Below are 72,089 nucleotides of genomic sequence, written 5' to 3'. Positions count from 1 at the left end.
ACAGACATAATTCCAACTGTTTTAGAAGCTTTAGAGTGTTTTCTATCCAATAATAATTATCATATGCATATATTAGCAATTTTGGACTGATTTTTTTTCAGTTTACTATGGGCACGCAATTCCTCCAAAGTATTCTGCCTAGCCCTAACAGTTAACAGTTGTAGAAACTTTTGTAGAAATATGACTTTCCTTGCAAATCATTCCTGACTATTTGCACAGTCAGACTTTTTGTTGATTAATATCATCACACCTTTTGAGTTTCTTTGTCCCTGACAGAAAATTACTTCCCCACCCCATTCCTTTTTCCACGCAACTTCATCTAAGGATATATAGTGAGTTTTCTGTAAACAGTACATGTTATATTCCTTTTCTTTTAGCCACCTAAAGACTGGTCTTCTTTTTTTATAATCTGCTAAACCGTTACAATTATAACTGGCTATACTTATTTCACCTCTTACCATAACTAGATACTATTCTCAGTCTAAATTGTCCATACATTTTGCTTGTAAAGTTACTGCCATAAGAGGTATTATGACGGTCAGAATTAGAGATTTCAAATGTGATTCCTTTGCTTTCCTTTTGAATTGAAATTTTGCTGAAGCTAAGTACGTCTGGAGTGGTTTCACACTGCGATAGAGACAACAGAGACAGCACAAAGAGTCTTTGATTATCATCGATTGAGTGTCTGTATTGCAAAGTCACCCGTCGTTAAGCTCTCCATTCAATGCTTAGGAATTCAGAGGACTCTATCCTCCAATCTACACACAATGAACTCACAAAAATACAAGGAATCATGTTTGCAATCTCTCCCTCATCTTATTTTGTTTCGCTTAAGATGTTTACCTAGTCCGTCCTAGCGGCGGATCTGACAGTCCGTCCTCGTACTTGCCTTATTGACCCTCACCAGAAACCGACCAAAACTTGGCCCGTCCAGCAAGCCAGGGAATTTTTGTTGTTTTGTTTTTCCCACTCATCCAAGGCCTCATTTGCATATGGCAAAAAGAAGAAGAAGAGAAAGACAGAGGAAAGGAGATGAAAGTAACAAAGATGGAGAGGCTAGCTGGGGCAGCGTTAAGCCGAGCAACTTGATAAATGAAGAATGAATTGGGGGCCAAGCGAGTGGGTGCATCAGTGTCTCTTCCCTTCCCCTCGCCATGCAGCGCTCTCCTCTCCGCCAGAAAACTCATTTGGAATTAATATATTTACACCACGGGGGACGTTGTCAATTTACATTTCCTCTATTTGGATAATAAGCAGGCAGCCATTTCTGTGGCTCGCTCGCCCACTGCCGCGGACCAGCATCCCTCTCTCTCTTTCCACCACTGAGTTGTGTCTAGACCTAGAGAACAGTTTTGGGAAGCTTGCAATTGGCCCCTTTCACACACATACGCACACTCATACAAACATGCACAGACACGCAGAAATACACAAACACAGACACACAGAAATACACACGGACAGCACGTGCACAAAGTTATGTAAAATAAAGCGCACTCAATCAATAAATCAAATGTATTTATAAAGCCCTTTTATATCAGCAGATGTCACAAAGTGCTATACAGAAACCCAAACAGCAAGCAATGCAGATGTAGAAGCACGGAGGCTGGGAACAACTCCCTAGAACCTAGGAAGAAACCTACAGGCTATGAGGGGTGGCCAGTCCTCTCTGGAGATTATAACAGTACATGGCCAAGATGTTCAGAAGTTCATAGATAACCAGCAGGGTCAAATGATAATAATTATGGTGGTTGTAGAGGGTGCAACAGGTCAGCATCTCAAGAGTAAATGTCAGTTGGATTTTCATAGCCGAGCATTCAGAGTTCGAGACAGCGGGTGCGGTAGAGAGAGAGAGCAGGTCTGGGACAAGGTAGCACGTCCAGTGAAAAGGTCTGGGTTCCATAGCCACATGCAGAACTGTTGAAACTGGAAGAGCAGCACGACCAGGTGGACTGGGGACAGCAAGGAGTCATCAGGCCAGGTAGTCCTGAGGCATGGTCCTAGGGCTCAGGTTCTCCAGGAGGGTTGGGAGAGCGGGAGAGAGAGAAATAGAGGGAGCATACTTAAATTCACAGGATACCGGATAAGACAGGAGAGTTACACCAGATATAACAGACTGACCCTAGCCCCCGACACAAACTAGAGCAACAAAGATGCTGGAGGCTGACACAGGAGGGGTCGGGAGACACTGTGGCCCCATCCGACGATACCCCCAGACAGGGCCAACCAGGCAGGATATAACCCCACCCACTTTGATAAAGCTCAGCCACCACAACAGTAGAGGGATATCCGCAGACCACGAGCCTACTACCCGGAGACAAGGATGAGTATAGTCCACGAAGATCTACTCCATCGCATGAGCCCGAGATCACGTCAGTGACTCAACCCACTTAAGTGATGCACCCCTCCTAGGGAGGGCATGGAAGAGCACTAGTAAGCCAGTGACTCAGCCCCCTTAATAGGGTCAGCGGCAGAGAATCCCAGTGGAGTACACTCATTTAAGTACACTCATACACACCTAAAACCAAATCAGATAGACGGGTGAGTTGTTCAGAAACAAAACCAATGAGTGAGCAACCCTTGGGGCTAAACAGTCCGGGTTGGCTTAGAATCAAAGGAATGTTGACAACATGTAACTATGTTTCCTGTCCAAATGTACAGTGAGTATACAAAACATTAACAACACCTGCTCTTTCCATGACATAGACTGACCAGGTGAATCCAGGTGAAATCTATGATCCCTTATTGATGTCACCTGTTAAATCCACTTCAATTAGTGTAGATGAAGGGGAGGTGACTTGTTGAAGAATGATTTTTAGTCTTGAGACAACTGAGACATGGATTGTGTTTACATGTCATTCAAAGGGTGAATGGGCAAGACAAACAATGTAAGTGCCTTTGAACGGGATATCGTAGTAGGTACCAGGCACACCGGTTTGTGACAAGAACTGCAACGCTGCTAGGTTTCTCACTTAAATCAAGAATGTGTCACCACCCAAAGACATCCAGCCAACTTGACACAACTGTGGGAGTCAACACGGGCCGGCATCTCTGTGGAATGCTTTCGACACCTTGTAGAGTCCAAATTGAGAATCTGAGGGAAAAGGGGGAGGGGTGAGGGGATGCAACTCAATATTAGGAAGGTGTTCTTTATGTTTGGTAAACTCAGTGTATATTGAAAACATAAGTAAATTTGTACAATAAGCACTTGATACCTCTTAAATAAATCCTTACAGTTGTTGGTTAGCTAGCTAGCAAATTTGAGACCTATTAGCATAAACATCACATGAGTCAAAACACCTCAAAACAAGACATGGTATCAATAACAATATAATATGAGCTGCAACGAGCCACCTACGATTTCCCACATGGCAGCTTCTTGTCGTTGTTGCTAACTATCTCCTGAGTGGCGCAGCGGTCTAAGGCAATGCATCTCAGTGCTTGTGGCGTCACTACAGTCCCTGGTGTAATTCCAGGCTGTATCACAACAGGACGTGATTGGGAGTCCCATAGGGCGCCGCACAATTGGCCCAGCGTCATCCGGCTTAGGGTTTGGCCGGGGTAGGCCGTCATTGTAAATAACTGACTTGCCTAGTTTAAATAAAAAATAAAATATCTGACTGACCAGAATCATGACAACACCCGGCATTCTGCCTCTGCGACACTCACACATTGTTTTTGCGACGTTGTCAGGCAGCCTGTCTATATACACACCAGATGACCGCACATTCATGTCCAACATTACAAACAAACTCTGCATGAACACGCCTCCACACTCCACACTCCTGACATGGACACAAGAATTCCTCCCACTACTGTACGTCCAAATTACAATGACAAAAGCAGCTTGAAGCATGCCATTGTCTATATATGGATATACACAGGATGATTTGGCAAGATCCTAAACCCAAATTAGACTAGTAATTAGGGTTTCAGGACTTCTAACCAGAGGTGTGAAGTACTTAAGTAAAAATACTTCAAAGTACTACTTTTCGGTATCAGTACTTTACTTTACGATTTATATTTTTGACAACTTTTACTTTTAATACTTTAACTTTTTTTTTCTACATTCCAAAAGACATGTATATACTTTTTAGTCCATACTTTTTCACTGACACCCAAAAGTACTCGTTGCATTTTGAATGCTTAGCAGGACTCGAAAATTATCCAATTCACACACTTATCAAGAGAACATCCCTGGTCATCCCTACTGCCTCTGATCTGATGAACTCATTAACACATGCCGTGTTTGTAAATTATATCTGAGTGTTGGAGTGTGCACCTGGCTATCCCTAAATTGAAAAAACAAGAAAAGGATGTGGTCTGGATTGCTTACTATAAGGAATTTTAAATGATTTACAATTTTACTTTTGATACTTAAGAATATTTCAGAAATTGAATTTAATTTTGATACTGAAGTATATTTCAAATACTTTTAGAGTTTTACTCCAGTAGTATGTTACTTGGTGCCTTTCTCTTTTTCTTTTCATTTTCTATTAAGGTATCTTTACTTTAACTCAAATATGAGAATGAGGTGCTGTTTTCACCACTGCTTCTAACACAGTAGGGTGAATTTGCTCACACTGTAAGACTTTTCTGTACTGTTTCAACAGTAAAACATTGAAGGATGCACAGTATAATACCATACATTTGTTTTACAGCATTCATGCTGTAGATTGCACTGCATTATGGGTAAAATGCTGAAAAATACTGTTAGTAACTGTAATTCGGAAGCCTCCTGTAAAAATTACTCTAACATACTGTATTTCTTTACAGTAATAGCTTATGCCTACTGTAGATTAAAATGAGCAGTTTCAGGCTCAACCTCATGCTGTCGGTTGAGACACATGAAGCTAAATATCTAGCTGTGTGACCTAGAAAAACATCACCCAAAGAATATTGTGATTATAGGCTGTGTCGCAGCCTCTGAGTGCCATAGAGAATAAACTGAGCGCAGATTCGTGACCGTTATGTTTCCACCATTACCACAGAGAAACTGTCTTGTTTCTAGCAGTTCAAAAGATGACCCATATCATTGGGGATTGACAGGCTGCATTTTACACATTAACTAAGTTGTTGGCCATACTCGCGAGCCGCTAAAGCTGATGCGAATGACCAGTGCATCATGTTGTATCGAGGTGCCTGCCGACTGAGGTGCAGTGCAACTGGTCAGCTGTAGTCTTACATTGTGTCGGCGGCGGAAACTAGCAACGTGGCAAATTGTTTTCCCTTCCAGGATGATACAGAATTTCAAGTAGAACAGCAGCCTACACCATAAATAACTAATATTACTAGCCATCTAGACGTCACCTTGATATATTCTACTCAATGGTTAAAACACCGGGACAGTGTGTCCTTAGCTGTCACAACCCTGTGGGACTCAGTTCACTTTGCTCTCATCTGTGCTACTTAAATAATATTATTATATTTTAGGGCTCCAGAGTAGCGCAGCGGTTTAAGGCACTGCATCTCAGTGCAAGACGAGTCATTACAGTCCCTGGTTTGAATCCAGGCTGTATCACATCCGGCTATTGATTATGAGTCCCACAGGGCGGCGCACACTTAGCCCAGCGTCGTCTGGGTTTGGCCGGGGTAGGCCGTCATTGTAAATAAGAATTTGTTCTTATTTAAATATTTTTGTAGGCCAGGATTGTCCATATAGCCTCTCGCGCTAAACATTTGTTTATTTAAAAAAACATTGTCTGTGATATTGTGTAGGCTAAATTGTGTAGGCTAAATCAATGTATTAGTTTGCTAGGGTTTGAAGTAGGTGTATCTAGCTGTCTTATTTGAAATGGTTCAATGCCTCAATTGATTCCCAGTAATCAATTCCCAGTAAAGCATTAAAAACAATCAAGTCCCACGAGAAATTTGCTAAACAATAGCCCATATTAACATATGTAGCCTGAGAAACAAGGTCCATGAAGTCAATAACTTGCTTGTAACAGATTACATTCATATTCTGACTATCTCTGAAGCTCACTTAGATAATACCTTTGATGATACAGTGGTAGCAATACAAGGTTATAACATCTACTGAAAAGACAGAAATGCCAACAGAGGCGGTGTTGCGGTCTATTTTCAGAATCACATTCCTGTAAAGCTGTCACGCCCTGACCTTAGATATCTCTGTTTTCTATATATTTTGGTTAGGTCAGGGTGTGACTAGGGTGGGTACTCTAGGTTTTTGTATGTCTAGTGATTTTGTAGGTCTATGTTGGCCTGATATGGTACCCAATCAGAGACAGCTGTTTATCGTTGTCTCTGATTGAGGATCATATTTAGGCAGCCCTTTTTCCCACTTTCTGGTGTGGGATCTTATCTACAGTTAGGTGTCTGTGTGCACACCAGTAGCTTCACGGTTCATTTGGTTGTTTGTTGTTTTGTTCAGTGAATTTCAGCTCATTGAAAATATGTGGAACTCTATTCACGCTGTGCCTTGGTCTCATCATTATGACGATCGAGACAGAAGATCCCACCAACAAAGGACCAAGCAGCGTGCCCAGGAGGAGGAAGTATTCTGGACTTGGGAAGAGATCCTGGATGGGAAGGGATCCCGGACTTGGGAGGAAATCCTGGCCGGACAGGATCGCCTTCCTTGGCGGGAGTCCCCTAGCAGCATGTGAGGACAGCAACGACGTCGGTGAGGAAGGCCACAGAAACCCCAATAATTTTTTTTTGGGGGGGGGAGAACATGGGGAGCAGTCGGCGGAGCCGAGGAGTGAACCAGAGCCAGTCTGGGAGAAGAAGGAGAATTCGGAGGAGAGAGAAATGGGGGAGTTGTTGAGTTGGTGGAGGACGCACTGATTTGGAATAAAGGAACATGTTGTCAGTTCGGTGCCACCTGAGTCAGCTCCCCGAACTCGTACTGAAATGTGTGTTACAGTTCCGGAACAATTGATATCGGTTATACACACCAGGTCTCCAGTGTACCGTCACAACCCAGGGCGTCCTGTGCCAACTCCTGCGCCCTCAAGTGCGCTTTTCCAGTCAGGTGTGTCCTATTCCTGCTCCTCGCACTCTCCCTCAAGTGTGTGTCCCCAGTCAGGTCCGTGCTGTTCCTCTTCCCCGCACTCGCCCTGAGGTGCGTGTCATCAGCCCGGTACCACCAGTACCGGCACCACGCATCAGGCCTCCAGTGCGCCTCCAGTGGCCTGATATGGTCCCCAATCAGAGACAGCGTTTTATCATTGTCTCTGATTGGGGATCATATTTAGGCAGCCCTTTTTCCCACTTTCAGCTTCACGTTTTGTTTGGTTGTTTGTTGTTTTGTTCAGTGAGTTTCAGTTCATAAACAGTATGTGGAACTCTATTCACGCTGTGCCTTGGTCTCATCATTACGACGATCGAGACAAAAGCTTAGAGATGATCTAATGTTAAATACTGTTGATGTATTATGGCTGCAGGTTCATCTGCCTCACCCAAAGTCCATTCTTGTGGGAAGCTGCTATAGACCACCAAGTGCTAACAGTCCGTGTCTAGATAATATGTGTGAAATGCTTGATCATCTATGTGATATCAACAGATATTTTCTGGGTGATTTAAATATTGACTGGCTATCATCAAGCTGCCCACTCAGGAAAAACCTCAAACTGTAACCAGTGCCTGCAACCTGGATCAGGTTGGCAGTCAACCTACCAGGGTAGTTACAAACAGCACAGGAATGAAATCATCAACATGTATTGATCACATCTTTACTAATGCTGCAGATATTTGCTTCAAAGCAGTATCAAAATCCATAGGATGTAGTGATCACAATATAATAGCCATATCTAGTAAAACCAAAGTTCCAGAGGATGGACCTAATATAGTGTATAAGAGGTCATACAAGACGTTTTGTAGTGATTCATATGTTGATGATGTAAAGAATATTTGCTGGTCTGTGGTGTGTAATGAGGAGCAACCAGACGCTGAACTTGATGCATTTATGAAACTACTTATTCCAGTTACTAATAAGCACGCACCCAAGAAAATGACTGTAAAAACGGTTAAATCCCCTTGGATTAATGAGGAATTGAAAAATTGTATGGTTGAGAGGGATGAGGCAATAGGTATGACAATTAGGTCTGGCAGCCCAACCGATTGGCAAAAGTACTACAAATTAAGAAATCATGTGGCTAAACTAAATAAAATGAAAGGAAACTACACTATGAAACAAAGATAAATTATACAAAGAATGTAATAGTAAAAAGCTTTGGGACACCTTAGAATAAATTTAGGGGAAAAAAGCCAACTTGGCTCCTTCAGTCATTGAATCAGATGGCTCATCCATCACAAAGTCCATTGATATTGCAAACTACTTTAATGACTTTTTCATTGACAAGATAAGCAAACTTAAGGATGACGTGCCAGCAACAAATGCTGACACTACACATCCAAGTATATCGGACCAAATAATGAAAGACAAGAATTGTACTTTTGAATTCCGTAAAGTCAATGTGGAAGAGGTGAACAAATTATTGTTGTCTATCAACAATGACAAGCTACCGGGGTCTGACAATCTGGATGGAAAATTACTGAGGATAATAGCAGATGATATTGCCACTCCTATTTGCCACATCTTCAATTTAAGCCTACAAGAGAGCGTGTGCCCTCTGGCCTTGAGGGAAGCTAAAGTCATTCCACTACACAAGAATAGTAGAGCCCCCTTTACCGGCTCAAATAGCCAACCAATCAGCCTGTTACCAACCCTTAGTAAACTTCTGGAAAAAATTGTGTTTTACCAGATGCTTTCCTATTTCACAATGAACAAATTGACAACATAATTTCAACATACTTATAGGGAAGGACACTCAACAAGCACAGCACTAACACAAATGACTGATGATTAGCTGAGATAAATTGATGATAAAATGATTGTGGGGCTGTCTTGTTAGACTTCAGTGCAGCTTTTGACATTATCCATCATAGTCTGCTGCTGGAAAAAATGCACCGAGCTGTCTGTCTAAACTACTGGCACACAGCTCGGACATCCATGCATACCTAACAAGACATGCAACAAGAAGTCTCTTCACAGTCCCCAAGTCCAGAACAGACTATGGGAGGCACACAGTACTACATAGAGACATGACTACAAGAAACTCTAATCCACATCAAGTAACTGACACAGGCAGTAAAATTAGATTTAAAAAAACAGATAAAAAAAAACACCTTATGGAACAGCGGGGACTGTGAAGCATTACAAACATTGGCACAGACACATGCATACACACACACACACACACGCACACACGCACACACGCACACACGCGCACACACGCACACATGCACACACACGCACACACGCACACACGCACACACGCGCACACACGCACACACGCACACACGCACACACGCACACACACGCACACACGCTCACACGCGCACACGCGCACACACGCACACACGCACACACACACACAATAACATACTCACTGCACATACACATAGATTTAGTACTGTAGATATGTGGTAGTGGTGGAGTAGGGGCCTGAGGGAACACAGTGTGTTGTGAAATCTGTAAATGTATTGTAATGTTTTTAAAATTATATAAACTGCCTTACTTTTGTTGGACCCCAGGAAGAGTAGCTGTTGCTTTGGCAGCAGCTAATGTGGATCCATAATAAATACAATACTAATACATTAGGCAATGCTTCTTGTGAACTCAAATTTTGTGAGTGTTTTTTATGAGGCATGGCTCTAACCAAAATCTCCAATATTGTCTCATTGATTCGACTCCAGGTTAGTTGACTCCTGACTCCATTATCCGAGGGGTTCACATACTTTTTCCACCCTACACTGTGAATGTTTAAATGATGTATTCAATATAGACAATAAAAATACAATAATTAGTGTGTTATTAGTTTAAGCACACTAAGTTTGTCTATTGTTGTAACTTAGATGAAGATCAGATCAAATTTGATGTCAAATTTATGCAGAAATCCAGGTAATTCCAAAGGGTTCACCTACTTTTTCTTGCTACTGTATATGGACGGCTGGCTAGTGCCTTGTGTGGATCGTTTAGCATATGGTAGCTAGCTAGAGTCTAGACAACCTGTGCTGCTGCTACCCTGATACACATGTGCAACTCCTGAATGAAGTATGGATGGAGTTGGGTTGGAGGGTCCTAGATGCAGCTGCTCCTCTCTATGTCGTTCTGCCTCACTCTGCTGCGCGTAACAGCCAACCAGAACCAATATTGATGATTAAGCAAAGCAAGTGTTATCAAGTGTCAATCAAATGTTATGCTGCTGTGGCAGTACTGCAGATATTTGAAACAAGGTAGCTTGCTACAAACACTCGAATGGTGAATTCATCTCAAGGCATGCATGTTTGGATACCTCCATATCTCCATAGATGTGCAGACTGGGAGAAAGGCACAACTGGGAGCACACAAGTTCCGTACAGGGCAGACCAGCGGACGGGGTAGGGGTAGGAGTAGGGGTAGGGGTAGGAGTAGGAGTAGGGGTAGGGGTAGGGCTAGGGGTAGGGGTAGGGGTAGGAGTAGTAGTAGGGGTAGGGGTAGGAGTAGGGGTAGGGGTAGGAGTAGGGGTAGGAGTAGGAGTAGGAGTAGGGGTAGGGGTAGGAGTAGGGGTAGGGGTAGGAGTAGGAGTAGGGGTAGGGGTAGGGGTAGGAGTAGAGGTAGGGGTAGGAGTAGGGGTAGGAGTAGGAGTAGGGGTAGGGGTAGGAGTAGAGGTAGGGGTAGGAGTAGGGGTAGGAGTAGGAGTAGGGGTAGGGGTAGGGGTAGGAGTAGGGGTAGGGGTAGGGGTAGGAGTAGGGGTAGGGGTGGGGGGGTGGCCAATTTGACGGCGTTACAACAACTTGGCGGCAATGGGTTCAGAACAATGACAAAAACTGTATGAAAAAAATATGTTATTATTCCACCACTCGTAAGGACACATGGGGAGTGGGAAGGCAAAGGGAACATGGGGAGTGGGAAGGTAAAGGACACATGGGGAGTGGGAAGGTAAAGGACACATGGGGAGTGGGAAGGTAAAGGGCACATGGGAGTGGGAAGATAAAGGACACATGGGGAGTGGGAAGGTAAAGGACACATGGGGAGTGGGAAGGTAAAGGACACATGGGGAGTGGGAAGGTGAAGGACACATGGGGAGTGGGAAGGTAAAGGGCACATGGGGAGTGGGAAGGTAAAGGACACATGGGGAGTGGGAAGGTAAAGGACACATGGGGAGTGGGAAGGTGAAGGACACATGGGGAGTGGGAAGGTAAAGGACACATGGGGAGTGGGAAGGTAAAGGACACATGGGGAGTGGGAAGGTAAAGGACACATGGGGAGTGGGAAGGTGAAGGACACATGGGGAGTGGGAAGGTAAAGGGCACATGGGGAGTGGGAAGGTAAAGGACACATGGGGAGTGGGAAGGTAAAGGGCACATGGGGAGTGGGAAGGTTAAGGACACATGGGGAGTGGGAAGGTAAAGGACACATGGGGAGTGGGAAGGTAAAGGACACATGGGGAGTGGGAAGGTAAAGGGCACATGGGGATTGGGAAGGTAAAGGAAACATGGGGAGTGGGAAGGTAAAGGGCACATGGGGAGTGGGAAGGTAATGGGAGCATGGGGAGTGGGAAGGTAAAGGGCACATGGGGAGTGGGAAGGTAAAGGGAACATGGAGAGTGGGAAGGTAAAGGACACATGGGGAGTGGGAAGGTAAATGACACATGGGGAGTGGGAAGGTAATGGGCACATGGGGAATGTGAAGGTAAAGGACACATGGGGAGTGGGAAGGTAAATGACACATGGGGAGTGTGACGGTAAAGGGCACATGGGGAGTGGGAAGGTAAAGGACACATGGGGAGTGGGAAGGTAAAGGACACATGGGGAGTGGGAAGGTAAAGGGCACATGGGGAGTGGGAAGGTAAAGGACACATGGGGAGTGGGAAGGTAAAGGGCACATGGGGAGTGGGAAGGTAAAGGACACATGGGGAGTGTGAAGGTAAAAGACACATGGGGAGTGGGGAGGTAAAGGACACATGGGGAGTGGGGAGGTAAAGGACACATGGGGAGTGGGAAGGTAAAGGACACATGGGGAGTGGGGAGTGGGAAGGTAAAGGACACATGGGGAGTGGGAAGGTAAAGGGCACATGGGGAGTGGGAAGGTAAAGGGAACATGGGGAGTGGGAAGGTAAAGGGAACATGGGGAGTGGGAAGGTAAAGGACACATTGGGAGTGGGAAGATAAAGGACACATGGGGAGTGGGAAGGTAAAGGACACATGGGGAGTGGGAAGGTAAAGGGCACATGGGGAGTGGGAAGGTAAAGGACACATGGGGAGTGGGAAGGTAAAGGGGACATGGGGAGTGGGAAGGTAAAGGGCACATGGGGAGTGGGAAGGTAAAGGACACATGGGGAGTGGGAAGGTAAAGGACACATGGGGAGTGGGAAGGTAAAGGACACATGGGGAGTGGGAAGGTAAAGGACACATGGGGAGTGTGAAGGTAAAGGACACATGGGGAGTGGGGAGGTAAAGGACACATTGGGAGTGGGAAGATAAAGGACACATGGGGAGTGGGAAGGTAAAGGACACATGGGGAGTGGGAAGGTAAAGGGAACATGGGGAGTGGGAAGGTAAAGGGCACATGGGGAGTGGGAAGGTAAAGGGCACATGGGGAGTGGGAAGGTAAAGGGCACATGGGGAGTGGGAAGGTAAAGGACACATGGGGAGTGGGAAGGTGAAGGACACATGGGGAGTGGGAAGGTAAAGGGAACATGGGGAGTGGGCAGGTAAAGGACACATTGGGAGTGGGAAGATAAAGGACACATGGGGAGTGGGAAGGTAAAGGACACATGGGGAGTGGGAAGGTAAAGGACACATGGGGAGTGGGGAGGTAAAGGACACATGGGGAGTGGGAAGTTAAAGGGCACATGGGGAGTGGGAAGGAAAAGGGCACATGGGGAGTTTGAAGGTAAAGGACACATGGGGAGTGGGAAGGTAAAGGGCACATGGGGAGTGGGAAAATAAAGGGAACATGGGGAGTGGGAAGGTAAAGGACACATGGGGAGTGGGAAGGTAAAGGACACATGGGAGGTGGGAAGGTAAATTATACATGGGAGGTGGGAAGGTAAATTACACATGGGGAGTGGGAAGGTAAAGGACACATGGGGAGTGGGAAGGTAAAGGACACATGGGAGATGGGAAGGTAAATTACACATGGGGAGTGGGAAGGTAAAGGACACATTGGGAGTGGGAAGATAAAGGACACATGGGGAGTGGGAAGGTAAAGGACACATGGGGAGTGGGAAGGTAAAAGACACATGGGGAGTGGGAAGGTAAAGGACACATGGGGAGTGGGAAGGTAAAGGACACATTGGGAGTGGAAGATAAAGGACACATGGGGAGTGGGAAGGTAAAAGACACATGGGGAGTGGGAAGGTAAAGGACACATGGGGAGTGGGAAGGTAAAAGACACATGGGGAGTGGGAAGGTAAAGGACACATGGGGAGTGGGAAGGTAAAGGGCACATGGGGAGTGGGAAGGTAAAGGACACATGGGGAGTGGGAAGGTAAAGGGCACATGGGGAGTGGGAAGGTAAAGGGCACATGGGGAGTGGGAAGGTTAAGGACACATGGGGAGTGGTAAGGTAAAGGACACATGGGGAGTGGGAAGGTTAAGGACACATGGGGAGTGGGAAGGTAAAGGACACATGGGGAGTGGGAAGGTAAAGGACACATGGGGAGTGGGAAGTTAAAGGGCACATGGGGAGTGGGAAGGTAAAGGACACATGGGGAGTGGGAAGGTAAATGACACATGGGGAGTGGGAAGGTAAAGGACACATTGGGAGTGGGAAGGTAAAGGACACATGGGGAGTGGGAAGGTAAAGGACACATGGGGAGTGGGAAGGTAAAGGACACATGGGGAGTGGGAAGGTAAAGGGAACATGGGGAGTGGGAAGGTAAAGGACACATGGGGAGTGGGAAGGTAAAGGACACATGGGGAGTGGGAAGGTAAAGGACACATGGGGAGTGGGAAGGTAAAGGACACATGGGGAGTGGGAAGGTAAAGGACACATGGGGAGTGGGAAGGTAAAGGACACATGGGGAGTGGGAAGGTAAAGGACACATGGGGAGTGGGAAGGTGAAGGACACATGGGGAGTGGGAAGGTAAAGGGAACATGGGGAGTGGGCAGGAAAAGGACACATGGGGAGTGGGAAGGTAAAGGACACATGGGGAGTGGGAAGGTAAAGGACACATGGGGAGTGGGAAGGTAAATGACACATGGGGAGTGGGAAGGTAAAGGACACATTGGGAGTGGGAAGATAAAGGACACATGGGGAGTGGGAAGGTAAAGGACACATGGGGAGTGGGAAGGTAAAGGACACATGGGGAGTGGGAAGGTAAAGGGAACATGGGGAGTGGGAAGGTAAAGGGCACATGGGGAGTGGGAAGGTAAAGGACACATGGGGAGTGGGAAGGTAAAGGGCACATGGGGAGTGGGAAGGGAAAGGACACATGGGGAGTGGGAAGGTAAAGGGCACATGGGGAGTGGGAAGGTAAAGGACACATGGGGAGTGTGAAGGTAAAAGACACATGGGGAGTGGGAAGGTAAAGGGCACATGGGGAGTGGGAAGGTAAAGGACACATGGGGAGTGGGAAGGTAAAGGGCACATGGGGAGTGGGAAGGTAAAGGACACATGGGGAGTGGGAAGGTAAAGGGCACATGGGGAGTTGGAAGATAAAGGACACATGGGGAGTGGGAAGGTAAAGGACACATGGGGAGTGGGAAGGTAAAGGACACATGGGGAGTGGGAAGGTGAAGGACACATGGGGAGTGGGAAGGTAAAGGGCACATGGGGAGTGGGAAGGTAAAGGACACATGGGGAGTGGGAAGGTAAAGGACACATGGGGAGTGGGAAGGTGAAGGACACATGGGGAGTGGGAAGGTAAAGGACACATGGGGAGTGGGAAGGTAAAGGACACATGGGGAGTGGGAAGGTAAAGGACACATGGGGAGTGGGAAGGTGAAGGACACATGGGGAGTGGGAAGGTAAAGGGCACATGGGGAGTGGGAAGGTAAAGGACACATGGGGAGTGGGAAGGTAAAGGGCACATGGGGAGTGGGAAGGTTAAGGACACATGGGGGGTGAGAAGGTAAAGGACACATGGGGAGTGGGAAGATAAAGGACACATGGGGAGTGGGAAGGTAAAGGGCACATGGGGATTGGGAAGGTAAAGGGCACATGGGGAGTGGGAAGGTAAAGGGCACATGGGGAGTGGGAAGGTAATGGGAGCATGGGGAGTGGGAAGGTAAAGGGCACATGGGGAGTGGGAAGGTAAAGGGAACATGGAGAGTGGGAAGGTAAAGGACACATAGGGAGTGGGAAGGTAAATGACACATGGGGAGTGGGAAGGTAATGGGCACATGGGGAATGTGAAGGTAAAGGACACATGGGGAGTGGGAAGGTAAATGACACATGGGGAGTGTGACGGTAAAGGGCACATGGGGAGTGGGAAGGTAAAGGACACATGGGGAGTGGGAAGGTAAAGGACACATGGGGAGTGGGAAGGTAAAGGGAACATGGGGAGTGGGAAGGTAAAGGACACATGGGGAGTGGGAAGGTAAAGGGCACATGGGGAGTGGGAAGGTAAAGGACACATGGGGAGTGTGAAGGTAAAAGACACATGGGGAGTGGGGAGGTAAAGGACACATGGGGAGTGGGGAGGTAAAGGACACATGGGGAGTGGGAAGGTAAAGGACACATGGGGAGTGGGGAGTGGGAAGGTAAAGGACACATGGGGAGTGGGAAGGTAAAGGGCACATGGGGAGTGGGAAGATAAAGGTCACATGGGGAGTGGGAAGGTAAAGGACACATGGGGAGTGGGAAGGTAAAGGGAACATGGGGAGTGGGAAGGTAAAGGGAACATGGGGAGTGGGAAGGTAAAGGACACATTGGGAGTGGGAAGATAAAGGACACATGGGGCGTGGGAAGGTAAAGGACACATGGGGAGTGGGAAGGTAAAGGGCACATGGGGAGTGGGAAGGTAAAGGACACATGGGGAGTGGGAAGGTAAAGGGGACATGGGGAGTGGGAAGGTAAAGGGCACATGGGGAGTGGGAAGGTAAAGGACACATGGGGAGTGGGAAGGTAAAGGACACATGGGGAGTGGGAAGGTAAAGGACACATGGGGAGTGGGAAGGTAAAGGACACATGGGGAGTGTGAAGGTAAAGGACACATGGGGAGTGGGGAGGTAAAGGACACATTGGGAGTGGGAAGATAAAGGACACATGGGGAGTGGGAAGGTAAAGGACACATGGGGAGTGGGAAGGTAAAGGGAACATGGGGAGTGGGAAGGTAAAGGGCACATGGGGAGTGGGAAGGTAAAGGGCACATGGGGAGTGGGAAGGTAAAGGGCACATGGGGAGTGGGAAGGTAAAGGACACATGGGGAGTGGGAAGGTGAAGGACACATGGGGAGTGGGAAGGTAAAGGGAACATGGGGAGTGGGCAGGTAAAGGACACATTGGGAGTGGGAAGATAAAGGACACATGGGGAGTGGGAAGGTAAAGGACACATGGGGAGTGGGAAGGTAAAGGACACATGGGGAGTGGGGAGGTAAAGGACACATGGGGAGTGGGAAGTTAAAGGGCACATGGGGAGTGGGAAGGAAAAGGGCACATGGGGAGTTTGAAGGTAAAGGACACATGGGGAGTGGGAAGGTAAAGGGCACATGGGGAGTGGGAAAATAAAGGGAACATGGGGAGTGGGAAGGTAAAGGACACATGGGGAGTGGGAAGGTAAAGGACACATGGGAGGTGGGAAGGTAAATTATACATGGGAGGTGGGAAGGTAAATTACACATGGGGAGTGGGAAGGTAAAGGACACATGGGGAGTGGGAAGGTAAAGGACACATGGGAGATGGGAAGGTAAATTACACATGGGGAGTGGGAAGGTAAAGGACACATTGGGAGTGGCAAGATAAAGGACACATGGGGAGTGGGAAGGTAAAGGACACATGGGGAGTGGGAAGGTAAAAGACACATGGGGAGTGGGAAGGTAAAGGACACATGGGGAGTGGGAAGGTAAAGGACACATTGGGAGTGGGAAGATAAAGGACACATGGGGAGTGGGAAGGTAAAAGACACATGGGGAGTGGGAAGGTAAAGGACACATGGGGAGTGGGAAGGTAAAAGACACATGGGGAGTGGGAAGGTAAAGGACACATGGGGAGTGGGAAGGTAAAGGGCACATGGGGAGTGGGAAGGTAAAGGACACATGGGGAGTGGGAAGGTAAAGGGCACATGGGGAGTGGGAAGGTAAAGGGCACATGGGGAGTGGGAAGGTTAAGGACACATTGGGAGTGGTAAGGTAAAGGACACATGGGGAGTGGGAAGGTTAAGGACACATGGGGAGTGGGAAGGTAAAGGACACATGGGGAGTGGGAAGGTAAAGGACACATGGGGAGTGGGAAAGTGAAGGACACATGGGGAGTGGGAAGGTAAAGGGAACATGGGGAGTGGGCAGGTAAAGGACACATGGGGAGTGGGAAGGTAAAGGACACATGGGGAGTGGGAAGGTAAAGGACACATGGGGAGTGGGAAGGTAAAGGGAACATGGGGAGTGGGCAGGTAAAGGACACATTGGGAGTGGGAAGATAAAGGACACATGGGGAGTGGGAAGGTAAAGGACACATGGGGAGTGGGAAGGTAAAGGACACATGGGGAGTGGGGAGGTAAAGGACACATGGGGAGTGGGAAGTTAAAGGGCACATGGGGAGTGGGAAGGAAAAGGGCACATGGGGAGTTTGAAGGTAAAGGACACATGGGGAGTGGGAAGGTAAAGGGCACATGGGGAGTGGGAAAATAAAGGGAACATGGGGAGTGGGAAGGTAAAGGACACATGGGGAGTGGGAAGGTAAAGGACACATGGGAGGTGGGAAGGTAAATTATACATGGGAGGTGGGAAGGTAAATTACACATGGGGAGTGGGAAGGTAAAGGACACATGGGGAGTGGGAAGGTAAAGGACACATGGGAGATGGGAAGGTAAATTACACATGGGGAGTGGGAAGGTAAAGGACACATTGGGAGTGGGAAGATAAAGGACACATGGGGAGTGGGAAGGTAAAGGACACATGGGGAGTGGGAAGGTAAAAGACACATGGGGAGTGGGAAGGTAAAGGACACATGGGGAGTGGGAAGGTAAAGGACACATTGGGAGTGGGAAGATAAAGGACACATGGGGAGTGGGAAGGTAAAAGACACATGGGGAGTGGGAAGGTAAAGGACACATGGGGAGTGGGAAGGTAAAAGACACATGGGGAGTGGGAAGGTAAAGGACACATGGGGAGTGGGAAGGTAAAGGGCACATGGGGAGTGGGAAGGTAAAGGACACATGGGGAGTGGGAAGGTAAAGGGCACATGGGGAGTGGGAAGGTAAAGGGCACATGGGGAGTGGGAAGGTTAAGGACACATTGGGAGTGGTAAGGTAAAGGACACATGGGGAGTGGGAAGGTTAAGGACACATGGGGAGTGGGAAGGTAAAGGACACATGGGGAGTGGGAAGGTAAAGGACACATGGGGAGTGGGAAAGTGAAGGACACATGGGGAGTGTGAAGGTAAAGGGAACATGGGGAGTGGGCAGGTAAAGGACACATGGGGAGTGGGAAGGTAAAGGACACATGGGGAGTGGGAAGGTAAAGGACACATGGGGAGTGGGAAGGTAAAGGACACATGGGGAGTGGGAAGGTAAAGGACACATGGGGAGTGGGAAGGTAAAGGGAACATGGGGAGTGGGAAGGTAAAGGGCACATGGGGAGTGGGAAGGTAAAGGGCACATGGGGAGTGGGAAGGTAAAGGACACATGGGGAGTGTGAAGGTAAAAGACACATGGGGAGTGGGAAGGTAAAGGGCACATGGGGAGTGGGAAGGTAAAGGACACATGGGGAGTGGGAAGGTAAAGGGCACATGGGGAGTGGGAAGGTAAAGGACACATGGGGAGTGGGAAGGTAAAGGGCACATGGGGAGTGGGAAGATAAAGGACACATGGGGAGTGGGAAGGTAAAGGACACATGGGGAGTGGGAAGGTAAAGGACACATGGGGAGTGGGAAGGTGAAGGACACATGGGGAGTGGGAAGGTAAAGGGCACATGGGGAGTGGGAAGGTAAAGGACACATGGGGAGTGGGAAGGTAAAGGACACATGGGGAGTGGGAAGGTGAAGGACACATGGGGAGTGGGAAGGTAAAGGACACATGGGGAGTGGGAAGGTAAAGGACACATGGGGAGTGGGAAGGTAAAGGACACATGGGGAGTGGGAAGGTGAAGGACACATGGGGAGTGGGAAGGTAAAGGGCACATGGGGAGTGGGAAGGTAAAGGACACATGGGGAGTGGGAAGGTAAAGGCACATGGGGAGTGGGAAGGTTAAGGACACATGGGGAGTGGGAAGGTAAAGGACACATGGGGAGTGGGAAGGTAAAGGACACATGGGGAGTGGGAAGGTAAAGGGCACATGGGGATTGGGAAGGTAAAGGGCACATGGGGAGTGGGAAGGTAAAGGGCACATGGGGAGTGGGAAGGTAATGGGAGCATGGGGAGTGGGAAGGTAAAGGGCACATGGGGAGTGGGAAGGTAAAGGGGACATGGAGAGTGGGAAGGTAAAGGACACATAGGGAGTGGGAAGGTAAATGACACATGGGGAGTGGGAAGGTAATGGGCACATGGGGAATGTGAAGGTAAAGGACACATGGGGAGTGGGAAGGTAAATGACACATGGGGAGTGTGACGGTAAAGGGCACATGGGGAGTGGGAAGGTAAAGGACACATGGGGAGTGGGAAGGTAAAGGACACATGGGGAGTGGGAAGGTAAAGGGCACATGGGGAGTGGGAAGGTAAAGGACACATGGGGAGTGGGAAGGTAAAGGGCACATGGGGAGTGGGAAGGTAAAGGACACATGGGGAGTGTGAAGGTAAAAGACACATGGGGAGTGGGGAGGTAAAGGACACATGGGGAGTGGGGAGGTAAAGGACACATGGGGAGTGGGAAGGTAAAGGACACATGGGGAGTGGGGAGTGGGAAGGTAAAGGACACATGGGGAGTGGGAAGGTAAAGGGCACATGGGGAGTGGGAAGATAAAGGTCACATGGGGAGTGGGAAGGTAAAGGACACATGGGGAGTGGGAAGGTAAAGGGAACATGGGGAGTGGGAAGGTAAAGGGAACATGGGGAGTGGGAAGGTAAAGAACACATTGGGAGTGGGAAGATAAAGGACACATGGGGAGTGGGAAGGTAAAGGACACATGGGGAGTGGGAAGGTAAAGGGCACATGGGGAGTGGGAAGGTAAAGGACACATGGGGAGTGGGAAGGTAAAGGGGACATGGGGAGTGGGAAGGTAAAGGGCACATGGGGAGTGGGAAGGTAAAGGACACATGGGGAGTGGGAAGGTAAAGGACACATGGGGAGTGGGAAGGTAAAGGACACATGGGGAGTGGGAAGGTAAAGGACACATGGGGAGTGTGAAGGTAAAGGACACATGGGGAGTGGGGAGGTAAAGGACACATTGGGAGTGGGAAGATAAAGGACACATGGGGAGTGGGAAGGTAAAGGACACATGGGGAGTGGGAAGGTAAAGGGAACATGGGGAGTGGGAAGGTAAAGGGCACATGGGGAGTGGGAAGGTAAAGGGCACATGGGGAGTGGGAAGGTAAAGGGCACATGGGGAGTGGGAAGGTAAAGGACACATGGGGAGTGGGAAGGTGAAGGACACATGGGGAGTGGGAAGGTAAAGGGAACATGGGGAGTGGGCAGGTAAAGGACACATTGGGAGTGGGAAGATAAAGGACACATGGGGAGTGGGAAGGTAAAGGACACATGGGGAGTGGGAAGGTAAAGGACACATGGGGAGTGGGGAGGTAAAGGACACATGGGGAGTGGGAAGTTAAAGGGCACATGGGGAGTGGGAAGGAAAAGGGCACATGGGGAGTTTGAAGGTAAAGGACACATGGGGAGTGGGAAGGTAAAGGGCACATGGGGAGTGGGAAAATAAAGTGAACATGGGTATTGGGAAGGTAAAGGACACATGGGGAGTGGGAAGGTAAAGGACACATGGGAGGTGGGAAGGTAAATTATACATGGGAGGTGGGAAGGTAAATTACACATGGGGAGTGGGAAGGTAAAGGACACATGGGGAGTGGGAAGGTAAAGGACACATGGGAGATGGGAAGGTAAATTACACATGGGGAGTGGGAAGGTAAAGGACACATTGGGAGTGGGAAGATAAAGGACACATGGGGAGTGGGAAGGTAAAGGACACATGGGGAGTGGGAAGGTAAAAGACACATGGGGAGTGGGAAGGTAAAGGACACATGGGGAGTGGGAAGGTAAAGGACACATTGGGAGTGGGAAGATAAAGGACACATGGGGAGTGGGAAGGTAAAAGACACATGGGGAGTGGGAAGGTAAACGACACATGGGGAGTGGGAAGGTAAAAGACACATGGGGAGTGGGAAGGTAAAGGACACATGGGGAGTGGGAAGGTAAAGGGCACATGGGGAGTGGGAAGGTAAAGGACACATGGGGAGTGGGAAGGTAAAGGGCACATGGGGAGTGGGAAGGTAAAGGGCACATGGGGAGTGGGAAGGTTAAGGACACATTGGGAGTGGTAAGGTAAAGGACACATGGGGAGTGGGAAGGTTAAGGACACATGGGGAGTGGGAAGGTAAAGGACACATGGGGAGTGGGAAGGTAAAGGACACATGGGGAGTGGGAAGGTGAAGGACACATGGGGAGTAGGAAGGTAAAGGGAACATGGGGAGTGGGCAGGTAAAGGACACATGGGGAGTGGGAAGTTAAAGGGCACATGGGGAGTGGGAAGGTAAAGGACACATGGGGAGTGGGAAGGTAAATGACACATGGGGAGTGGGAAGGTAAAGGACACATTGGGAGTGGGAAGGTAAAGGACACATGGGGAGTGGGAAGGTAAAGGACACATGGGGAGTGGGAAGGTAAAGGACACATGGGGAGTGGGAAGGTAAAGGACACATGGGGAGTGGGAAGGTAAAGGGAACATGGGGAGTGGGAAGGTAAAGGGCACATGGGGAGTGGGAAGGTAAAGGACACATGGGGAGTGGGAAGGTAAAGGACACATGGGGAGTGGGAAGGTAAAGGACACATGGGGAGTGGGAAGGTAAAGGACACATGGGGAGTGGGAAGGTAAAGGACACATGGGGAGTGGGAAGGTAAAGGACACATGGGGAGTGGGAAGGTAAAGGACACATGGGGAGTGGGAAGGTGAAGGACACATGGGGAGTTGGAAGGTAAAGGGAACATGGGGAGTGGGCAGGAAAAGGACACATGGGGAGTGGGAAGGTAAAGGACACATGGGGAGTGGGAAGGTAAAGGACACATGGGGAGTGGGAAGGTAAATGACACATGGGGAGTGGGAAGGTAAAGGACACATTGGGAGTGGGAAGATAAAGGACACATGGGGAGTGGGAAGGTAAAGGACACATGGGGAGTGGGAAGGTAAAGGACACATGGGGAGTGGGAAGGTAAAGGGAACATGGGGAGTGGGAAGGTAAAGGGCACATGGGGAGTGGGAAGGTAAAGGACACATGGGGAGTGGGAAGGTAAAGGGCACATGGGGAGTGGGAAGGTAAAGGACACATGGGGAGTGGGAAGGTAAAGGGCACATGGGGAGTGGGAAGGTAAAGGACACATGGGGAGTGTGAAGGTAAAAGACACATGGGGAGTGGGAAGGTAAAGGGCACATGGGGAGTGGGAAGGTAAAGGACACATGGGGAGTGTGAAGGTAAAAGACACATGGGGAGTGTGTTGGTAAAGGACACATGGGGAGTGGGAAGGTAAAGGGCACATGGGGAGTGGGAAGGTAAAGGACACATGGGGAGTGGGAAGGTAAAGGACACATGGGGAGTGGGAAGGTAAAGGGCACATGGGGAGTGGGAAGGTAAAGGGCACATGGGGAGTGGGAAGGTTAAGGACACATGGGGAGTGGGAAGGTAAAGGACACATGGGGAGTGGGAAGGTAAAGGACACATGGGGAGTGGGGAGGTAAAGGACACATGGGGAGTGGGGAGGTAAAGGACACATGGGGAGTGGGAAGGTAAAGGACACATGGGGAGTGGGGAGTGGGAAGGTAAAGGACACATGGAGAGTGGGAAGGTAAAGGGCACATGGGGAGTGGGAAGATAAAGGTCACATGGGGAGTGGGAAGGTAAAGGGAACATGGGGAGTGGGAAGGTAAAGGACACATGGGGAGTGGGAAGGTAAAGGACACATGGGGAGTGGGAAGGTAAATTACACATGGGGAGTGGGAAGGTAAAGGACACATTGGGAGTGGGAAGATAAAGGACACATGGGGAGTGGGAAGGTAAAGGACACATGGGGAGTGGGAAGGTAAAGGGAACATGGGGAGTGGGAAGGTAAAGGGCACATGGGGAGTGGGAAGGTAAAGGGCACATGGGGAGTGGGAAGGTAAAGGGCACATGGGGAGTGGGAAGGTAAAGGACACATGGGGAGTGGGAAGGTGAAGGACACATGGGGAGTGGGAAGGTAAAGGGAACATGGGGAGTGGGCAGGTAAAGGACACATTGGGAGTGGGAAGATAAAGGACACATGGGGAGTGGGAAGGTAAAGGACACATGGGGAGTGGGAAGGTAAAGGACACATGGGGAGTGGGGAGGTAAAGGACACATGGGGAGTGGGAAGTTAAAGGGCACATGGGGAGTGGGAAGGAAAAGGGCACATGGGGAGTTTGAAGGTAAAGGACACATGGGGAGTGGGAAGGTAAAAGACACATGGGGAGTGGGAAGGTAAAGGACACATGGGGAGTGGGAAGGTAAAAGACACATGGGGAGTGGGAAGGTAAAGGACACATGGGGAGTGGGAAGGTAAAGGGCACATGGGGAGTGGGAAGGTAAAGGACACATGGGGAGTGGGAAGGTAAAGGGCACATGGGGAGTGGGAAGGTAAAGGGCACATGGGGAGTGGGAAGGTTAAGGACACATGGGGAGTGGTAAGGTAAAGGACACATGGGGAGTGGGAAGGTAAAGGACACATGGGGAGTGGGAAGGTAAAGGACACATGGGGAGTGGGAAGGTAAAGGACACATGGGGAGTGGGAAGGTGAAGGACACATGGGGAGTGGGAAGGTAAAGGGAACATGGGGATTGGGCAGGTAAAGGACACATGGGGAGTGGGATGTTAAAGGGCACATGGGGAGTGGGAAGGTAAAGGACACATGGGGAGTGGGAAGGTAAATGACACATGGGGAGTGGGAAGGTAAAGGACACATTGGGAGTGGGAAGATAAAGGACACATGGGGAGTGGGAAGGTAAAGGACACATGGGGAGTGGGAAGGTAAAGGACACATGGGGAGTGGGAAGGTAAAGGGAACATGGGGAGTGGGAAGGTAAAGGGCACATGGGGAGTGGGAAGGTAAAGGACACATGGGGAGTGGGAAGGTAAAGGACACATGGGGAGTGGGAAGGTAAAGGACACATGGGGAGTGGGAAGGTAAAGGACACATGGGGAGTGGGAAGGTAAAGGACACATGGGGAGTGGGAAGGTAAAGGACACATGGGGAGTGGGAAGGTAAAGGACACATGGGGAGTGGGAAGGTGAAGGACACATGGGGAGTGGGAAGGTAAAGGGAACATGGGGAGTGGGCAGGAAAAGGACACATGGGGAGTGGGAAGGTAAAGGACACATGGGGAGTGGGAAGGTAAAGGACACATGGGGAGTGGGAAGGTAAATGACACATGGGGAGTGGGAAGGTAAAGGACACATTGGGAGTGGGAAGATAAAGGACACATGGGGAGTGGGAAGGTAAAGGACACATGGGGAGTGGGAAGGTAAAGGACACATGGGGAGTGGGAAGGTAAAGGGAACATGGGGAGTGGGAAGGTAAAGGGCACATGGGGAGTGGGAAGGTAAAGGACACATGGGGAGTGGGAAGGTAAAGGGCACATGGGGAGTGGGAAGGTAAAGGACACATGGGGAGTGGGAAGGTAAAGGGCACATGGGGAGTGGGAAGGTAAAGGACACATGGGGAGTGTGAAGGTAAAAGACACATGGGGAGTGGGAAGGTAAAGGGCACATGGGGAGTGGGAAGGTAAAGGACACATGGGGAGTGTGAAGGTAAAAGACACATGGGGAGTGTGAAGGTAAAGGACACATGGGGAGTGGGAAGGTGAAGGGCACATGGGGAGTGGGAAGGTAAAGGACACATGGGGAGTGTGAAGGTAAAGGACACATGGGGAGTGGGAAGGTAAAGGGCACATGGGGAGTGGGAAGGTTAAGGACACATGGGGAGTGGGAAGGTAAAGGACACATGGGGAGTGGGAAGGTAAAGGACACATGGGGAGTGGGGAGGTAAAGGACACATGGGGAGTGGGGAGGTAAAGGACACATGGGGAGTGGGAAGGTAAAGGACACATGGGGAGTGGGGAGTGGGAAGGTAAAGGACACATGGAGAGTGGGAAGGTAAAGGGCACATGGGGAGTGGGAAGATAAAGGTCACAAGGGGAGTGGGAAGGTAAAGGGAACATGGGGAGTGGGAAGGTGAAGGGAACATGGGGAGTGGGAAGGTAAAGGACACATGGGGAGTGGGAAGGTAAATTACACATGGGGAGTGGGAAGGTAAAGGACACATTGGGAGTGTGAAGGTAAAAGACACATGGGGAGTGGGGAGGTAAAGGACACATGGGGAGTGGGAAGGTAAAGGACACATGGGGAGTGGGGAGTGGGAAGGTAAAGGACACATGGGGAGTGGGAAGGTAAAAGACACATGGGGAGTGGGAAGGTAAAGGGAACATGGGGAGTGGGAAGGTAAAGGGCACATGGGGAGTGGGAAGGTAAAGGGAACATGGGGAGTGGGAAGGTAAAGGGCACATGGGGATTGGGAAGGTAAAGGACACATGGGGAGTGTGAAGGTAAAAGACACATGGGGAGTGGGGAGGTAAAGGACACATGGGGAGTGGGAAGGTAAAGGACACATGGGGAGTGGGGAGTGGGAAGGTAAAGGACACATGGGGAGTGGGAAGGTAAAGGGCACATGGGGAGTGGGAAGATAAAGGTCACATGGGGAGTGGGAAGGTAAAGGACACATGGGGAGTGGGAAGGTAAAGGGAACATGGGGAGTGGGAAGGTAAAGGGAACATGGGGAGTGGGAAGGTAAAGGACACATTGGGAGTGGGAAGATAAAGGACACATGGGGAGTGGGAAGGTAAAGGACACATGGGGAGTGGGAAGGTAAAGGGCACATGGGGAGTGGGAAGGTAAAGGACACATGGGGAGTGGGAAGGTAAAGGGCACATGGGGAGTGGGAAGGTAAAGGACACATGGGGAGTGGGAAGGTAAAGGGGACATGGGGAGTGGGAAGGTAAAGGGCACATGGGGAGTGGGAAGGTAAAGGACACATGGGGTTGGGGAAGGTAAAGGACACATGGGGAGTGGGAAGGTAAAGGACACATGGGGAGTGGGAAGGTAAAGGACACATGGGGAGTGTGAAGGTAAAGGACACATGGGGAGTGGGGAGGTAAAGGACACATTGGGAGTGGGAAGATAAAGGACACATGGGGAGTGGGAAGGTAAAGGACACATGGGGAGTGGGAAGGTAAAGGGAACATGGGGAGTGGGAAGGTAAAGGGCACATGGGGAGTGGGAAGGTAAAGGGCACATGGGGATTGGGAAGGTAAAGGGCACATGGGGAGTGGGAAGGTAAAGGACACATGGGGAGTGGGAAGGTGAAGGACACATGGGGAGTGGGAAGGTAAAGGGAACATGGGGAGTGGGCAGGTAAAGGACACATTGGGAGTGGGAAGATAAAGGACACATGGGGAGTGGGAAGGTAAAGGACACATGGGGAGTGGGAAGGTAAAGGACACATGGGGAGTGGGGAGGTAAAGGACACATGGGGAGTGGGAAGTTAAAGGGCACATGGGGAGTGGGAAGGAAAAGGGCACATGGGGAGTTTGAAGGTAAAGGACACATGGGGAGTGGGAAGGTAAAGGGCACATGGGGAGTGGGAAAATAAAGGGAACATGGGGAGTGGGAAGGTAAAGGACACATGGGGAGTGGGAAGGTAAAGGACACATGGGAGATGGGAAGGTAAATTATACATGGGAGTTGGGAAGGTAAATTACACATGGGGAGTGGGAAGGTAAAGGACACATGGGGAGTGGGAAGGTAAAGGACACATGGGAGGTGGGAAGGTAAATTACACATGGGGAGTGGGAAGGTAAAGGACACATTGGGAGTGGGAAGATAAAGGACACATGGGGAGTGGGAAGGTAAAGGACACATGGGGAGTGGGAAGGTAAAAGACACATGGGGAGTGGGAAGGTAAAGGACACATGGGGAGTGGGAAGGTAAAGGACACATTGGGAGTGGGAAGATAAAGGACACATGGGGAGTGGGAAGGTAAAAGACACATGGGGAGTGGGAAGGTAAAGGACACATGGGGAGTGGGAAGGTAAAGACACATGGGGAGTGGGAAGGTAAAGGACACATGGGGAGTGGGAAGGTAAAGGGCACATGGGGAGTGGGAAGGTAAAGGACACATGGGGAGTGGGAAGGTAAAGGGCACATGGGGAGTGGGAAGGTAAAGGGCACATGGGGAGTGGGAAGGTTAAGGACACATGGGGAGTGGTAAGGTAAAGGACACATGGGGAGTGGGAAGGTTAAGGACACATGGGGAGTGGGAAGGTAAAGGACACATGGGGAGTGGGAAGGTAAAGGACACATGGGGAGTGGGAAGGTGAAGGACACATGGGGAGTGGGAAGGTAAAGGGAACATGGGGAGTGGGCAGGTAAAGGACACATGGGGAGTGGAAAGTTAAAGGGCACATGGGGAGTGGGAAGGTAAAGGACACATGGGGAGTGGGAAGGTAAATGACACATGGGGAGTGGGAAGGTAAAGGACACATTGGGAGTGGGAAGATAAAGGACACATGGGGAGTGGGAAGGTAAAGGACACATGGGGAGTGGGAAGGTAAAGGACACATGGGGAGTGGGAAGGTAAAGGGAACATGGGGAGTGGGAAGGTAAAGGGCACATGGGGAGTGGGAAGGTAAAGGACACATGGGGAGTGGGAAGGTAAAGGGCACATGGGGAGTGGGAAGGTAAAGGACACATGGGGAGTGTGAAGGTAAAAGACACATGGGGAGTGTGAAGGTAAAGGACACATGGGGAGTGGGAAGGTAAAGGGCACATGGGGAGTGGGAAGGTAAAGGACACATGGGGAGTGGGAAGGTAAAGGACACATGGGGAGTGGGAAGGTAAAGGGCACATGGGGAGTGGGAAGGTAAAGGGCACATGGGGAGTGGGAAGGTTAAGGACACATGGGGAGTGGGAAGGTAAAGGACACATGGGGAGTGGGAAGGTAAAGGACACATGGGGAGTGGGGAGGTAAAGGACACATGGGGAGTGGGGAGGTAAAGGACACATGGGGAGTGGGAAGGTAAAGGACACATGGGGAGTGGGGAGTGGGAAGGTAAAGGACACATGGAGAGTGGGAAGGTAAAGGGCACATGGGGAGTGGGAAGATAAAGGTCACATGGGGAGTGGGAAGGTAAAGGGAACATGGGGAGTGGGAAGGTGAAGGGAACATGGGGAGTGGGAAGGTAAAGGACACATGGGGAGTGGGAAGGTAAATTACAAATGGGGAGTGGGAAGGTGAAGGACACATTGGGAGTGGGAAGATAAAGGACACATGGGGAGTGGGAAGGTAAAGGACACATGGGGAGTGGGAAGGTAAAGGGAACATGGGGAGTGGGAAGGTAAAGGGCACATGGGGATTGGGAAGGTAAAGGACACATGGGGAGTGGGAAGGTAAAGGGCACATGGGGAATGGGAAGGTAAAGGACACATGGGGAGTGGGAAGGTAAAGAGCACATGGGGAGTGGGAAGATAAAGGACACATGGGGAGTGGGAAGGTAAAGGACACATGGGGAGTGGGAAGGTAAAGGACACATGGGGATTGGGAAGGTAAAGGACACATGGGGAGTGTGAAGGTAAAGGACACATGGGGAGTGGGGAGGTAAAGGACACATGGGGAGTGGGAAGGTAAAGGACACATGGGGAGTGGGGAGTGGGAAGGTAAAGGACACATGGGGAGTGGGAAGGTAAAGGGCACATGGGGAGTGGGAAGATAAGGGTCACATGGGGAGTGGGAAGGTAAAGGACACATGGGGAGTGGGAAGGTAAAGGACACATGGGGAGTGGGAAGGTAAAGGACACATGGGGAGTGGGAAGGTAAAGGACACATGGAGAGTGTGAAAGTAAAGGACACATGGGGAGTGGGAAGGTAAAGGACACATGGGGAGTGGGGAGTGGGAAGGTAAAGGACACATGGGGAGTGGGAAGGTAAAGGACACATGGGGAGTGGGAAGGTAAAGGGCACATGGGGAGTGGGAAGATAAAGGTCACAGATAGACCACTCCCATTATCAACACCTCTTGGACAAATGTTTGTGTTTCGTACTGTCGTGCTGAGTGGGAGCGCATCCAGACGTTCTAGTGACACGTCACAGCTCCATCGCCTCTACCGATCATTGTCGCAGACATGTGACCATACCAGTCAAGAGGTGAGCTGTCTAACCGAAGAGGAGCCATTGTTTTATGTTAAGTCCCTTCTCTCAGCCCCAGCTGTCTGAATAGGCTGACAAATTAGATGTTCCTCTCTCTCCTCTCTTCTCTTTCAACTTTTTCTTTTTCTGTGACCTTTGTCCATAGCTAACCAAAGGAAAGAGAGAGAAATAATGAATGTTGATGGAATATATGAATATAGATTAGGTGTAGGTAGGTGTTGATTTGAATTTGAATAGGTGTAGATTTGAAGTTTTGGTCAGACAGATTAGTTCCTGCTGTTCATGTTGTGGTCAGAGTGATTAGTTCCTGCTGTTATTGTCGTGTTCAGACTGATTAGATTCTGCTGTTATTGTCATGGTCAGACTGATTAGTTCCTGCTGTTCATGTTGTGGTCAAACTGATTAGTTCCTGCTGTTCATGTTGTGGTCAGACTGATTAGATTCTGCTGTTATTGTCATGGTTAGACTGATTAGTTCCTGCTGTTAATGTTGTGGTCAGAGTGATTAGTTCCTGCTGTTATTGTCGTGGTCAGACTGATTAGATTCTGCTCTTATTGTCATGGTCAGACTGATTAGTTCCTGCTGTTCATGTTGTGGTCAAACTGATTAGTTCCTGCTGTTCATGTTGTGGTCAGGCTGATTAGTTCCTGCTGTGTCACGTTCGTCATAATGATTGGACCAAGATGCAGCGTGGTATGTTTCCATCCCTTTTATTTGGAAGAGAAACTTAAAAAATAAAAACAATAAAGCGAATAAACGAAACATGACGCTAATATAATGCTCACTGGCAACTATACCTAGACAAGATCCCACAAAGCACAATGGGAAAATGGCTACCTAAATACGATCCCCAATCAGAGACAATGATAAACAGCTGCCTCTGATTGGGAACCATACTAGGCCAACATAGAAATATAATTCACCTAGATAACGAACCCTTAAATCACAACCCGACCTAACCCACATAGAGAATAAAAGCTCTCTATGGTCAGGGCGTGAAATGCTGTTAATGTTGTGGTCAGAATGATTAGATCCTGCTGTTAATGTTGTGGTCAGACAGATTAGATCCTGCTGTTAATGTTGTGGTCAGAATGATTAGATCCTGCTGTTAATGTTGTGGTCAGACTGATTACTTCCTGCTGTTAATGTTGTGGTCAGGATGATTAGATCCAGCTGTTAATGTTGTGGTCAGACTGATTACTTCCTGCTGTTAATGTTGTGGTCAGACAGATTAGATCCTGCTGCTAATGTTGTGGTCAGAATGATTAGATCCTGCTGTTAATGTTGTGGTCAGACTGATTACTTCCTGCTGTTAATGTTGTGGTCAGAATGATTAGATCCTGCTGTTAATGTTGTGGTCAGACTGATTACTTCCTGCTGTTAATTTTGTGGTCAGAATGATTAGATCCTGCTGTTAATGTTGTGGTCAGACTGATTAGATCCTGCTGTTAATGTTGTGGTCAGACAGATTAGTTCCTGCTGTTATTTTGTGGTCAGACTGATTAGTTCCTGATCGTTAATGTTGTGGTCAGACTGATTAGTTCCTGCTGCTAATGTCGTGGTCAGACTGATTAGAACCTGCTGTAAGAGATAAGAATAACAGATAATTAAAGAGTAGCAGTAAACAACAATAGGCTATATACAGGGAGGTACCGGTACAGAGTCTATGTGCGGGGGCACCGGTGACGAGTTAATTGAGGTAATATGTACATGTATGTAGAGTTATTAAAGTGATTATGCTTAGATAATAACAGAGAGTAGCAGCAGCGTAGAAGGGGGGGCAATGCAAGTAGTCTGGGTAGCCATTTGATTAGCTGTTCAGCAGTCTTAAAGTTTGGTGGTTGCAGCTGTTTAGAAGCTTCTAAGACCTAGACTTGGCGCTCCGGTAGCGCTTGCCGTGTGGAAGCAGAGAGAACAGTCTATGACTTGGGTGGCTTTGACAATTCTAGGGCCTTCCTCTGACACCGCCTGGTATAGTGGTCCTGGATGGCAGGAAGCTTGGCCCCGGTGACGTACTGGGCAGTACGCATTACCCTTTGTAGTGCCTTGCGGTCGGAGGCCAAGCAGTTGCCATACCTGAAAGTGATGCAGCTAGTCAGGATGCGCTCGATGGTGCAGCTGTAGAACCTTTTGAGGATCTGAGGACCCATGCCAAATCTTTTCAGTCTCCTTAGGGAGAATAGGTTTTGTTGTGCCTTCTTCACAACTGTCTTGGTGTACTTGGACCATTTTAGTTTGTTGGTGATGTGGACACCAAGGAACTTGAAGCTCTCAACCTGCTCCACTACAGCCCCGTCGATGAGAATGGGGGCCCTGCTCGGTCCTCCTTTTCCTGTAGTCAACAATCATCTCCTTTGTCTTGATTACATTGAGGGAGAGGTTGTTGTCCTTGCACCACACAGTGAGGTCTCTGACCTCCTCCCTATAGGCTGTCTCATCATTGTAGGTGATCAGGCCTACCACTGTTGAGTCATTGGAAATCTTAATGATGATGTTGGAGTCGTGCCTGGCCGTGCAGTCATGAGTGAACAGGGAGTACAGAAGGGGATTGAGCACGAACCCCTGAGGGGCCCTCTGTGTTTAGGGTCAGCGTGGTGGATGTGTTGGTACCTACCCTTACCACCTGGAGGCTGCCCGTCAGGAAGTCCCGAATCCAGTTGCAGAGGGAGGTGTTTAGTCCCAGGGTCCTTAGCTTATTGATGAGCTTTGAGGGCACTATGGTGTTGAACGCTGAGCTGTTGTCAATGATTAGTGTTCTCACGTAGGTGTTCCTTTTGTCCAGGTGAGAAAGGGCAGTGTGGAGTGCAATAGAGATTCCATCATCTGTGGATCCGTTGGTGCGGTATGCAAATTGGAGTGGGTCTAGGGTTTCTGGGATAATGGTTGTCGTGACGTTGTATTGACTAATGTGACGACTGCTGCTCGTTGAATGGTTAACTAATTAATTAATTAAAATAATCAGGCAATTATTAACTCATTAGCCTCTCTGGGGTATTATTTTGACATCTGGATGAAAGAGTGCCCAAAGTAAACTGGCTTTTACTCAGGCCCAGAAGCTAGGATAGGCATATAATTGGTAGATTTATACAGAAAACACTCTAATGTTTCTAAAACTGTTACAATAATGTCTGTGAGTATAACAGAACTGATTTGGCAGGCGAAACTCAGAGGACAAACCATCCAGGGAAATAAAACATGTAGGTCAAAGGATTTTCCAATTGTTTTCTATGGGTTATTATTGGGAACCTGGTTTCAGTTCCTATGGCTTCCACTAGATGTCAACAGTCTTTAGAAATTGTTTGACGTTTTTCTTTTGAAAAATTAAGAAGTAGTCCTATTCATTGTAAGTGTGACTCCAGGTGGACTCTACTGTTTTGGTGTGCGTGAACTGGAGCGTGCTCCACGTTATTTTTATCCGGTATTAGAAACAGTTTATTCCGTCTCAAATTTGATCGATTATTTACATTTTAGGGAACCTGAGGTTGGATTAGGAACGTTGTTTGAAATGTTTGGACCAAGTTTACAGTAGGGAAGAGATGAGTGTTGTCTCCTATTCACTATTTTAAATCGTTTTTTATTTGTATTAATTCAATCGATTCAATGAACTGGTGGGATTTGGTAACCCCCAATTGGAACTAATTCACTTATTAGAATTAGTTATTAGATACTTTGTAGGCATGTTGGGCGAGTTGAAACCGATGTATTTCTGAATAAAAATTGCCAAATAAATCGACATTTTTGGGACATAAAGAAGGACATTATTGAACAAAAGGACCATTTGTGATGTTTCTGGGACATTTTGGAGTGCCAACAGAAGAAGATTTTCAAAGATAAGGAATTAATTATATCGCTATTTTTGACTGTTGTGCCTGTTTGAAAAATGATTTTCATGTGTTTGTATGCAGGGCGCTGTCCTCAGATAATCCCATGGTTTGCTTTCGCCGTAAAGCCTGTTTGAAAACTGACACAGCGGCTGGATTAACAAGAAGTTAAGCTTTATTTTGATGTATAACACATATACATTTTCAAGAATGTTAAATATTTGAATATAGTATTTTTGAATTTCGCGCTCTGCAATTTCACCGGATGTTGGCCAGGTGGGACGCTACCGACAACAGTCGTTAATTACTCAATTTCCTCTACAGTCTCATTCTGAACGTCACATAATCCGGGAATTTGCACAAACCCGCGTCTCACCAAAAAAGTCCATACCACACCGATTGAGTTGATTTTTTATTTGCTATCAAGCTAAAATTATAATATAAGCTACACATACACAAACACACAGTCTTGGCTATTGATTAGAACATAGTGAGATAAACAGGTCCCTAGCGGGCCAACACAATCTGAAACGTGTTACACAAAATGGGGATTTCAAAAGAGAGAGTGAGAGAATGCACGAGAGAAAAACACACTTGGGTGCATTTGTCAGCCATGCTTATTTTAACCCTAACCTTGCCCCGAACTACCACTCTTATGGGTCAGAATATAATGATGTAATTACGTGTTGAAGGTCTCCAATGTGTGTATCAGCATGGACCGGATTCCGACTTCTCTGATGACAGTCCATCTTCAGTTACCGGGTGTAACTCTGTTTCTCCTCACAATGTCAGTGTCTTTTCTCTTAGTGGTCTGTTTCCTCGCCCTTGCTCTGAAAAGGAGTTTTCGGAGGAAGGCTAATCAGACGTATGGATGGTTCCAGCGTGGGAAAGAAAACAGTGTAGACACACGATTCCTTGGAGAGTGGTGACCGGGTGGTCCTGCTTGACTTCACCACCTTTAGATAGGTTGTTAAAGGATCCTTTGTCTTCTTCAACCTCGTGTTGCGTTTTGGGTTTGTTAACACTCAGACCTTGGCTGCAGCTCAGGATTCTACATCTGATATGTTAATTCTTAATAAAATCTTCTTAGGGATAGGAGTCCCGCTAGCAACTTCCGGTGAAACTGGAAAATATGATGGTTTTTAAACATTTATGTATATCTTATATCGGCTGAAAGCTTAAATTCTTGTTAATCTAACTGCACTGTCCGATTTACAGTAGCTATTACAGCAAAAACATGCCATGTGATTGTTTGAGGATGGCGCCCCACATCAAAATATTTTTTCCAGCGGTACAAGTTTCATACATTCACAAATAACCATTAAATATTCATTTACTTTTTGAAAATCTTCCTCTGATTTTTCATCCAAAGGGTCCCAGCTATAACATGTAGTGTCGTTTTGTTAGATAAAATCCTTCTTTATATCCCAAAAAGTCTGTTTAGGTGGTGCCATCGATTTGCGTAATCCACTCGTTCAACATGCAGAGAAAGGAATCCGAAAATCTAGCCCTAAACCCCCTCCTCAGATACCCTAAAATGTAATCAAACTATAATATTTATTTCGGAAAGAAGTATGTTCAATAGTAAACCGATTTTAGCAGGTACGTGATGTCTTCCTGGCGTTCGCAAACACAAATTTCCAAAACTGTGTCCCTGTACTAAAACTGATATTTCTTGTTTGTTTTTGAAGTTACAAGCCTGAAACATTTAACATAGACTGCTGACACCCTGTGGAAGCCATATGAATTGCATCCAGGGAGCTAATTTTCAATATGACCTTTCTCTTGCAATTCTAAGAGGCTGGACTCTCCAAAAAAAATATTCTGGTAGATTTTTCTTTGGATTTTCTCCTACTATATCTATTTTGTTATATTCTCCAACATTATGTTAACATTTCCACTTCAAAGTGTTTTCTTCTCAATTGTACCAATTATATGCATATCCTGGCTTCAGGGCTTGAGCTACAGGCAGTTTACTTTGGGCACGTCATTCAGACAGGAAGTGGGAAAAAAAATGGGCCTAGCCCTAAGTTAACTCACATGTTTTATACCCTCGGGTCAGAAATGGGCATTTCTGCCTTTAGGGCAATTCTCTTGGCGTACCAAGTTACAAGGCAATGTCTGGATCTTACTCAGATCCAATTTAGATAAGTAACTTCACATTTCCGCTTTACAAAAACATTATCTTTGATCTGGACATTTTTCACACAACGTACAATATGCAAACATCAAGTATATACTAGGGAAACTCAAAGTTAATGTTTTCGTTATAATGTCATCCTTTAACATTTAATAACATAACAAAAACAACATTCATTTTCATATTCCATCTATCGTCATTACCACCATTGTGGCTGACGAAACCTATTGTCCCAAAGTCCATTTATTGCATGTTAATGTTCTGAGGCCGGTTCTCCATAGTGAGAGAATAAAGGAATTTTGTCTGCTGCCATTTACAATGGGCGTGAGGTGTCATAAAACCTCCCATCTCCATCCCCCTCGATCTCTTCCCCTCTGGTGGGTGTGAGAGATCTCTCTATAGGATTGTGGTCCACGGTAACCTGACCCGAGCAGGCCAGTCATGACATGGTGTTGTGGTGAGCCATGACCAGCCTTTTAAAGCATTTCATGGTGTGCTATGGGTCAGTAGTCATTTAGGCAGCTTACCTTAGTGATCTTGGGCACAGGGACTATGGTGGTCTGCTTGAAACATTTTGGTATTACATACATTGAAAATGTCAGTGAAGACACTTGCCAGTTGGTCTGCGCATGCTCGGAGTACACGTCCTGGTAATCCGTCTGGCCCTGCGGCCTTGTGAATGTTGACCTGTTTAAAGGTCTTACTCACATCGGCTGGAGAGAGCGTGATCACACAGTCGTCCGCAACAGCTGCTGCTCTCATGCCTGTTTCAGTGTTACATATTTAGCCTGTTATGGTAGGCTCGTGTCACTGGGCAGCTCTTGGCTGTGCTTCCCTTTGTAATCTGTAATAGTTTGCTGAGCCCTGCCACATCCGACGAGCATCGGAGCCGGTGTAATACGATTAGATCTTAGTCCTGTATTGACGCTTTGCCTGTGATGTATTGTTGTCTCTACCTTCTTGCCCTTTGTGCTGTTATCTGTGCCCAACAAAGTTTGTACCCTGTTTTGTGCTTCTACCATGTTGTGTTACTACCATGTTGTTGTCATGTTGTTTTGCTACCATGCTGTGTTGTCATGTGTTGCTGCTTTTTGGTAGGCCGTCATTGTAAATAAGAATTTGTTCTTAACAGACTTGCCTAGTTAAGTGAAGGTTAAATAAAAAATAAAATAAATAAAAGTTGGAAAATAATCCTGCAGCAACAGAAAATTTGAATTATTAATCAACATTTTTGTCAAATCAAATCTGATATTTACAAGTGGAAATTACAAACGTTACAATTATTTTTCAACCTTGAATACACAACAGGTTTGCATTTCCTGCTTTGGTAGAACATTTCCTGCTGTGGTAGAACACTTTCTGCTGTGGTAGAACATTTTCTGCTGTGGTAGAACACTTTCTGCTGTGGTAGAACATTTCCTGCTGTGGTAGAACACTTTCTGCTGTGGTAGAACATTTTCTGCTGTGGTAGAACATTTTCTGCTGTGGTAGAACATTTTCTGCAACAACAGGGTGATTAAATTAAGATCCTACATCTATAACTGGATTTGACAGCAACCAGAAAGTGGACATTAGTGAACAGACTTTGGTTAACTATGAATATACTCAGTTAGGCATTGCTCAGTTATATCTTGAATATATTAATCAAGACATCATATACATACTTAGTTTATTACAAAACCCTAAACAACATGTTGCATTGTCATACACAACCCAATGCACTCTTGTAAAAGCGAAGTAAAATTTAAAAACAATCATAACAACACAAAATAGTCAAATTAGTGGTTTAATTCTGTTACCCCTTCCCTTCCCATAGAAGAAGGGAAGGGGGTAGCAGCTGTATTAACCACAGAAGAAGTGAAGGGGGTAGCAGCAGCTGTATTAACCATAGAAGAAGTGAAGGGGGTAGCAGCAGTTGTATTAACCATAGAATAAGTGAAGGGGGTAGCAGCATCTGTATTAACCATAGAAGAAGGGAAGGGGGTAGCAGCAGCTGTATTAACCATAGAAGAAGGGCAGGGGGTAGCAGCAGCTGTATTAACCATAGAAGAAGGGAAGGGGGGAGCAGCAGCTGTATTAACCATAGAAGAAGGGAAGGGGGTAGCAGCAGATGTTTGGGCTGTATTAACCATAGAAGAAGTGAAGGGGGTAACAGCAGCTGTATTAACCATAGAAGAAGTGAAGGGGGTAGCAGCAGCTGTATTAACCATAGAAGAAGGGAAGGGGGTAACAGCAGCTGTATTAACCATAGAAGAAGTGAAGGGGTAGCAGCAGCTGTATTAACCATAGAAGAAGGGAAGGGGGTAGCAGCAGCTGTATTAACCATAGAAGAAGTGAAGGGGTAGCAGCAGCTGTATTAACCATAGAAGAAGTGAAGGGGGAGCAGCAGCTGTATTAACCATAGAAGAAGGGAAGGGGGTAACAGCAGCTGTATTAACCATAGAAGAAGTGAAGGGGTAGCAGCAGCTGTTTGGGCTGTATTAACCATAGAAGAAGTGAAGGGGGTAGCAGCAGTTGTTTGGGCTGTATTAACCATAGAAGAAGTGAAGGGGGTAACAGCAGCTGATTGGGCTGTATTAACCATAGAAGCAGTGAAGGGGGTAACAGCAGCTGTTTGGGCTGTATTAACCATAGAAGAAGTGAAGGGGGTAGCAGCAGTTGTTTTGGCTGTATTAACCATAGAAGAAGTGAAGGGGGTAGCAGCAGTTGTTTTGGCTGTATTAACCATAGAAGAAGTGAAGGGGGTAACAGCAGCTGATTGGGCTGTATTAACCATAGAAGAAGTGAAGGGGTAACAGCAGCTGTATTAACCATAGAAGAAGTGAAGGGGGTAGCATCAGCTTTTTGGGCTGTATTAACCATATAAGAAGTGAAGGGGGTAACAGCAGCTGTATTAACCATAGAAGAAGTGAAGGGGGTAGCAGCAGTTGTATTAACCATAGAAGAAGGGAAGGGGGTAGCAGCAGCTGTATTAACCATAGAAGAAGTGAAGGGGGTAACAGCAGCTGTATTAACCATAGAAGAAGTGAAGGGGGTAGCAGCAGTTGTATTAACCATAGAAGAAGTGAAGGGGGTAACAGCAGCTGTTTGGGCTGTATTAACCATAGAAGAAGTGAAGGGGGTAGCAGCAGTTGTATTAACCATAGAAGAAGTGAAGGGGGTAGCAGCAGCTGTTTGGGCTGTATTAACCATAGAAGAAGTGAAGGGGGTAGCAGCAGCTGTATTAACCACAGAATAAGTGAAGGGGGTAACAGCAGCTGTATTAACCATAGAAGAAGTGAAGGGGGTAGCAGCAGCTAATTGGGCTGTATTAACCATAGAAGAAGTGAAGGGGGTAGCAGCAGCTGTATTAACCATAGAAGAAGTGAAGGGGGTAGCAGCAGCTGTATTAACCACAGAATAAGTGAAGGGGTAGCAGCAGCTGTATTAACCATAGAAGAAGTGAAGGGGGTAGCAGCAGCTGTATTAACCATAGAAGAAGTGAAGGGGGGAGCAGCAGCTGTATTAACCATAGAAGAAGTGAAGGGGGTAGCAGCAGCTGTATTAACCACAGAATAAGTGAAGGGGGTAACAGCAGCTGTTTGGGCTGTATTAACCATAGAAGAAGTGAAGGGGGTAGCAGCAGCTGTATTAACCACAGAATAAGTGAAGGGGGTAACAGCAGCTGATTGGGCTGTATTAACCATAGAAGAAGTGAAGGGGGTAACAGCAGCTGATTGGGCTGTATTAACCATAGAAGAAGTGAAGGGGGGAGCAGCAGCTGTATTAACCACAGAATAAGTGAAGGGGGTAACAGCAGCTGATTGGGCTGTATTAACCATAGAAGAAGTGAAGGGGGTAACAGCAGCTGATTGGGCTGTATTAACCATAGAAGAAGTGAAGGGGGGAGCAGCAGCTGTATTAACCATAGAAGAAGTGAAGGGGGTAACAGCAGCTGTATTAACCACAGAATAAGTGAAGGGGGTAACAGCAGCTGTATTAACCACAGAATAAGTGAAGGGGGTAACAGCAGCTGTATTAACCACAGAATAAGTGAAGGGGGTAACAGCAGTTGTATTAACCATAGAAGAAGTGAAGGGGGGAGCAGCAGCTGTATTAACCATAGAAGAAGGGAAGGGGGTAACAGCAGCTGTATTAACCACAGAATAAGTGAAGGGGGTAACAGCAGCTGCATTAACCATAGAAGAAGTGAAGGGGGGAGCAGCAGCTGTATTAACCATAGAAGAAGTGAAGGGGTAGCAGCAGCTGTATTAACCACAGAATAAGTGAAGGGGGTAACAGCAGCTGCATTAACCATAGAAGAAGTGAAGGGGGGAGCAGCAGCTGTATTAACCATAGAAGAAGTGAAGGGGGGAGCAGCAGCTGTATTAACCATAGAAGAAGTGAAGGGGTAGCAGCAGCTGTATTAACCATAGAAGAAGTGAAGGGGGTAACAGCAGCTGCATTAACCATAGAAGAAGTGAAGGGGGGAGCAGCAGCTGTATTAACCATAGAAGAAGTGAAGGGGGGAGCAGCAGCTGTATTAACCATAGAAGAAGGGAAGGGGGTAACAGCAGCTGTATTAACCACAGAATAAGTGAAGGGGGTAACAGCAGCTGTATTAACCATAGAAGAAGTGAAGGGGGGAGCAGCAGCTGTATTAACCATAGAAGAAGGGAAGGGGGTAACAGCAGCTGTATTAACCATAGAAGAAGTGAAGGGGGGAGCAGCAGCTGTATTAACCATAGAAGAAGGGAAGGGGGGAGCAGCAGCTGTATTAACCATAGAAGAAGTGAAGGGGGTAACAGCAGCTGTATTAACCATAGAAGAAGTGAAGGGGGGAGCAGCAGCTGTTTTTGCTATATGGCCATATGTAGTTACAGGGATGTTTGTCTGTCACTTAGTGTGTGTGTGTGTGTGTGTGTGTGTGTGTGTGTGTGTGTGTGTGTGTGTGTGTGTGTGTGTGTGTGTGTGTGTGTGTGTGTGTGTGTGTGTGTGTGTGTGTGTGTGTGTGGTTGGCTCTCCCCTGCATCTGGCATCATGGGCTCCCTTCCTATACACAAGGGACAAAACACTGTGTTATCTGTGCTCATTTGTCAAAAAAACATATTTATCTTGATCTCTCTCTGGTTGACTCTCAGTGTGGATGTATTTTTCTTTCTCAGTTACCCACAGTCAACGTATACCCCCACCGTCTCGCTCTGTACTCTCTCCTCCATAGTGTCTGTACTTGTGTGAATGTCAAAACAAATTGTATTGGTCACATACACATGGTTGAACATGTGAGTGTGTGTGTGTGTGCGCATGTCAATATGTGCGGGTGTGTGTGTGAGAGAGAGATATTGTGTGCGTGCGTGACATGCATACATGCATGCATTTGCATGCCTATGTGTGCAAATGTTTTTACTGCAGTGTGCATGAAAGCACTATTTTTTGTGTCTTCTGCATGGGTAAGGGCCTCTGCAAGCTTGCTCTCTGACTGCACTCCAGTGCACCCCATCTGCCTCCCTGGTGATGGAGCTCTCTGCCAGGGGAGGCCTTCTACACTAAGGCCTGTTAGCACCTGTGACAAAGGACACTGTTGGGCTTTGTTCAATGTAGCAGCCCTGTGTGTTCACGCTCAAATAGCACCTATGTGGTCACACAAACAGCAGAACATGCCTCCCTACTCCGCTGACAAAGCTGGTGATGTCTCAGAGAAAAGAGAGGACTTACAAAGGAGAGAGGGAATAATGTACTTAGCTACCTTAGAACTCAAAATCGTAGGTAATGTTACTTTAATGTGTGTTTTTTGTTGTTGATTGATTTCATTGCATCTCATTGAAGTCTCACAGTACTAGTACAAGGAGATACAGTAGTTATGTAATAACTTACAGTATTCATCCACTTATCGCCATACTGCCAGATGGCACATAGGAATCAACAACGACTCTCCACTTCTGAAGGCCTTTGGGCATCTTCTCTACTTTGCCCCAGCTCTGCTGATGTTTATGGATCTCGGTCTCCATTGGTCTCCGACATTTTGTCTTGGGACTTCCTCTCCTCCATTTGTCTTCTGCTACTCTTGGAATGAGATCTTATTTTCCTATCCAACTCCAGCAGCGTCTCCTGAGTATTGTGTCCATAGATTCACGTTTGTTGTACCCTCCGGGCAAAGATTTACAGTTTATTGTTGACAAATGCTCTTCACTTATGAATGGTGGAGAATAGATATCCCTTATGTACCACATTCCAGGCCAGAGTAAGTGTTCTGTTATTGATGGCGCCTTCCTCAAGCTATGAATGATGAAGGAGCAAATGTTCCCTATGCACGAATCAATGGAGCAAAGGGGTTTCGGTCCTTCCTGTCACTGAGTAGCTTACAAGATTCCTCTAACTCAAGAACAATAACTTCTCTCCCTTACCCCTTTTTACGACTGACTGTCACCTGAAGGAGGTCAAAGAAACAAAGAAAATATATTTTCAGCAGACCATCTTTTAATCAAATCAAATGTATATAGCCCTATATATATATAGCCCATATAGCCCTTCTTACATCAGCTGATATCTCAAAGTGATGTACAGAACATGCACATTTACATGTGTTACTGGGGATTACCAACTAGGCTTTCGGGCACCATAGATGTGGATTCCGAGAAAGTGGGGGTTAAGGCTATGATATTCCTTGTACCAAGAGGGAAAGTTACACCAATTTCGGCAGTAATATTGAAACAGGTGTCTGTGTCAAACTGAAGGACTTGTTGATATAACTTAAAGCATACTTTGATATTTTTAATCAGGATTTTTCTGTCATTAACAAGGAATATAATGTGTATCTGCTGTAAGATATAATGTATGTATTTTACTCAAGGCATGTTTAACCTACAAGCTAAGTATTTCATACTAGGGACTGTTGAACTGTTTTCTGTACAGTAGGTACATAATGTAAATTGGACATAAATGTGCTGAATTGTCAGAATCAGAAATTCTCCGAAATTTACCAGAATGGCACAGACAGAGAGGACTGCCTCGCTTCTAGTCCTTAGGAAACTTTGCTACAAGCATTTCGCTACTCTCGAAATAACATCTGCTAACCATGTGTATGTGATTAATACTATTTTATTTTATTTTATTTGAATCAACGGGGTAGTCCCGTGCCACCTTGTCCGGCCTATCAGCCTGCCGTCTGTGAGTATCCCTATATTTTCAGGACTTGCTAACAGACGGCTAGATCAAGTTTCTTTGTGGTGCGGCCATGCCAGTATTATCCACATCTCCTTGGAAACCAAACACCTATTGACGAGACCTATTCTAGCCAAGACAGAAGCAATCATCCCAGAGGTGATCCTGTGGAATGCACTGCTCATTCAAGCCTAAGTGACTGAGTTCACAGTCCCATCCCGGTTGGAATCAGAGGACAAATTCATGGAGAAGCTCTAATAGACTTTTACTTTCCTGGACTGAGAACTGAGAGAGAAAATCTACAAGAAAATGGCAACCAATGAAGGAAAAAAAACACCATTGTAAAAACATATATTTATGTTTATTTATTTTCCATGTTGTACTTTAACGATTTGCACATAATATGACATTTCAAATGTGTTTATTCATTTGGAACTTTGGTGAGTGTAATGTTTACTGTACATGTTTTACTGTTTATTTCACTTTTGTATATTATCTACTTCACCTGCTTTGGCAATGTTACAGTGCCTTGCGAAAGTATTCGGCCCCCTTGAACTTTGCGACCTTTTGCCACATTTCAGGCTTCAAACATAAAGATATAAAACTGTATTTTTTTGTGAAGAATCAACAACAAGTGGGACACAATCATGAAGTGGAACGACATTTATTGGATATTTAAAACTTTTTTAACAAATCAAAAACTGAAAAATTGGGCGTGCAAAATTATTCAGCCCCCTTAAGTTAATACTTTGTAGCGCCACCTTTTGCTGCGATTACAGCTGTAAGTCACTTGGGGTATGTCTCTATCAGTTTTGCACATCGAGAGACTGAATTTTTCTCCCATTCCTCCTTGCAAAACAGCTCGAGCTCAGTGAGGTTGGATGGAGAGCCTTTGTGAACAGCTGTTTTCAGTTCTTTCCACAGATTCTCGATTGGATTCAGGTCTGGACTTTGACTTGGCCATTCTAACACCTGGATATGTTTATTTTTTAACCATTCCATTGTAGATTTTTCTTTATGTTTTGTATCATTGTCTTGTTTGAAGACAAATCTCCGTCCCAGTCTCAGGTCTTTTGCAGACTCCATCAGGTTTTCTTCCAGAATGGTCCTGTATTTGGCTCCATCCATCTACCCATCAATTTTAACCATCTTCCCTGTCCCTGCTGAAGAAAAGCAGGCCCAAACCATGATGCTGCCACCACCATGTTTGACAGTGGGGATGGTGTGTTCAGCTGTGTTGCTTTTACGCCAAACATAACGTTTTGCATTGTTGCCAAAAAGTTCAATTTTGGTTTCATCTGACCAGAGCACCTTCTTCCACATGTTTGGTGTGTCTCCCAGGTGGCTTGTGGCAAACTTTAAACTACACTTTTTATGGATATCTTTAAGAAATGGCTTTCGTCTTGCCACTCTTCCATAAAGGCCAGATTTGTGCAATATACGACTGATTGTTGTCCTATGGACAGAGTCTCCCACCTCAGCTGTAGATCTCTGCAGTTCATCCAGAGTGATCATGGGCCTCTTGGCTGCATCTCTGATCAGTCTTCTCCTTGTATGAGCTGAAAGTTTAGAGGGACGGCCAGGTCTTGGTAGATTTGCAGTGGTCTGATACTCCTTCCATTTCAATATTATCGCTTGCACAGTGCTCCTTGGGATGTTTAAAGCTTGGGAAATCTTTTTGTATCCAAATCCGGCTTTAAACTTCTTCACAACAGTATCTCGGACCTGCCTGGTGTGTTCCTTGTTCTTCATGATGCTCTCTGCGCTTTTAACGGACCTCTGAGACTATCACAGTGCAGGTGCATTTATAAGGAGACTTGATTACAGACAGGTGGATTGTTTTTATCTTCATTAGTCATTTAGGTCAACATTGGATCATTCAGAGATCCTTATTGAACTTCTGGAGAGAGTTTTCTGCACTGAAAGTAAAGGGGCTGAATAATTTTGCACGCCCAATTTTTCAGTTTTTGATTTGTTAAAAAAGTTTGAAATATCCAATAAATGTCGTTCCACTTCATGATTGTGTCCCACTTGTTGTTGATTCTTCACAAAAAAATACAGTTTTATATCTTTATGTTTGAAGCCTGAAATGTGGCAAAAGGTCGCAAAGTTCAAGGGGGCCGAATACTTTCGCAAGGCACTGTAACATATGTTTCCCATGCCAATAAAGCCCTTAAATTGAATTGAAATTGAAATTGAATTGAGAGAGAGAAGTGGGTAGAGCTGCTTCGGCTGTGAGCTACTTCAGCCTGCTGGTCTCAGCACTAATGTCGAGAGAGACTTGGACAGTAAACATTTTCCCCGGCTCCATCCCGGCTCCATCCCATCTTAACTGAATCCACCTGGGCAGGCAACACCGGCATACAAGTCATTTACCATATTGCGTTCTTAATTTCCTCTGAAAGTGGCGCTGTGAGTGTAAAGTGGTGGAAGTCATTGAGTATTGTAAGACGACAGGTCTAATTTACAAACCAATGATCAATACTGTCCATATCGGATGCTAACTGGCAGTCTAGTCTATGTCTATTCCTGGTTGGTGAGCTCTCTATAGTTTCCCAGATGTGAAAGCCTATGTCAACATAGCCTTCTCACATTTTATCTTTCAATTTATAAGATCATATCATTGTCAAAACTCGTGTGAATGTGTTGTTGTGTTTGCCTGAGTTGAGTATGGAAGCCTATGTCAACATAGCCCCCCACTCGTGTGAATGTGTTGTTGTGTTTACTGAGTTGAGTATGGAAGCCTATGTCAACATAGCCCCCCACTCGTGTGAATGTGTTGTTGTGTTTGCCTGAGTTGAGTATGGAAGCCTATGTCAACATAGCCCCCCACTCGTGTGAATGTGTTGTTGTGTTTGCCTGAGTTGAGTATGGAAGCCTATGTCAACATAGCCCCCCACTCGTGTGAATGTGTTGTTGTGTTTGCCTGAGTTGAGTATGGAAGCCTATGTCAACATAGCCCCCCAGTCGTGTGAATGTGTTGTTGTGTTTACTGAGTTGAGTATGGAAGCCTATGTCAACATAGCCCCCCACTCGTGTGAATGTGTTGTTGTGTTTGCCTGAGTTGAGTATGGAAGCCTATGTCAACATAGCCCCCCACTCGTGTGAATGTGTTGTTGTGTTTGCCTGAGTTGAGTATGGAAGCCTATGTCAACATAGCCCCCCACTCGTGTGAATGTGTTGTTGTGTTTACTGAGTTGAGTATGGAAGCCTATTCATAACAACCTATGAAGATTCTCCCTTCAAGAACTGTATTGTGTCCCATTATGCCCTCTTACCTAATTTTCCAACTTATTTAGTCTAGTAAATATCATTTTGAATTAATTGTTTGTGGCGTTGAAGTCATTTGCGAGCAACTGGCTTTTTGCACTTCCAGAGTTCAGAAATATAATATAGTAAATGGACTTGATTGGACTATTGTTGATACAGTGAATAATGGTATAACGGTTAATGACAGCTACTGATAGAGTTGATTCAAGGGTTTCTCCATATCCAACCCTTAATGGTGCCCCTATTAGATTCATCTGGATTGGATAACCAAATGAATCAAAGAAATCTGAACCATTAATTATTGCAGTAATTAATCAGTAAATTATTATTAATATTAATTAGCCAAAAGTCATGACAGAAGGCATTGGAAAATCTATCAATCTACTTAAGGTGTTTTATTGGTTGGGATACCCTTGAAACTAGCAACCATGATACTTATACCATTACCCTGTCTTTTATTAAATTGGAGATTTTTAAATATACTGTACATATCTTGCTATCTGCCAAAATATAATACCATGCTTCTGATCTGGGATTTGATAGCTTCAACGCAGTTACACCTCCAACAAAAAGCTATGATATACTATGTAGTATACTATGTATAGCAGGTTAACGCTGGAACTGATTTAATCCTGGCCAGTCTATATCCAATACATACTGCAGTATACCGGTACACCAATAGTAGGTGGGATTCCCAAACAAATCCACACGGATCCACAAAGGAGGAATTACTTACATTCTGATCTACCTCTGTCGTATAGACTGCATTTAACATCCCTCCTCCCTTCTCCCTCTCTCACACACCATAATAAAACACCATATTAGCATCTCAGACACAGAGACAAATATTCCTCTCCCTCTCACTCCCTTCTCTTTTACGCTGGCTCTATGGCATACTAGCAATTCCATCGCAATGAGTTGGGTGAAAATATGCGTCAGACACAAACACAACAATCATTTTAATGATCCGCTGTAGCTCCATTCAATTACATTCCATGAAATATTCAACAGATTTCCGGCTCTAATTTAGGTTGGAGCGGGGGAGAACGCGCGCGCGTGTGTGTGTGTGTGTGTGTGTGCGCGCGCGCGTGTGTGTGTGTGTGTGTGTGTAAGAGAGAGAGAGAGAGAGATTGTGTGCGTGTGTGACGTGCATGCATTTGCATGCCTGTGTGTGTGAATGTTTTCCTGCAGTGTGCATGAAAGCACTCTTTTCTGTGTCTTCTGCATAGGTAAGGGCCTCTGCCAGCTTGCTCTCTGACTGCACTCCAGTGCTCCCCATCTGTGCTCTGCCTCCCTGGTGATGGAGCTCTCTGCCAGGGGAGGCATTCTGCGCTAAGGCCTGTTAGCACCCGTGACAAAGGACACTGTTGGGCTTTGTTTAACAATCATTTTAATGATCCGCTGCAGCTCCATTCAATTACATTCCATTAAATATTAAAAGGATTTCCTTCTCTGATTTAGGTTGGGGGGGCCTCGTGCGAGTGCACTATGGGCATGCATGTTGGTTGCAAACGCAGAAAATACAGATTATTTTTTTATGACTTGCTGTTTCTATTTTCTGACAGACTTTTACCTACTGGGGTTGGAGCGAGGCAGTCAGTAAACAGGATTTTACCTACTGGGGTTGGAGCGAGGCAGTCAGTAAACAACATAGAAATACATTTGCTAGAGCCTCTTAAAACTTCTTAGGGGATTGCAATGCCAACAGCCAGTGAAAGTGCAGAGCGCCAAATTCAAACAACAGAAATCTCATAATTCAAATTTTAAAGGTAATCTTGTTGTTAATCCCACCAAAGTGTCCGATTTCAAATAGGCTTTACAGCGAAAGCACCACAAACGATTATGTTAGGTCACCGCCAAGTCACAGAAAAATTCTGCCATTTTTCCAGCCAAAGAGAGGAGTCACAAAAAGCACAATTAGAGATAAAATTAATCACTAACCTTTGATGATCTTCATCAGATGACACTCATAGGACTTCATGTTACACAATACATATATGTTTTGTTCGATAAAGTGCATATTTATAAAAGAAATCTCAGTATACATTGGCGCATTATGTTCACTGTTGTGTTCGCCTTTCTAGCAGCAAGCAACCTTGTCACGGAAATCGGAAAAGCAATCAAATTAAATAGTTCACCTTTGATGAACTTCGGATGTTTTCACTCACGAGACTCCCAGGTAGAGAGCCAAAGTTCATTTTTTCCCAAAAGATTATTTTTGTAGGCGAAACAGCTCCGTTTGTTCTTCACGTTTGGCTGAGAAATCGCCCGGAAATTGCGGTCACCACAACGCCAAATTTTTTTCCAAATTAGCTCCATAATATCAACAGAAACATGGCAAACGTTAGAATCCATCCTCAAGGTGTTTTTCTAATATCTATTCGATAATATATCCATCGGGACAATTCCTTTTTTCTCTAGGACCGATTGGAGTAATGGCTACCTCTGCACTTTACGCGAGAATCTCTCTCGGAGCCACCATGTGACCACTTACGCAATGTGCCCCCATACGGCTATTCTTAAATATAAATGCGTAAAACTACGTCACAATGCTGTAGACACCTTGGGGAATACGTAGAAAGCGTAAGTTCGTTGATGGTACATTCACAGTAATATAGGGAGTCATTGGAAAGCAGCGCTTTCAAAACCTGGGGCACTTCCGGATTGGATTTTTCTCAGGCTTTCGCTTGCAACATCAGTTCTGTTATACTCACAGACAATATCTTTACAGTTTTGGAAACACTAGAGTGTTTTCTATTGGAAGCTGTCAATTATATGCATATTCTAACATCTTTTCCTGACAAAATATCCCGTTTAAAATGGGAAAGTTTTTTTCCCAAAAATGAAAATACTGCCCCCTAACACCAACAGGTTAAATGTTTGATTTGTTCGATAATGTCCATCATTTATGTCCAAATAGCTACTTTGTTTGCGCGTTTGGTAAACAAAAACAATGTCATGAAGCGCGTTCACTAGTTGCAGACGAAATGTCAAAAAGTTCCGTTACTCTCCGTAGAAACATGTCAAACGATGTATGGAATCAATCTTTAGGATGTTTTTAACATAAAACTTCAATAATACAACAATAATATTCCAACCGGAGAATTCCTTCGTCAGAAAAGCAAAGAAGCTCGAGCTACCTCTCATGTGAAATGCGCATGACCAGCAAGTGACTGCTGGCAGACCTTTGACTCAATCTTCTCTCATTCTCTCCCCCTTCACAGTAGAACCCTCAAACAAGTTTCTAAAGACGGTTGACATCTGGTGGAAGCCTTAGGAAGTGCAACATAACCAATATCCCACTGTGTATTCAATAGGGGCTGAGTTGAAAATCGACCAACCTCAGATTTCCTACTTCCTGTTGGGATTTCTTCTCAGGTTTTTGCCTGCCATATGAGTTGTTATACTCACAGACATCATTTAAACAGTTTTAGAAACTTCAGAGTGCTTTATATCCAAATCTAATGATACTATGCATATATTAGCATCTGGTACTGAGGAGCAGGCAGTTTAATCTGGGCACCTTTTCATCGAAGCTACTCAATAGTGCCCCTGCAGCCATAAATGAAGTTAAGGATCATCCCCTTTAAAAAAAAAAAAATCTGCCTTAAATGACATACCCAAATCGAACTACCTGTAGCTCAGGCCCTGAAGCAAGGATTTGCATATTCTTGGTAACATTTGAAAGGAAACACTTTGAAGTTTGTGGAAATGTGAAAGGAATTTAGGAGAATATAACACATTAAATCTGGTAAAAGATAATACAAAACAAAAAAAATCATCATCTTACCATGATCTTTGAAATGCAAGGGAAAGGCCATAATGTATTATTCCAGCCCAGGTGAAATTTAGATTTTGGCCACTAGATGGCAGCAGTGTGCACAAAGTTTCAGACTGATCTAATGAACCATTGCATTTCTGTTCAAAATGTTTTATGAAGACTGCCTAATTGGTTTATTAATAACTTTTCATGTTCAAAACGGTGCACTTTCCTCAAACAATAGCATGGTATTATTTCACTGTCATAGCTACTATAAATTGGACAGTGCAGTTAGATTAACAAGAATTTAAGCTTTCTGCCAATATCAGACATGTCTATGTCCTGGGAAATGTTCTTGTTACTTACAACCTCATGCTAATCACATTAGCCTATGTTAGCTCAACCTACCCGCAGGGGACCCACCAATCCTGAAGAAGCTCTAGACATTCCCATTCAAGCTTTTTTTTTTTATGGGTGGACCGGCGGCCCCATTGAGTGCACCCATGATTGTTCCCATGAAATTGCCATGGTCTGAGGGGCTTTGTTCCATTTAGCAGTTATATTTCTATGGCATACTTTTTGGTGTGCCGGTGCTAATGAACAGTTACTGCAGGCCAACCATTTCACAATCATGTCAGCTTATAGTGCTGGCTGGTGAACACTCTAGATAAGCAGAGTAGTTTCAAACATTAATATGCTTGTATTCTAATGGAATGATTAGTACTACCCTGTGAACATTTTTTGCTCTGTCTGTATCTTGCCCACTGCTTTAGTGAAAATGTGTGTGTGTCACCATCGAGAAATGTCCTCGGGCCGTTTTCACATGTTCCCAGTGGAACCAAGCTGATTTGAAAATGTTAAGTGTTATTTCTACTAAACACCAGCTTGTAAGTCCAATATAAGTGTACTCCAAATGTGGTCAGACACATCTGGGACAGTTCCCCAGAACTTCACATTTTCACCATGTCTTCACATGGAATAGGATCCAGCTAAGCGTGTAGGCTACTCTCTGAAGTGGACAAGGATACGCAGGAGATAGGCTGAAATATGGAATTGTTTTAAGATGGTCATACTATGGATCATTTAGCTATTTGATTTTTAAATTTTTCTACCCCTTTAGGGATCAAAAATAAATAAATGAATGATTTGATGAAATATGGATTTTGGCCTTTACTACTAAAGCCCATAGAAATACCTTCATAAATGGCAAAAAGGACTGAAAAAAATGAAATCATAACAAGGTTTTGAAGTGTCCGTCCTAAATCTAGGAGAAAAATAAAACACTCAGGAAATATACATCTACAGTACCAGTCAAAAGTTTGGACACACCTACTCATTGAAGAGTTTTTCTTTATTTTTTTAACATTTTCTACATTGTAGTTTATGTCTTCACTATTATTCTATGAAACAACACATGGAATCATATAGTAACCAAAAAAATTGTTAAACAAATCAAAATATATTTTAGATTCTTCAAAGTAGCACCCATTTGCCTTGATGACAGCTTTGCACACTCTTGGCATTCTCTCATCCAGCTTCATGAGGTAGTCATCTGGAATTCATTTCAATTAACAGGTGTGCCTTGTTAAAAGTGAATTTCTTTCCTTCTTAATGTGTTTGAGCCAATCAGTTGTGTTGTGACAAGGTAGGGGTGGTATACAGAAGATAGCCCTATTTGGTGAAATACCAAGTCTATATTATGGGAAGAACAGCTCAAATACGCATTTCTAAACATTTCTAAAAACCTGTTTTCACTTCGTCATTATGGGGTATTGTGTGTAGATTGATGAGGGAGAAGAAACGATTTATTCAATTTTAGAATAAGACTGTAACAAAATAAAATGTGGAAAAAGTGAAGGGTTCGGAATACTTTCCAAATGCACTGTACATTTGAAACGAGCAGCCGGATTGGACCACACAGAATAGGTAATGAAAGAAATCCACCTACAAATATTAGGAGATTTACAGTCTTGTCAGACATTTTCTATCAATATTTTATCCATCAAATTGGGCACCAATGATGGCAAGGCCATTCTGTGTACAAATACATCCTCTTCAATTTCAGATCACCCAAAATAAAGTAGTATTCAAACCGTCCCTTTCAGTTAGGGTGACAGTTCCCATTATAGAGAAGACAGAGTATAGAATAGAAGACATAGAAGACAGTAGAGAAGAGAAGACATAGAAGACAGAGTAGAGAAGACAGAGTAGAGAAGAGAAGACATAGAAGACATAGAGTAGAGAAGACATACAGTAGAGAGGCCAGAGTAGAGACATGGAGCTGTCAGTCAGTGGCATGTCACTGTGTCGCATGGCAGTTCAGTTCTGGCCTAGATAACCTTACTAGAAACCTCACCGTCAGCCATAATGGAGGGAAAAGGAGGGAAGAGATCGAGAGGAGGAATCTCTTAAACAGAACACAAATCAGCCAATCGTTAGGCCTGTTCATTGATCGGAGCCATAATGAGTTTGGTGTTTAGGGTACAGAATGCAACACACACATACACAAAGTGAGGGGCCCCGACCAACAGCCCTCATCGTTTTCCATTCCCGCCACTCTGGCTGCCTTGGTTGGGTAATTAATCTAGAACAACGCTATCGATTTTTCATTCCGCACAATTGCAGGTGCTTTTGGGGATGTCCACTACACCTCTCCCAGGCATAGAAATATCTCTCTCCTGAAGTGTGGAGTGGAGGCAACATGAGGTAGGGACTGGAATAGGCCAGTTCTCTCCATTGACCCATTGAGCTTTAAAGTGTTATAAGACATCATATAACGAAGAGAATTAACTTAGGAAACAACATTGATTTTGGTGGAAAGATTTTTAAAACTATTTTTGAAACCTAACATACCAAAAATAGCACCAGGCTTCGTCGTACAAACCACAGGAAGTCTACTTTGAAACTGTGGCCTCTGTTTTCACCTCCCCCGCTCATCCCAGTTCCACTGTATTACAGTACACAGCCATACAGCAGGTAGCCGGCACTCCTTTTGTCATTTATATGTTTTAAATGAACCTTTATTTAACTAGGCAAGTCAGTTAAGAACAAATTCTTATTTATAATGACGCCCCACCAAAAGGCAAAAGGCCTCCTGCGGGGAGGGGGATTGGAATTAATTATAAAAAAATAAAAAAAAATTAAACATAGGACAAAACACACATCATGACAAGAGAGACACCACAACACTACATAAAGAGACCTAAGACAACAACATAGCATGGCAGCAACACATGACAACAGAGCATGGTAGCAATACAACATGACTACAACATGGTAGCAACACAACATGGTAGCAGCACAAAACATGTTACAAACATTATTGGGCACAAACAACAACACAAAGGGCAGAAGGTAGAGACAACAATACATGCGAAACAGCCACAATTGTCAGTAAGCGTGTCCATGATTGAGTCTTTGAATGAAGAGATTGAGATAAAATGGTCCAGTTTGAGTGTTTGTTGCAACTCGTTCCAGTCGCTAGCTGCAGCGAACTGAAAAGACGAGCGACCCAGGGATGTGTGTGCTTTGGGGACCTTTAACAGAATGTGACTGGCAGAAAGGGTGCTGTATGTGGAGGATGAGGGCTGTAGTAGGTATGTCAGATAGGAGAGAGTGAGGCCTAAGAGGGTTTTATAAATAAGCATCAACCAGTGTGTCTTACGGCAGTTCTCTGCAGCTAGCGACTGGAACGAGCTGCAAGAAACACACAAACTGGACAGTTTTATCTCAATCTCTTCATTCATTTTCTCCATCCCTCCATCCCTCTTCCACCCTCTCTCTCCTTCCCATGCTTCCCATTTCATCCCAAGATGGCATAGCAGTTCAGACGTCTTTTGTCCTCGTCTTGTCGTGTCCCGTATATATATATATATATATATATATATTTACAACTTTTTTTTTCACATACATTTTTAAAATTTTCCATAAACTCATCTTCAAAACACTCTCCTGAAACCCGCCTCACCAATTTATATTTATTAAAAAAAGTATTATTTACCTCAGATCTGTAATCCTCCAAGAGGCTAACCAGAAACTAGCCAGAAGCTAGCCGGGAGCTAGCCAGGAGCTAGCCAGAAGCTAGCCAGAAGCTGGTCCAGAAGCTAATCAGAAGCTGGTTCAGAAGCTAGTTCAGAAGCTAGTTAGCTTCTTTACTGGCAAATCGTTAGTACTCAGCTAACCACGGTTTGTGGTCATCGGCTGTCTTTGGCTCGATAATCTATCGCCAGTTTTGTACGGCGCTGCGCAGCGTGGCTCGGAACGGAACATACCGGACCAATTTTTCTCTCCATGTCCCTGGATTTCGGCCGCTGGCTCTGGACATTCATACCTGGATCTCACAGCTAGCTAGCTGCTATCCGTGTGACTATCGGCTTTCGTCGATTCCGGAGCTAACATCAATTGTTCCGGAGCTAGCCAGCTGAAGAGTTCCATCAATCACTCCTGGGCTGCAGTCACCTATCCGGACTCGTTTTGCTGCCTACGCGGAGCCCCACCGGGCCTTCACAGCTGGACTGCCGACGTTGTCTACCCGAGGGAGTTGTCCGGCTGGCTCCTCCGGTGCGACGTTGCCTGGGCGCCCATCTGCGGCCTGCTAGCCGTTGGCTGTCTTATCAGCTGCTATCTGAATAGACAATATATTCACAATTTTTACAATTTTTATTTTATTTTTATTTATTTATTTTTCTTCTTGGGCCTCTATAACTATATATATTGTTTTTATTTTTGTTGTTGTTGTGTGATTTGGATTAATCCCCTCTACCACACGGAACCCCACTAATCTACTGACGGAACGCAAGAGGTGGCTAATAACAGTCTCCATCCTATGCTAGCTTGCTACCTATTTAGCTGTCTAAATCGCCGTGACCCCCAACCAACCCCTCCACTCACCGGACCCTTTTGATCACTCGACTAAGCATGCCTCTCCTTAATGTCAATATTCCTTGTCCATTGCTGTTCTGGTTAGTGTTTATTGGCTTATTTCACTGTAGAGCCTCTAGTCCTGCTCATTATACCTTATCCAACCTATTAGTTCCACCACCCACACATGCAATGACATCTCCTGGTTTCAATGATGTTTCTAGAGACAATATCTCTCTCTTCATCACTCAATACCTAGGTTTACCTCCACTGTATTCACATCCTACCATACCTTTGTCTGTACATTATACCTTGATGCTATTTTATCGCCCCCAGAAACCTCCTTTTACTCTCCGTTCCAGACGTTCTAGACGACCAATTCTTATTGCTTTTAGCCACACCCTTATTCTACTCCTACTCTGTTCCTCTGGCGATGTAGAGGTGAATCCAGGCCCTGCAGTGCCTAGCTCCACTCCTATTCCCCAGGCGCTCTCTTTTGACGACTTCTGTAACCGTAATAGCCTTGGTTTCATGCATGTTAACATTAGAAGCCTCCTCCCTAAGTTTGTTCTATTCACTGCTTTAGCACACTCTGCCAACCCGGATGTTCTAGCTGTGTCTGAATCCTGGCTTAGGAAGACCACCAAAAATTCTGACATTTTAATTCCAAACTACAACATTTTCAGACAAGATAGAACTGCCAAAGGGGGCGGTGTTGTAATGTACTGCAAAGATAGCCTGCAGAGTTCTGTCCTACTATCCAGGTCTGTACCCAAACAATTTGAACTTCTACTTTTAAAAATCCACCTCTCTAAAAACAAGTCTCTCACCGTTGCCGCCTGCTATAGACCACCCTCTGCCCCCAGCTGTGCTCTGGACACCATATGTGAACTGATTGCCCCCCATCTATCTTCAGAGCTTGTGCTGCTAGGCGACCTAAACTGGAACATGCTTAACACCCCAGCCATCCTACAATCTAAACTTGATGCCCTCAACCTCACACAAATTATCAATGAACCTACCAGGTACCTCCCCAAAGCCTTAAACACAGGCACCCTCATAGATATCATCCTAACCAACTTGCCCTCTAAATACACCTCTGCTGTTTTCAACCAAGATCTCAGCGATCACTGCCTCATTGCCTGCATCCGTAATGGGTCAGCGGTCAAACGACCTCCACTCATCACTGTAAAACGCTCCCTGAAACACTTCAGCGAGCAGGCCTTTCTAATCGACCTGGCCGGGGTAGAGGATGCCTGGATATTTTTTTTAAATGCCTTCCTAACCATCTTAAATAAACATGCCACCTTCAAGAAATTAAGAGCCAGGAACAGATATAGCCCTTGGTTCTCCCCAGACCTGACTGCCCTTAACCAACACAAAAACATCCTATGGCGTTCTGCATTAGCATCGAACAGCCCCTGTGATATGCAGCTGTTCAGGGAAGCTAGAAACCATTATACACAGGCAGTTAGAAAAGCCAAGGCTAGCTTTTTCAAGCTGAAATTTGCTTCCTGCAACACTAACTCAAAAAAGTTCTGGGACACTGTAAAGTCCATGGAGAATAAGAACACCTCCTCCCAGCTGCCCACTGCACTGAAGATAGGAAACACTGTCAACACTGATAAATCCACCATAATTGAGAATTTCAATAAGCATTTTTCTACGGCTGGCCATGCTTTCCACCTGGCTACTCCTACCCCGGTCAACAGCACTGCACCCCCCACAGCAACTCGCCCAAGCCTTCCCCATTTCTCCTTCTCCCAAATCCGTTCAGCTGATGGTCTGAATGAGCTGCAAAATCTGGACCCCTACAAATCAGCCGGTCTAGACAATCTGGACCCTTTCTTTCTAAAATTATCTGCCGAAATTGTTGCCACCCCTATTACTAGCCTGTTCAACCTCTCTTTCGTGTCGTCTGAGATTCCCAAAGATTGGAAAGCAGCTGCGGTCATCCCCCTCTTCAAAGGGGGGGACACTCTTGACCCAAACTGCTACAGACCTATATCTATCCTACCATGCCTTTCTAAGGTCTTCGAAAGCCAAGTCAACAAACAGATTACCGACCATTTCGAATCTCACCGTACCTTCTCTGCTATGCAATCTGGTTTCAGAGCTGGTCATGGGTGCACCTCAGCCACGCTCAAGGTCCTAAACGATATCTTAACTGCCATCGATACGAAACATTACTGTGCAGCCGTATTCATTGATCTGGCCAAGGCTTTTGACTCTGTCAATCACCACATCCTCATCGGCAGACTCGACAGCCTTGGTTTCTCAAATGATTGCCTCGCCTGGTTCACCAACTACTTCTCTGATAGAGTTCAGTGTGTAAAATCGGAGGGTCTGCTGTCCGGACCTCTGGCAGTCTCTATGGGGGTGCCACAGGGTTCAATTCTTGGACCGACTCTCTTCTCTGTGTAAATCAATGAGGTCGCTCTTGCTACTGGTGAGTCTCTGATCCACCTCTACGCAGACGACACCATTCTGTATACTTCTGGCCCTTCTTTGGACACTGTGTTAACAACCCTCCAGGCAAGCTTCAATGCCATACAACTCTCCTTCCGTGGCCTCCAATTGCTCTTAAATACAAGTAAAACTAAATGCATGCTCTTCAACCGATCGCTACCTGCACCTACCCGCCTGTCCAACATCACTACTCTGGACGGCTCTGACTTAGAATACGTGGACAACTACAAATACTTAGGTGTCTGGTTAGACTGTAAACTCTCCTTCCAGACCCATATCAAACATCTCCAATCCAAAGTTAAATCTAGAATTGGCTTCCTATTTCGCAACAAAGCATCCTTCACTCATGCTGCCAAACATACCCTTGTAAAACTGACCATCCTACCAATCCTCGACTTTGGCTATGTCATTTACAAAATAGCCTCCAATACCCTACTCAACAAATTGGATGCAGTCTATCACAGTGCAATCCGTTTTGTCACCAAAGCCCCATATACTACCCACCATTGCAACCTGTACGCTCTCGTTGGCTGAACCTCGCTTCATACTCGTCGCCAAACCCACTGGCTCCATGTCATCTACAAGACACTGCTAGGTAAAGTCCCCCCTTATCTCAGCTCGCTGGTCACCATAGCATCTCCCACCTGTAGCACACGCTCCAGCAGGTATATCTCTCTAGTCACCCCCAAAACCAATTCTTTCTTTGGCCGCCTCTCCTTCCAGTTCTCTGCTGCCAATGACTGGAACGAACTACAAAAATCTCTGAAACTGGAAACACTTATCTCCCTCACTAGCTTTAAGCACCAACTTTCAGAGCAGCTCACAGATTACTGCACCTGTACATAGCCCACCTATAATTTAGCCCAAACAACTACCTCTTTCCCTACTGTATCGAATTCATTTATTTATTTTGCTCCTTTGCACCCCATTATTTTTATTTCTACTTTGCACATTCTTCCATTGCAAATCTACCATTCCAGTGTTTTACTTGCTATATTGCATTTACTTTGCCACCATGGCCTTTTTTTGCCTTTACCTCCCTTATCTCACCTCATTTGCTCACATCGTATATAGACTTGTTTATATTGTATGTTTGTTTTACTCCATGTGTAACTCTGTGTCGTTGTATGTGTCGAACTGCTTTGCTTTATCTTGGCCAGGTCGCAATTGTAAATGAGAACTTGTTCTCAACTTGCCTACCTGGTTAAATAAAGGTGAAATATATATATATTTTTTTTTAATTCAAAGACTCAATCATGGACACTCTTACTGACAGTTGTGGTTGCTTTGCGTGATGTATTGTTGTCTCTACCTTCTTGCCCTTTGTGCTGTTGTCTGTGCCCAATAATGTTTGTACCATGTTGTGTGCTGCTACCATGTTGTGTTGCTACCATGCTGTTTTGTCATGTGTTGCTGCCTTCCTATGTTGTTGTCTTAGGTCTCTCTTTATGTAGTGTTGTGTTGTCTCTCTTGTCGGGATGTGTGTTTTGTCCTATGTTTATATTTTATTTGTATTTTTAATCCCAGGCCCCCGTCCCCGCAGGAGGCCTTTTGCCTTTTGGTAGACCATCATTGTAAATAAGAATTTGTTCTTAACTGCCTTGCCTAGTTAAAATAAATGTCTCAGTTATGACCAACACATCTGGATTGGAGCTGTGAACACACACTTTCAATTGATACATTTTTAGGTAATAAGCTTCTAGTGTTAATGTGCAGAAAACCCAGGCTTTTACGAGAGCAGAAATCAGTGAAGCAGATATCAGAGAACAAATCGGAATTGGTGCTAGCAACAGTAGTTGGGCCAGGGTACATGCACATTTCCAGATATAATCAGCAGTAATACAACCAGGGCACTGCAGAGGACAGGAAGAGCTCTGCAGTGTTGATTTATAACATTTTAATGTGTATTGGGGGGCTCCCAAGTGGCGCAGCGGTCTAAGGCACCACATCACAGTGTCACTGCAGTTCCTGGTTTGAATCCAGGCTGCATCACATTCGGCCGTGATTGGGAGTCCCATAAGGTGGAGCACAATTGGCCCAGCGTCGTCCGGGGTTGGCCGGGGTAGGCCGGGGTTGGCCGGGGTAGGCCGTCATTGTAAATAAGAATTTGTTCTTAACTGACTTGCATAGTTCAATAAAGGTTAAATACATTTTTTTTAATTATGGCAACAAGATCATGTTGAACAGCAATTGCATCAGGTAACATGAATACAAAGCCGGCGAGAGGTGGTTAGAATAGGATAGGGAGGCCAAGAGTCCATGTAACCAATAGAGTCAGAGTCCCGAGTGTGGGAACAAACAAGCAAGTTCATAGTCAACAAAGCACGCAGGAGACATGAGGCAAATAGCATAACGCACAAGAGAAAAATATAACGACTTGGGGCCAGCCATTGTAAGTTCATAGTCATTCGCCCCAAACAGTGCGTGTGTGCTGGAGGCGAGTGAAGGCTCAGGAGAGAGGGGGGAGTGTGGTAAACGACAGACGTTAAACAGATCGCCAGTTGGAATCCAATCAGCAGTGCAGCAGGCAATGGGAGTAGGTGTCACACCCACTTGGGAGAAGCTTTTTTTGGGAGTCAGATTCCTTGTGATGAGGTGAAAATAAAGAGCTTTGTTTTCCTTTCTTCCACGGAAGACTAGTGTCAGCCTCCTGGGCCCGCCATAAATCACAGTCTAAGGGAGTCGTGGCATAGGGAGAGACCCCTGGTATACAGACACAATACTCTCATAGCTCCATGCAGTTCTGGGACACAGCAGACACCTCCTTCATCATGATTATGGGTGCTCTCTTCATGCTAAAAACAGACTTCCTGGTTCATAGTTACAGTTACCGGTGGAGTTATTGCTGGGCGGATGGTCGTGGTCAACTGTCCAGGTAGGGCGAAACAGCATTTCTATTTTTGGCGAAGTTATGTGATTTTTAGTTGCTGCTGTTGAGCGGTCCAAATGCTGTGGTGCTTTGACACTCAAATGCAATCAAATGACATTAGCTTTGTCTGTCGGTGTGCACTTTTCCGTTTGTTCAAAATGCTATGCCCTGAGATAAACCATTCTCAAAAGTTCTCCTTTTAAAAAATGTGATGGGTATTATTTTGCATTATTCTTCAATTATTCATTTTTACTTGTAGATACAGAAATGGAAGATGTTGTTTTATCCTGATCTGGTAACCCAGTGGTTCCTAAACTTGTTTGTGCTTTGACCTAAAGATTTTGGAACTTTCAGTGATCCGAGAAAAATAAAAATTACAGCACATCTATAGCCACAGCCCAAAAATATTCATCAACCACAGGTAGCCCTCCAATGGCCCCGATCCGCCTTTTCGAATCCACTGTTTCCTGTAAACACACTGCTGAGTATGGAAACTGCAGCAGTATAGATAACTAGATAGTGGATGGTCAGGAAAGAGATAATCCAGAGTGACGCACGGGGCCCAGGCCACTGTGTCTAGGGGCCAATCGGACACGCTGTCTGTCAAAGTGGAGACAGCCCGATCGGCCAGCACCACGCACTGATAGCTCACAGCTCACTCTGCCCCACCCGGAGGTGTCCATGGCGAGAGGGCACAGCAGGTAGCCATGCCAATGAGCACTGCCAAGGTCCCAGCGTCAGGTCATATCATATTTACCCAGGCCCTGACATCACTGGCCCAGAATCCTGTGCAGCCGAGCATATTTGTTTATTCACCAGTAGTGTGGGTGGTGTGGGTGGTCAGAACTAATATGGGGATTATAATGCATGAATATAGTAAACTAACTGTTGTGACCAATGACGCATCCGCAGAGTGGAAATCAGGATATATATGCAATAATAGCAAGTGATGATGATGGTGATGAGGATATCACATTAACGCTAATTCGTCTACATAAGAATAGCTACAACAGTACTTTTAACCTTGAGTGTTGTGTATAGTAGTTGTAAGTAGAAAGGAGTTGCCACTGTCTTCTACACCATCATCTGTCCAGACACCATCCAGACCAGTCATGTCTTGTCAGTCCTTCAGTGGATTACAGACCCAAAAGAGCACTCTCGCCGTGTTGAAGGCCGAGTCAGACGGCTACGGATAAAAATACGACCCAAAACACGTTACGGCGCTCGGATAATGGACAATCAACACAAAGGAAATATTTACACACCCCCCCCCCTGACATCAGGAATTCCCCCCCTCTACACACCTGAAGGCTCCCAGAGGATGTTTTACCATCAACCGTGGGGTTGTTGACGGATATTAGAGCAGGCAGCCTCCGCACAGAAACCCCTCAGATTCCAACTAGGTAAATACCCGTAAGGGGCTCTCCCGGACGACTAGCGCTAACGCGTTCTACATAATCTAATGTTCTCCCGAACACGGATAGAGATGACAGAAAACTCCAGAAAGGCGTCATGTACAGAAGTGTAACAAGATTATTCACTCTTTGGCACGGAAGATGGTGGGTAGAAGTTGTGGCCAGAGTCACCGTGAGAGGAAACTTTAACAGAATCGGACTGCGAGTGATTTATCAGCGTTGGCCTTTAGAGATATTGGCTGTTGGTTTCATTTTATGTCACTCTCAGGCTACAGTCACGGTGTAAAACAGGTTATTCTATTCCAGATCAGGTTTTTGGGGAGTTAAAAGGGCTGACTGTATGTGAAACTAAGCTGCTAGTACTTTGTATCTACAGTGTGATCAGCTGCATTTTTAATTATAAAACTGGGCAAATATTTATCTACCCCATTGGAGATATGGTGGAATGACTGTTTTTATTAAAATCATGTTTGCTGATCTTGATTTCACATGCGAGGTCTGGAATCAAATCTAGGTTTGTCATCTTTGTGAGTCAGTGGAGGCTGCTGAGGAGAGAACGGCTCGTAAAAATGGCCGGAACGGAGCAAATTAAATGGCATCAAACACCTGGAAACCATGTGTTTAATGTATTTGATACTGTTCCACTGATTCCCCTCCAGCCCATCCTCCCCAATTAAGGTGCCACCAACCTCCTGTGGTGTGAGTATATATTGTTTAAATTACATGGTGAGAACTTGGTCACTGACACACAGGGAATATAGAACCCCTAATCCCAAACCTCACTTCACTGAATACACTTCATAGGCTACTCTGCCACATCGGGAGACATATCTGCACAGGAGTTTATGTCCCCTGGTCCCCAGAGTCAATATAAACTATATAGTCCATTCCTCTCCTTACACTTTCTCATCTTTCTACCCCTCCGTTTCTGTCAATGTTGAATTTTCTCCTACTGTGTATCACTCATCTATCTGTTTGTCCATCCATCCATACTTTCACCCATTCAACCATCCCTTCAAACCCATAATGTTTTCCAATCTCCCATTTACTCATCCCTCCCTCAATCCACGTACCTGTCTTTTTTATTTTACCTTTACTTAACTTGGCAAGTCAGTCAAATATTAAGAACAAATTATTTTTTTCAATGATGGCCTGGGAACAGTGGGTTAACTGTTTTGTCCAGGGGCAGAACGACAGATTGTATGCCTTGCCAGCTCGGGGATTTGATCTTGCAACCTTTCGGTTACTAGTCCAACACGCTAAGCACTTGGCGACCTGCCGCCCACTTGGCTAGCTGCAGCTACCTGCTGTCTATTTCTGTAACGGTTTTCTTCGTGAGAAGGAGAGTCGGACCAAAATGCGGCGTGTAGATTACGATCCATGTTTATTGTGACTATAGCAACACGAATCTAAATACAAACAGTGCAAAATAATAAACGTAATGAAAACCGAAACAGCCTAAACTGGTGCAAACTAACACTAAAGACACTAAGGACAATCACCCACGACAAACTCAAAGAATATGGCTGCCTAAATATGGTTCCCAATCAGAGACAACGATAAACACCTGCCTCTGATTGAGAACCACTTCAGACAGCCATAGACTTAGCTAGAACACCCCACTAGCTACAATCCCCATACAAACACACCACATACAAAACCCCATGCCACACCCTGGCCTGACCAAATAAATAAAGATAAACACAAAATACTTTGACCAGGGTGTGACAGAACCCCCCCCCTAAGGTGCGGACTCCCGAACGCACCTCAAAACAATAGGGAGGGTCCGGGTGGGCGTCTGTCCATGGTGGCGGCTCCGGCGCGGGACGTGGACCCCACTCAATCAATGTCTTAGTCCCTTCTCCTCGCGTCCCTGGATAGTCCACCCTCGCCGCCGACCATGGCCTAGTAGTCCTCACCCAGAACCCCACTGGACTGAGGAGCAGATCGGGACTGAGGGGCAGCTCGGGACTGAGGCAGCTCGGGACTGAGGGGAAGCTCAGGAGTGAGAGGAAGCTCAGGCAGGTTGACGAATCTACCAGATCCTGGCTGGCTGGCGGTTTCGGCAGATCCTGGCTGACTGGCAGATCCTGGCTGACTGGCAGATCCTGGTCGACTGGCAGATCTGGAAGAGTCTGGTCGACTGGCAGATCTGGAAGAGTCTGGTCGACTGGCAGATCTGGAAGAGTCTGGTCGACTGGCAGATCTGGAAGAGTCTGGTCGACTGGCAGATCTGGAAGAGTCTGGTCGACTGGCAGATCTGGAAGAGTCTGGTCGACTGGCAGATCTGGAAGAGTCTGGTCGACTGGCAGATCTGGAAGAGTCTGGTCGACTGGTAGATCTTGGAGAGTCTGGTCGACTGGCAGATCTGGGAGAGTCTGGTCGACTGGCAGATCTGGGAGAGTCTGGTCGACTGGCAGCTCTGGCTGCTCCATGCTGACTGGCTGCTCCATGATGACTGGCTGCTCCATGCTGACTGGCAGCTCTGGCTGCTCCATGCTGACTGGCTGCTCCATGCTGACTGGCAGCTCTGGCTGCTCCATGCTGACTGGCTGCTCTGGCTGCTCCATGCTGACTGGCTGCTCCATGCTGACTGGCAGCACTGGCTGCTCCATGCTGACTGGCGGCCCTGGCTGCTCCATGCTGACTGGCGGCCCTGGCTGCTCCATGCTGACTGGCGGCCCTGGCTGCTCCATGCTGACTGGCGGCCCTGGCTGCTCCATGCTGACTGGCGGCCCTGGCTGCTCCATACTGACTGGCGGCCCTGGCTGCTCCATGCTAACTGGCAGCTCTGGCGGCTCCTTGCAGACTGGCAGCTCTGGCGGCTCCTTGCAGACTGGCAGCTCTGGCGGCATCCTGCAGACAGGCAGCTCTGGCGGCTCCTTGCAGACTGGCAGCTCCTTGCAGACTGGCAGCTCCTTGCAGACTGGCAGCTCCTTGCAGACTGGCAGCTCCTTGCAGACTGGCAGCTCTATGCTAACTGGCAGCTCTATGCTAACTGGCAGCTCTATGCTAACTGGCAGCTCTATGCTAACTGGCAGTTCTGAACAGGCGGGAGACTCCGGCAGCGCTGTAGAGAAGGAAGGCTCTAACAGCGCTAAACAGGCGGGAGACTCCGACAGCGCTGGAGAGGAGGAGGGCTCCGACAGCGCTGGACAGGCGAGGCGCACTATAGGCCTGATGCGTGGTGCTGGCACTGGTGGTACTGGGCCGAGGACACGCACAGGAAGCCTGGTGCGGGGAGCTGCTACCGGAGGGCTGGGGTGTGGAGGTGGCACAGGATGGGTTAGACCGTGAAGGCGTACTGGAGATCTTGAGAGCGGTGCTGGCACAGGACGTGCAAGGCTAGGGAGGTGCACAGGAGGCCTGGTACGTGAGACTGGCACCATCTTCACCAGCCGACTAACACGCACGTCAGGACGAGTATGGAGCGCTGACCCAGGTGCCATCAAATCCCCGACACGCTCCGTCGGGCGAATTCCATGTTTAAAACACCAACACAGCAACTCCCTCATTTCTCTCTCCTCCAATTTCGCCATTAACTCCTTCACAGTCTCTGTTTCGCTCACCTCCAACACCGGCTCTGGTTCTGGTCTCCTCCTTGGCTCCTCACGATAAACAGGGAGAGTTGGCTCAGGTCTGGCTCCTGACTCTGCCACACTCTCCCTTAGCCCCCCCCCAAGAAATTTTTGGAACTGACTATGGGGCCTCCGTCCGCGCCGCCTTGCTTGCTTCGCAAACTCCATTCTCCTATATCCTTCCGCGCACTGCTCCATCGAATCCCAGGCGGGCTCCGGCACTCTCCCTGGGTCGACCGCCCACCTGTCTATCTCCTCCCAAGAAGTATAGTCCATACTGTACTCCACTTTGGGCTGTTCTTGCCTGTTGACACGCTGCTTGGTCCCTTTGTGGTGGGTGATTCTGTAACGGTTTTCTTCGTGAGAAGGAGAGTCGGACCAAAATGCGGCGTGTAGATTACGATCCATGTTTATTGTGACTATAGCAACACGAATCTAAATACAAACAGTGCAAAATAATAAACGTAATGAAAACCGAAACAGCCTAAACTGGTGCAAACTAACACTAAAGACACTAAGGACAATCACCCACGACAAACTCAAAGAATATGGCTGCCTAAATATGGTTCCCAATCAGAGACAACGATAAACACCTGCCTCTGATTGAGAACCACTTCAGACAGCCATAGACTTAGCTAGAACACCCCACTAGCTACAATCCCCATACAAACACACCACATACAAAACCCCATGCCACACCCTGGCCTGACCAAATAAATAAAGATAAACACAAAATACTTTGACCAGGGTGTGACAATTTCTCTTAACTCTCTCCCTACTATTGCCTGTTTCACCATACAGATGTAGGATCTTAATTTGAGCCAGTTTGCTACAGCAAGAAAATAATCCTGCAGCAACAGAAAATGTAAAGTATTATGTGGATTAGAATAAATGTACATTTTGTGTGGGGGTTGATACATTTTCCGTTAGGGCAAATCAAGTCTGACATTTTAAATTGGAAATTACAATCTTTAGAAGCCTTTTTAAACCTTGAATATACTACAAGTTTGCATTTCCTGATGTGCAGGAAAATTCTCATCAACAAAAGAGTGATCAAATTAAGACCCTATTATCTGTACATCCATGTAGACCCTTCCTTTTTTCCCTTCTCTCCATTTTCCCATCCCCCTTTCCCCCTTACCTAGCACCTGTCTCTCTCTTGTCTCTCCCTCTCTTGCTTTCTCTCCCTATCCTACTCCCCCTCTACCACTCATCATAACCTCTTCTCTCTGATAACACTCAAGTGTGTCTCTGCAGCTCTTGTTCAGTCTCCTCACGCTATGGGTGGAATCAGATGTTTGCCATCACCACTGATGATGAATGAATCATTTCCTAGTCATCAGAAAGCAAAGTTGTTTAGAATCATCCCACCACATCCTTTGGGGGTGTTTTGATCGCCTGCTTGTGCAATTACAGTACATTCATCATGATCCTTATGTGAGACAAGAGAAGAACACAGAGACAAGCTGTGAGAACGTTTGAGTTCTCATCTGAGTATGTTATTCGATTTCTGAAATCCTATTTACCGGATTTTTTCAAGACTGAGTTGGTGGCGTTGGAGGCGAGTTGACAGGGAACTACTTCAAAGTGTGCCAAAGTGCAGTAAAAAAGGTCTTCGATAGCTTTGAACGCTGTGGCTTTTTTGGTTGGAAATGCACTGGTACGGCACATTATAATTTCAAACTGTATATTGCCAGCCAAATGTCTGGGATTGTACTGGGATTTATGGTCCCTAGGCAGGCAACGCTGTCAACTGGAAGCTAAAAGTGTTAAAGGGGAATTTCACCCTGGGGGAATCTTGTTTTCATCATGGCTGAGGCATTTCTAGGACAGTGAGATGTTTCACACATAATTGCCCAGGAGGAAGGCAGGTCAGGGTTTGGCTCGCTGAATGATACACCCCATGAATGCTTCCGGTGTATTGATGGGGAGGAGAGGTCTAAAAATACATGTAGTCCCACTTTTTGGCATTTTGCGAAGGCTCTATGTAATATTGATCGCACTATACGTTTTTGTGGGTGTACACTGCATATGGCTGTCCATTAGAGGACTTTCTGCAAGGTTTCTATAGGCGGATTCATTAGTAAATATACAAGCAGACACATTTTTTCCGGTCTCTGAAAGAAGACAACTTGTGTTGTTGCTCTGGCCCCATTCCATCTCCCAAGGCAGGCTTTTTTTAAGGAGGCGGACACTAACAACAATCCTTCAGGCAAAACTGAAAGGACCGTCCAGAACGCAATTGCTTCAAGTGATTCCTCTCATCAACACGAATTCGAGGAAGGAGCATTTATTAGCTACATGGTGACATTCAACCATACATATTTCAACTGAAATATAGCGAAGAGAATTCGAAAACAAAGAGTTGGATTTAGCTAAAAAATATATATACTGTGGCCAGTTGAGAACAAGTTCTCATTTCATGTTACAAGTTCAGCTACAAACGATGCTAGCAAACGTTAGCTCATATATGGAGTTGGCTAGCTAGTTAGCCTGGCGCCTGCTAACTTGTTATGTGCCACACCTCGCATTTGTAACTTGTTATTAACAAACATGTGTAACATCAGCAACTATAAATACTTTTTCAAGCTAGTGTCGTGTCTTTGGCTATGCTGGATTAAGTGATATGACATGCTATTCTATAAAATAATTTCTCCGTAATTAATATCACCTGATTGAGCTAATCATGTAAATGTAATTAACTAGAGTCGGGCACCACAAAATAATATTTATAGAGCTGTTATCTTCCGAATAAACTCTTAAAGACATAGTAATATTTTACATCAATAGCAGTCAATATTAATCGTCATCTTAATTCAGTCTCATCTGAAAGTTGTAAATTATTTTATCTGCACGAACCCTGGCTGACAAGTTGAATCAGCAATACAAAATTGGGTTTAATTATTTATTTACTAAATACCTAACTAAGCACACAGAATTACACATACACACCATTAATCATAACTTGATTACAAATTACGTCATAAAGGAAAACGTCTCTGGGCGGAACAGATATGACAGCCCGTTACACAAAGAAAGGGGGCTGGGTTGAGTGAAGGAGCGGTAAGACTGAGGAACAATGGCGAAGCTGTGCTATCGTAAATACAGTATCTTAGGTATTCTAAATTACCGCCCATTTGGAAAAGGAAAATGCAATAAATATTTACTCTGAGCTGCGCTTCAGTAGGTGGGAGATGGAAGGCCGTGTTGCCAAACCGAGTCCTTTGTTCTTTGAAGAATGTCTCTGGTGGTCAATTGCATACGTTGTAGTAACGTCATTATGTGATAGATGGGATACTCTGTCTGTTCCATCCTAACCTGCGTTTGCAGCTGCGGTTGCAAACTCAACGGCTAGGAGGTATCAGTTCTGTAGTGAATAAGAGTTCAAAGTTCATACCATTCGCAACCAAAGCTCACGCTGATGTTGGCTTCGTTCTGTAGTTATTATCTGAACCATTCTGACATAGGACCGTCGTCCTACCTCCCCAGAACAGGAAGTTATGTTGTCGTCAAGGCTTTATATAGGAAGGGAGAAAAGGGGTGCGTTTCATAGTTTACAACCTCTCTCTTCACGTGGGCGGGCCACTGAGTGAGCAGCCCTATTTTATGAAAACTCACATTTCACATTTTAGATGCTAAAATCACTTTTTATCCCATCATAAATGATTTCATATTCTAACATTTAAATTGAACAACAATTCCATGTGAATCTGGTAACTCTGATGTGTAGACTTTCCACTGTAGAGTTTATGTCATCTTATCATTAATGAGAATGTCTCCGATGACAACCAAACTGACATCACATTCAGTAAGTACCACCGCATATGTTCCATTGGTCGGATTACCAGAATATAGTTAATTTCCCCCCACCTTGTGACGTTCCGAGAATCTCTATGTTAACCAAAGGTTTTGCAAATGTAACCTCAGTAGGGTAGAGAGAGGAAAAAGGGGGGAAGAGGTATTTATGACTGTCATAAACCTATCCCCCAGTCCAACGTCATGACACTAGCTATGTAACATAACTGACAAGGGTTGACATTGGTTAGGATTATGACCGTGGATGCATTTCAATCTCACAAGATAGGATTCCAAACCGATGTAAATAACAAGTATCGCATATCCAGCAAGCTACCTAGCTAGCTAAGTTTACTAGCAAACAGTGAGGATAAACAATAATACAACAATTTACTGTTGTAGAGCTCTAAAAAAATGAAGATGGTTTTATTATCAAAAATATTTGCCTAAGCATGACTGATAGACATGGATGTAGGTAGATACTGTCTGCCTACTTACTTGGGCTTATTTGCACAGCCTGGTCACTGTGCAGAGGTTTAGGGTTACACCATATTTCTTAGGGTAGATATTGTTGTAAATGTAATCTATATGCCTGTGCACATGTACAGTATGCATGTTCAACTAGTCTACCATAATGTTGATGTTATTTTGGCATGGTTCAACCGTTGTTCCAACTGTACAATAGAGTATACATTTCTCTTTTTTTTGTCTTACAGACAATATTGTGTAGTGCCTGGGCTTCTTCCTGAAGTGGGTTCTTGACACAGAAACATAATGCATTTGCCTGTGTGTGCCATTGTAGAAGAACTGCATGCTGTGAACTGTATCCCTCTAGAGGAGGGATTATGCAGGATTTCAAGCAGATGACTCATGGGGAGATGAATGGCAGTTTGATCATGGCAACACTCCTCCCACTACTTTACAAGTATTCCCTGAACTTACTCTCTGTTTCTTTGGAATGGCAATTCCATCATGTCCACCTCTCCCATCATCTGCTGATCACCAGTTTTCTTAGCTACAGATTGTTACACCAGATAATGTGATTTAACCAAAGATTTTTTGGTATCCATCCCTGGTAGTTACAGGATAGGTACTGTTTGGCGAAGCACAGGGAATTGTTGACCAACCTTAGCGATGCCATCTTTGTAAAAGGTCTGTGTCCATTTGCAAGGGGTCAGTTTGAATTTAGAAAATGCTCAGTCTCCATGAAGTACTCCAACAATGTGTATGCTTCCATCTTGTCTATTTCAAGTCTCTCATCGAGACAGATCTCTGTCATCATGACATGTAGTACTTTGGGGTGGACACCCACCTGTCTTTATCAATGAGAGAAGACTTGAAATCGAGAAGATGTCAGCAAAAATCTTTGGGTAAACCACATTATCTGGTGTAACTATCTGTGATTACAGTTCTCTGCACTTGGGTATCTCCACCTGAGATACCCTCGGACACACTGAACTGTACTACACTGTTCATACAATTTGTTTTGTAGGTTACCTTTACCATTACTGGGAATTCAACAAGAATATTGTTAATATAAGTTAACATTCAATAGTGTTCACTCTCCTGTATTTTAGATTTTGACATAAACAAACATTCTTTGGATATTTTAATGTCTAGCATCTGTTTGATGCTACAAAGCCCTGTACATCTTATATAAATATGTTCTGTGAATCCATAAGGGCAGACAAATTTCAAAGATTGATAGAAAAGATCCAGATTTTATTTCATGCTGGTTCTACGGGGCTTTCCAACCCTGTTCCTGGCGAGCTACCGTCTTATAGGTATTCACTCCAACCCTAATCTAGCCCACATTATTCTAAGAATTAGCTGCATTTACACAGGCAGCCCAATTCTGATATTTTTTCCATAAATTGGTCGTAATCACGTCCAATCTTTTTCAGAACTGATCTGATTGGTCAAGAGACCAATTAGTGAAAAAAAATATCAGTATTGGGCTACCTGTGTAAACTCAGCCATGGTCCTTCATCTCGCTTCGGTACACTGGCAATGGTGGGCTGGGGAAGCTGAGACTCTTAGTCCTCATGGCGATGGGCTTGTCTTGTCTGTGGTGAACGGCCAGATGGATAAGACTCTGCCTAAACTGTGGCCTGTCGTTAGAGGTTCCAGACTGTGGCCCGTCGCCGGACGCTCTGGACTGGGTACTGTCACCGGACGCGCTGGATTGGGTACTGTCACCGGACACGCTGGATTGGGTACTGTCGCCGGACACGCTGGACTGGGTACTGTCACCGGACGCGCTGGATTGGGTACTGTCACCGGACGCGCTGGATTGGGTACTGTCGCCGGACACGCTGGACTGGGTACTGTCGCCGGACACGCTGGACTGGGTACTGTCACCGGACGCTCTGGATTGGGTACTGTCACCGGACGCTCTGGACTGGGTACTGTCGCCGGACACGCTGGACTGGGTACTGTCGCCGGACACGCTGGACTGGGTACTGTCGCCGGACACGCTGGACTGGGTACTGTCGCCGGACACGCTGGACTGGGTACTGTCGCCAGACGCTCTGGACTGGGTACTGTCGCCAGACGCTCTGGACTGCCGAGGCGCACTGTAGGCCTGGTGCGTGGTGCCGGCACTGGTGGTACCGGGCTGGGGACAGCACCTCAGGACGAGTGCGAGGAGAAGGAAGAGGGTGTACTGGACTGCCGAGGTGGACTGTAGGCCTGGTGCGTGGTGCCGGTACTGGTGGTACCGGGCTGGGGACACGCACTGCAGGGCGAGTGCGAGTGCGAGGAGCAGGAACAGGGCATACTGGACCCTGGAGGCGCACTGGAGGCCTGGTGCGTGGTGCCGGCACTGGCCTGATGACACGCACCTCAGGGCGAGTGCGGGGAGGAGGAACAGGACGTACTGGACTGTGAAGGCGCATTGGAGGTCTGGAGTGTAGAGCTGACACATCCCATCCTGCCTGGATGTTTATTTTCGCCCTGCAAATGCACTGGGCTGTGCAGACTCACCGGAGACACAGTACGCAGAACCGGCGCAGGATATCCTGGTCCAAGGAGGTATACTGGAGACCAGGAGCGCTGAGCCGGCACCCTCCTTCCTGGCTGAATGCCATTCTAGCCCAGCCAATGCGAGGAGCTGGAATAGAGCGCACCGGGCTAGAATAGCGCACTGGAGACACTGTCCACCGTAGAACACAGTGCCTGACCAGTAACACGCTCCCCACAGTAAGCACAAGAAGTTGGCTCAGGTCTCCAACCTACCTCATGCAATCTCCTCATGTTCTCCCCCCCCCCCACCTAAATTTCTTGGGGCTGCCTCTCGGGGTTCCGTGCTAGCCGTGTACCCTCATATCGTTGCTGTTCCTCTATTCTCCGGTATTTCCCCTCGTAGTATCGCAGTTCCGCTTTCGCTGCCTCTATCTCCTCCTTAGGACGGCGATACTCCACCGGCTGTGTCCAGG

This window comes from Oncorhynchus mykiss, chromosome 1, assembly GCF_013265735.2.
Source record: "Oncorhynchus mykiss isolate Arlee chromosome 1, USDA_OmykA_1.1, whole genome shotgun sequence".
In the NCBI taxonomy this organism is placed as follows: Eukaryota; Metazoa; Chordata; class Actinopteri; order Salmoniformes; family Salmonidae; genus Oncorhynchus; species Oncorhynchus mykiss.
This window is presented reverse-complemented; position numbering follows the sequence as displayed.